A 72,089-nucleotide genomic window follows, 5' to 3' on the forward strand; every position below is an offset into this window, starting at 1 on the left:
TTTTAAAAAAAACAGTTTTTGAAAATAGCAGCAGAAAATCGCTACATAAAAATCCAATTCACAATGATAGAGCATCAGTGAATTAATGGAAAATTCAGTACCAAATCCAAATTGGAGAGAATTCTATCTCATCCCTAACCTGAGGGACACATTCCTTTCTGGAGAGCTTTCTGGGGGCCCCATGCCATTGGCGGGCATGGCCAGAGGCAAAAATAAATAATAAATAAAAATAAATAAGTGGGCAGGGCAACAAATGTACAGTAGGCTGGTTTTTTTCATCAGCATTCAAGGATGGGCTGTAGTTCCGTGACTGAGTATTTGCCTTACATGCAGAAGGTCCCAGGTTCAATTCCTTGTATCTCCAGGTATGGCTGGGAGAGACTCCCTGCCTGAAATCCTGGCGAGGTGCTGCCCATCAGTGTTGACAGTACTGAGCTAGATGGACCAGTGGGTCTGACTTGGCATAAGCCAGCTTCCTATGTTCTTATGACACATTCCAGCCAGGCAAAACTTGCAAGGAGAGTGAAACAGCAGTTGGTGAGTGGCTTGGGAAGGTGCATGGCCAGAGGAGACTCTCAAGGCACAGGTAAAGAAGCCTGGGGGGCTGCACTGGGGCCAAGGGCCTGAGGTTCTGCATTCCTGTTCTCAAGCTTTGCCAAGAAAGCTACAGTAGTAATTACTAAGCTGATTCTAAACTGAGCTTGGAAAATGCTGCCCATGTCTGCTTTGAACACTCTGAAGTGCTATAAAAATGTTACATATGATTAATATGACACCAGATCCTGCCTCAGTGGTTGAGAAACGTTGTTGCAAACTATTTTATTTGCTTGTTTGCTGATTGTATGGACCACCCTTTAATACACCACTGGGCCAGGGGAAGGGGCTAGATACCTCCACGTGGTTGCTTCCCATTCGTCTGGAAGAGTTCTGGGCCTGCAAATGCTTATGGAAACATCCCCATCTGTTCCTTTCCCATTGTGATCGCCAACTGTACCACTGCCAGCCTCACCACCAATAGAAGGTTGTGCTTTTTTTTCTTTCCCTCTCTGGGCTCCCGCTCAGCCTCAGTGCCACCATCTGTGGTACTGGCAAAGCCCTTCCAGTGAGTTACAGCATGGTGCTTGCTCCTGGGGCTTGTTAGCCTCCTACTGCCTGTAATAGATGGGTTTAATTCTCATGGAAATATTGAACAAACATCAGGGAAATATGTTTTACAGCCTGCAGCCAGCTCTGAGTAACACTAGCATTATGATTGGAGATGGAGTGGATGATTGAAGCAGAGACCTCTGACAAAGACACACACCTGTCCATGAATAAAAGGCTTTCATTTATTACCCAGGCTATTAATTAGCAGGAGGGGGGTCAGGTTTGAGCTGCCCTGGGAGTGATGAGAGGGAGGTGAGGAGGGCAATATGCTTCTCTCTTGCTCCTTGGCTTTCTACATAGGCAATGTGCATGCCAGCTGATCTCATCAGGTCAGACAGGAGTCTGTCCCCTCCTGCTAGCTGTGACCTGATGATGGTCTGTGATCTGTTCATACTTTCAGCAATGAAAGGGGGGGAATAATTAATGAGCTTGCAGGGATACAGTGAATGCCCCCCTCACCAATAAAGAATTCTGTTTCCGGAGAGAGTCAAAATTACAGAAGTAGCTCTGGATCAATGGGAAGGAAACAAATTTATCTTCTCATTTTACATTTTATCCACACAGCTCATGAGATCCACATGTTAAGTATGGTGCTAGTTAGGGCTAAAGATGGAAAGATCTGTCTATTTCAGTTCTCTGTTTCTCATTTTCCCAGTCTTAAATTCGGTTATCTACATTTCTGCAGCAATTTGCATTTTCTGTTTAAAAAAAATTCCTCATGAAAATGCTCCAGGATTTTAGTGCAAATTTATCCTAATAAACACATGTTTGTAGGCAGTTTTGACTAATGTACACACTTTTGCAGGCCATTCCTCGCCATATCATGCATTTTTCCATGTTATTTTCACTCATATATTTATTCTTATGCATACTTTCCTTTAACATATGCATTTTTGTAAATGCTGTTTGGTCGGCAAACTGCACTGCAACATTCAAATAAGTGCAAAGTTTGAAGGACGGCTGTGTTTCGGTTCTTGTTTCAGAAATTGCGGACTGAATCGAATTTCTCGCCCACCCCTAGACTTGCTCAAGGAAGGGTAGAATTGAGAGAATCCCCCTCTATTTTAATTTGCCATGCATTCCACTCTTCCTGAGTTCCAATTCAACCTTGAGCATTTCTAAAATGAATTTGGGAACTGGAGCATGTGCTATGTCTCTCAGCTTTCAGTACTTTCCATTCATTTGCATCTTTCCTTCCACCTTACCAGTATGCACATCTGCAAATGATTAACACTGGGAAAAAACAAAACAAAGACACCACCACCTGAGCAACACAATTTGGATATGATCATATTGTCAAATGTTTTTGTATGATGCTTAACCAACGTGCATATCTAATTTTGCACATTTGTAAAAGCAATACACAAGATGATGCAATCATAACACATAAATAGCTCCTCCACTATGTGCACATGAGCACTGCTAATGTAGAGTAAGTGGAAATACACTAATGAACTGCAGAGACTGAGGGTATGTCCACATTAGCAGTTTAAAATGCAACAAGTCATTCCACCACCACCCCTCGCTGTGTTTCAAGATACATTTGCACATTGCTGTAAACATCAGACAGGGGGTGAGAATGTCTTCATCTGATATGCATTACCTATTTGGTTTCTCTGGTCTTGCAACCCCTGCCCCAGAACTCCTATTCATGAAGTTGTCATCTGCACATCCACACTCATCTGTGTACGCACAATGGCTGTCTCAAATGTACACACCTGGCTTCAGTGCCGGTGCCAGGCTATTTTTCGCCCTAGGCAAGGCTAACTACTTGCACCCCCCAAAAAAAATTGCTAACTTCAGTTTTCAGAAACAGATGACTTGTAGAAAAAATGAAAAGCACAAAACTTGAAACTGCTAACTATATTTTAAATTGCAAGAATAAGTAATACAACAATCTTTGATTATCTTTCTCAAATACAAAAGAAAATGTTTTAGCACACAAATCATTTTGAATAATCTTGTGAATTGTGATGTTAAAATTTAAGTCTCTTAAAAGTTTCAATTTCAGGCACATCAAAATCTCACTTTGCGCGCCTTTTCCTTTGCAAATTTTGTCACCAATTCCTTCAGGTCAAGTGCTGCTGCTTGGGCGTGTTCAATTGATATAGTTGCCAAGCCAACTAGTCTCTTTTGCAACATTGTTGAGTGTATGTAAGTTTTTATGAGTTTTGAGAAACTGCATTCACCACTTGCCACTGACACTGGAAGTGTGAGAAGGATCCTTAGAGCAACAGAAACACTAGGCACATTATCCAGGAGCTTTTGTTGTAGTATGAAGAGAAGTACTCCTTGTGGTGGCAGAGACTTTGGAAGTCTTTGAGCTATTGCTAAAGGTTCACAGCACAGATCTTCAGCATCAATATCTTTGTTTCTACTGTGCATAATGATTTTTCCAAATTCTTGCAGGCCTTAAGTACATCTTCAGTAGATTTTTTGTTGACACTGTATATATCATACAGGAAGCCAAATAGGGAATTATATTGTTGCAGCTGTTGGAATCTCTCTTCAACAGATTGTATGGCCATGTCTAAGACAGCATAGTAGAAACCTTCTTTGAATTTCTGCTTTGGATCTTGCAGTGCCTCTTTTTGGGCCTCATACTCAAACTGCTGTTTCTCCTTTTTCTAACCTGTTCTGTCTCAAAGTTTGGTAGTATTTCTAGCTCCTTTGCAATCTCAGAAGCATCTATCAAAACTTGTTGAAAACCCTCATCACACCTGCAGCCCACAAGGTAATTCTTGGTCACTTGCAAATGGCTTGTAGCTGAATTTAAATCAGCTTCCTTATTTTGTAGTAGCTTGCTTATAAGACTGACTTCAAAAAGGATGTTGTACCATGTAACAAGGGATACCACAAACTTGAACATACAAATTGCATCAGCAAGGGCCTTAGCTTCAGTTTGGAAAGTATTTCCAGATAAAACTTTTAGGCTTGCGTCATCAAAGATCTCTATTAAAGCATCATATATACTACCAAGATGATATCTCAGTGGTTTCAGTGGTTAACAGTTATGCCTAAGTCTGATACATGGCTAGTTAGAATTTGCTAATGCTGAGTCAATGCAGAGAAATAATTATAGATCTGTTGAACCAAACTGAAGAAACGAGTTGCTTCCAAACAACACTTAGCGGCATCATTGACTACCAAGTTTAAAGAGTGTGCATTTCAGGGCACAAAAAAGGTACGTGGGTTTATGTCCAGGACTCTCTTTTGTACGCCATTTTCTTTGTCTTTCATGTTACTCCCATTATCATAACCTTGACCATGCAGATTCTCAATTGGCAATCCCATTTGCTCAAGCTGTCTAAGAAGAGTTTCTGTTATAAAGGCACCTGTAGTCTCCTTTAGTGGAAAAACATCACCTCCTTTAGCCAAAAATATCACTAAATTTCAATAATAAAAATAAAAATACATATAAAAAGGATAAATAAAAAACAGAATATAGAAATTTTTCATAAGACTTTATAATTAAGTATATTCCATAGCACTGTTGTGGTATTTATCTTAAAATAAAAAATATAAATTGTTGCATTTTTACAAGGGTTAAAAAACTGATCTGTATAAAACTGTGCCCCTCAAAGGTCAGTGTCAGCTCTGCACTGAGACAGCAGTGCCGGTGGGGGCTGGAAATTCCTGGGTAGTTATCAGGGCAGGAAAGTCCTTAGCTGGCAGTCTGGTTGTAAATCTGCCAGGCTAACGAGGATGAAGCATGAGAAGGGCAAGGCCCTTCCTAAGCTTACGTGCCAAGCCAGAAGTCCAGAAGCAAGATCAGTAGAGGTCCAGGTTCAATTGCCAAGAGGTCAGTCCAAGATAAGATTCAGGGAAACTAGAAACACACAAAGCCACACCTGATGTTGTAGTCAGCAACAAGCTGAACCCAAGGTTTGACTTTTAAGGAGCAGGTTTGTCAGCAGGTGTGAGCCCTCAGTGTTTTGGCCTTAAGTGGACAGGCCTGCCCCTCTTCTGCCTGACCTTCTGCTGTCTACGTTCTGCAGGTGAGGGGGGAGTATCCTGTTCACTGTCTGCATCTGGCTGAAGGGCTTCAGCTGTGTCTGGGGTGCTCTGCAGCTGAGGGGGAGAAGGAGCTGGGTTCTCAGGAGTTTTCTCCATTTCTCCTTCTGGGTCCGCTGCTTCTGGGTCTGCTGCTGTTACTCCTGAGTCATCCTCATCTGATGAGTCCTCTGACAGGGCCATGACAGTCAGTACTGCATCCCTCTGAGGTTTGCGCCCTAGGTGGCTGCCTAGTTGGCCTAATGATAGCACTGGCCCTGCCTGGCTTAACTACAGAGGGACTGCGGCTGAAATTTTCCAGTCAGATTGAAGCTGGTTTGAGGAAAAACTACAGGATCAATATGGATTGTGGCTAATGTGTGTATGTGGCTTAAGAAACTAGCAGTGGGAGTGCCCGGGATGAAGAGTAAATGGGAATGTGTATGCACCCTGATAGCTATGGTGTATCATACTTGCAAAGTGCTCTGTGCAAAAGTGGGGTTGTGTGTTCACACGTGTAGAATGGAACAATGGAGAATCCCTAATACATCAGTTCCACTTTAAAATCAGAACTGATTAATTCAGATCTCCAATAATCATGTAAGAAATGTGGATGAGAATAATTTTGGAAGTATCCCTAAGTAAGGATTGATGAATGACTCTTGTATATGCATTTCTGTATACATTACTCAGCTGGAGACGTGCAACATGCAGAGAAATGTGAATTTCAAAGAATGCCTGTTCAAATATTGTTTTCCAAAGTGCAGATTGGGTAGGTTTGCCTTTAAATGTGAACTGCATCAAATTCCTCCCTAACCCCCTCCCTAGGCACAGGAGACATGCTCTCCTTTGCGTCTGATCATCCCATACAGGCATCAGAGGCACAGGCTGAGAGGCTTGCCTGGAAAGGGTCCCCTTTTTATTACGTTTTTGCTGGGGACTGCCTTAGAGCGACAGCCCCACAATGACTTGGCATCTAATTCCAAGGCAGCAAATGGATCCTGTGATGTAAGATGAGGGAAAGTAGCAGCCAACATTTTTCTTTTCTCCCCCAGCTTGCAGTGAGCTATTGAGTATTAAAATCACATTACTGAGTAATGGAATGAATGAATGCATTTAGTAGGGTCAAAAAAAAAAGATGGATAAAAAGAATAAAATACATAAAAAAAGAATGTGGATAAATTTTCAGAGGGACCAAAAAGGAAGTTCTTACTTTACAATCTGCTTCCCAATTTGTACCGAAGGCCGGAGGAACTTAGCAGCCTTATCAGGAACATAAACAGAGTCATCAATTAAACAGAAAGATATAATTCAAACACGGCTCATGAGGACTGAGCATGCTTAGGGGCCATGGAATGCTGAGTGATTGTTCAGGGATGGGCAATGGAAGACCAGGTAGGAAGGAGAATGGAATGGAGTAACCAGGAAGAAGGCATGGCTGTCTGAATGGGACACTCCACATTCCAACATTGGCTGCAGATCCTACTAGCACCTTCTTAGTGGCTATTTTAAAATGGTCTGTGTATATGAGAAATATTTCACATTCTAGTCAGAAACCCACACTCGACAACTCCTGCACCCGGCACAGTTATATTGTGCATGTTACAGAGAACCTGCCAATGTGATTTGGTTATTTGATCTAATTGATCAATCATCATTTATTTATCAACCTCTAATGACATTCTTTGTCAGCATACATGCTAGCCTGTCTATTTGAGATGCTGTTGCTTGCGTCAGATCAGAATCTTCCATTTTGCAAAATGGTGCAATGTTGGAGGAAGAGAAGGAGGAATAAGTCTCTCTGGGGATGTTGGTGAGCAGCAGAAAAATAGAGGAGCTGTTGAGACTGAAAGAAGCACAGAGAACTGTGATTCAGCATGGTACAGTGCTCAGGTTCCTGTTTTGCTGTTGCAGGAAGGTGGTAGAAGCATGGCAAACTCCATGATTCCACGGTTGCATGTGATGAAATAGGTCCTTCCCTATAAAAATTAATGTCATAAGTCCTTTGTTTATTTTTATCATGCCAAAGGACTCTGTCATGACTCATGACAGTGGTGGGGAATCTGTGGCCCTCCAGATGTTCCTTCAGCCCCAACCAGCATGGCTAATAGTCAGGGATGGTGAGAGTTGCAATCCAACAACGTAGGGAGGACTACAACTGTTCACCTCCCCAATTTATGGTGTGATTGTAGGAGCCATGGATTAAACAGGTTCCTATTGACAATCAAGGGTGTCATTAAAGTCATACTTCACTCTTCTTTGCGCCCTCAAAACTCACATGAAGCATTCCGTGCAAAGTTCCATGCAGAGGATCTTTCCTGACTCTAAGATCTGAGATATTTGTAACTTGAAATGGTAGGGACCTTCTGCAAGAACCTGGGAACTCTATCCTTGACAGCATGCTGGACAGCAGGGCCACATTGATACCATACATTTATTGCACTATTATTCCACTTTAAACCATTGTGGCTTCCCCGAATAATCCTGGGGAGACCCCCTCCCTTCACAGACCTGAAATCCCCAGAGTTCCCTGGGAAGAGGGATTGATTGTTAAAGTACTTGGGGAATTGTAGCTCTGTAAGGAGAATAGGAGTCTTCTAACAACTCTCTCAACACCCTTCACAAACTAGACTTTGCAGGATTCTTTGGGGGAAGCCATGACTGTTTCATGTGGAATACTAGTGAAATTAATGTGTGGTGTGGATGTGGCCCTAACCTCCTGAGTCAAGGGGAATGAGTCCTCCTCCTCCCTCCCAGCTGGCTCCAGCTCACTCATCCCTTCTGCCTCCTTATCTTCCTCATCTGTCAAACATTGCCACCCCAGTCCAGACCCTGCTGGAACCACAGGGTTCATGACATAAGAAGGCACTAGAAAGTGTGAGGCCTTTAGAGGTGGTCCCTTAGGGAAATCTTGCTCAGGGGCTGCTGTCTCTGGGGATCCCAGTTCAAGGATCTCTGCTTCAAGCGGCTCCTGGCTGTCAAGTTCAGTGTCAGGGCCTGGCTTACATTGTTGGTCTTCCTGATACAGCTAATTCCTTCCCTTTTGTGTCAGAGTTCTGGCTGTTGCTCAGGTTTGGGGACATGGAATGCAGTGACAGCACCTTTAGCATTTGTTCATGGCTGACCAAATAACATGGGCATAACATTGGACAGCTTTCAGGAGTTCTCCAAATTTTGGTCATGACTACAAGCCTCGAGTCTCAGAGTAGAGACACACTTACTGTTGTGCCTGTTCCATTTTGTCTCTACCTCTCTCTTTTGAAAAAGGGGGCACACTATGCTAGTCAACCCCCACCCCTTTTTACTGTAAAAACTGGTGGGATCAGCTCGAGTGCATTTTTTTTAATTGCTTCAAAGAGATTTCGCAACTGATCGGCAGATCAACCCATTTGTCTTCCAGGTGTGGCCAAAGGAAGAGACCGTGATTGGCCCAACCGCTGTGGGTGATCATGAAGGGTCTGAAGTCAGCAGTGGGGAAGGGAGATGTGGCCAGCAAAGGGCAGAGTCACTTCAAAAAGCAGCCAGAAAAAACCATTCTGGCTGCTTTTGAAGTGACTAGTGTGCCCACAGCCTTAGTCAATATGGAAGAATGGCATCACACCATAAAGAGACGAGGTCCCAGTTATTTCCATGACTTGATGAATACTTTTGAAACCAATTTTCCCACTGGCTATCAGAGAGGGGCAGAAGAAGATGGATGCTCTCCATTACTTGATGTAATGACTGTGAGGCATTCTTGTAAAAACCTTTACAGGCAACACTTATGAAAGCCCCACAAATGCCGATCAATGGCTGAGTTACAGTTCCAATGCGTTGGTCAGCTTGAGGCATCCTGTGGATGCAAGTGGTCAGACTGGGAAGGTGGTAGCCAGAAATGAAGGGAGAGAAGTAGGGAAAGAAGAGGCAGAAGAAAGAAGAGGTGAGAAGGGGAACAAAGTATGGGTCAGAAACAAGAGCTGCTGGGGTGACAGCTGGAGTTCAAGCACGGTCTGAGCTGAGCAGGGGTGCGTGCAGCACCTTCTCTATTGGTCGTATGTACAGTACTTTTTAAAAATATGTAAATGATTGACAACGTATATTGGCCATAATAACAAACAGAAGGAAAAAAAGACAGTATATTACCATGCTTTAATATGTCTTATTAACAATAATATGAAGAGAATCATCATCATCAACTTTGGATAAATGAAGTGCATCTTCATGCAGCTAAAATGTGCATATTCATTCGTCAAACTTTTCACAGAGTTCTTAATAGTACATGTGGATCTGCATTTTATTGCCCTTTGTTAAACCAATAAATGCATCTTGGGGCTGTATTATTTATTTATTTATTTATTTATTCCAATTATATCCCGCCTTTCTTTCGCCGTGGAACCCAAGGCGGCATACATGTTCCCAGGCAGTCTCCCATCCAGACGCTGACCAAACCCAGAGCTGCTTAGCTTCAGCAAGGTGGTAGCCTCTGCCTTCAGACCATAGCCTGGGACTATAATAATGACAATAGCAGCTTTTGATGCCAAAATAAAAATAAATATATATCTTTATTTGGAATACTTGTACCCCACTTTTATAAGCCGCTTCTAAAAGTTTCTGAGAATAAAAATCACATTCAAGTTTGGTGTCACAAACAGAAATAACATAGCAGCCCTACCTATGGTGCCAGGTTTATTCAGAGGACATTCCCTGCCTTCATCATTGATCTTCCTGGTGTTGTCTTTTGGCCTCCACCTACTAGGCAGCAGAGCCCATGGATGACGTCTGAGGTGAAGGTGAAGGGGTGGGGCTGGACAGCTGGATCTTGCTAAACCCATGATGGAGGCAAGTTTTCCCCCCCCTTCCTGTGAATATGGTTTATTGTCAAAGTCAGAGATATCCTTTTCAGAAGGGTAGGATTTTCTGGTTGGTTAGTTTGTATCCTAGCATAAGCAAGTGTACATTGCTACCCATTCAAAATGCTCACCGGCTTGTAGGGATAGACAAATCTGTCAGTGCTGGTTCCTCTCCATTTCTTATTTTTCCCATCTTAAGTTCAGTTTTCCCAGTTGCTTCATTAGTTTGTCATTTGTTTCAAAATAATAACTTAAAATGTCCGCAAGAAAATGTGCATGAATTTTTGCCAAAGTGGCTCACTGGGCAGAATGGAACTGCTATGTTAGCTTCCCAGCAGGTGTGTTAAAGATGGTCCCAAGCTATGGTCTGAAGGCTCATGAGGCCACACCTTGGGTTCCATGATGAAAGAAAGGTGGGATATAAATGTAAGAAAATAAATGATAAAAATGGCATTAGGAGAAATAGGCACAATCTGCAGTGCCCTGTGACACTGTGTCAGTCTCTGCCGGCTGCACCGAGGTGATTAATGGTGCTGTACAACAATTAGCCAGCAGCTACCTAAGTAGGGGTTTGGTTGTAAAGTAGATAAGGCTTGAAGAGAATGTGCATAAGCAAGGGAGGGAGTTGAGGGGTCTTAGTTCACATACTGCTTCGTCTTCCAAAGGCAAAGTCATAGCAAATCAAAGGTTCAATGTCCCAACAAGGCAATCCGGGTTTCAAGACTCAACAGGGTCTGGCACGGCTGGTGGGGGTCTGATGCTGGCATCTGATGTTGCTTCCAGAGGAGGGCAGAAGGCCTCTCACTGCCTTTTAAGCTCCCCTCCTTGGTTCAGATGCTAGCAATCCCGACTCCCGGGAGCTTGCAGCTTTAAATGGCCAGAAAGTCTGCATTGTTCTGCTACTCACAGGCATCTTTGCTTTGCAGGGAGCAGAGGGGTCTCTTGTTCACTATTTGAGTCTGACTGAGGGGTCCCAGCTGTGTCCTGAACACCTTCCAGTGGTGGGAGGTCTGGAGCTGTATCTTGGGTGTGTTGGCTTGCTCCCTCTCCTGGGTCTGCTGTGCCAATCCACTGCTCCTCATCCTCCTCTGAGGATTCATCCGATGGAGGCATGACACACTCTTGGATGGCTAGCAGCAGAGGAAATGCTCAGAGGCCCAGGTTGGCATTGCATGGGAGCCCATCCAAGGCACCATGCTGAGGGCCCACTGAATTCTGGTGCTAGTAATGGAACTGGAGAGGAAATAAACATCTAAATCCTTAGGCTCTAGATGCCATAGCTCTGTTTCATTACTTTCAATCCAGGCAAAGGGATTTATCTCTCCCTCTGTCAAATTGTCAGAAGCAGTAGCAGATGGCATGCTGCGGCTCATCTGATTTCTTGTCGTTTGCATTGCTGCTGTTTACTTGGAGGTAGAGGGGTAGGAGGGAGGGGAAGGCGAGGTCGGTGCAGTGCAAATGCACTGGTGGAGCCACTCGGGTACTCCTGCTGGTGCATTTGCACCACACTGATCTCCCCACTGCTTTGCCCCTTCCCTTCTACCTCCCGGTAACCAGCAGCAATGCAACTGACTGGAGGTCAGGTAAGAGATTACACCCCACCATGCCATCCACTAGTGCTTAGAAGCCTTTCCTCCCTCATCCCAAAAGTGTTCAGATTGGATGTGATTATTCTGGACTAAGGAAAAGGTCCTCCGCATATGCTCAGAGACACATTCAACTTGATTATTGTCATCTCTCTGTCCAGGTTGCACCCTGGCAGTTCCTGAGAAGAGAAATCAAAGTGAAGGCACTACATCTTCTAACCTTGCACTTTGCCACAGTTTACTGACACACCTAAAGTTGCCCAAATTCCACTCCTCCCAATTGCAGCTGGTAAATAGGGTAGCAAAGTAGTTATTGTTTTCGGGGACAAAACATTTATCTCAGCACTTCATGTCACCACTGTCCCAAATGTCAACAAGTCTCTGTTGCACACTCTATACTCCTAATTCAGGCAAGATGGGCCTTTCCCTTCCCACCTACCTCTTCGGTGCTGCCTATGTTGTGCACATTTTTAAACCCGAAACCATCCCTGGCTATTGTCCATAGTGGCTGGGGCTGATGGGAACTGGAATCCAACAAAGTTTCCCTGTTGCTGATTTAAATTGTTGCTTTGTGAAAAAGTTATGTAGACGTGACAATCAGGACAAACTATGGCATGTATATTTTGCATCCGAGTACAAGAACATAAAAAACCCACCCATCAAGAGGCAGCTCTGTGATGCTCAAGGAAAAGATTAGTGGGCCTTTTGATCGGAACTCACAATGGTGGTATTCTTTCCAGACAGAACACTCAGTACAAACCAAGCTACATTTTCTTCTCCATTCCTCTTACCCCCACACTGCTTTCTCACCGGATCTCCCGGGAGGGACCACACATACAAGGTTGAAAGAGCCAGTCAATCACCCTTGCCCTTCATTCTGTGCCTGCTGGTACCTCCTGCCAGATGGACAGCTGGCCTTTATGATACATGGATACCTGTTTAAATGGGAGCAGAAGTGGCTCTAATAAAGCAGTTTACACAAGCCGCCATTCAACCAGCTTCTGGCATGCATTCTTGGTTGTCGTTGACAAGGGACAGCTTGGAATCGGCTGGGATCTTGGAACTGAAAAGACACCGTATCAAAACCTACCTCTGCCAAGCCAAGTCTCTTTTGATCAGGTAGATTCTTTCCATCCACTGCCAGTTTATCGCTTTGGGACCAAAATATTTCATTTTATGTTGCTTTTTAAAAGACCTCTGCTCCACAGTCCCAAACTCCCCGATCTCCTCTAGGGGAGATAATAAGTGCTGGAAAGGAACGAAATAAACATTAAAGGAGACCTTTGATTCATGCAACACAGAGTTGCAAGAGATCCCATGTGTTGTCTTTTAGCGCATCCTCCTGCTCTAAGGCAGCATATGGAGCAGCCTATGGAGCCAAGCCAAAACCACTTATGGTTTTTCACAAAGGCTTTGGGCATGCCTGGGAAACAAAGCTTTCCCTTTTCAGCAATTTTTGGGGCACTCCCTGTGAAAATATTTTCATTGTCCTCGCTTGCCCTCAGTGGAGTTGTTGTGTACCCAGATCTGATTGCTGTTAGCAGGGTGACATCATCCCAACTTGCTGTGGGCACATCTGCACTTTCAATTTAAAGCAGTACGAAACCACTTTAAACTGTCAAAGAGTGTTTCAGAGCCAGGGTGCCAGTCCTGAGAAGGCCCTTATTCCAGGTTCTAGTCAAGCAGACCACCATTAGCAATAGTACAACTGGTGGATGTCAACCCATGGGCTGGGCAATAATGACGGAGGTGCTCTTTCAGGCAGGTGGATCCCAAGACCAGATCTAGGAACCATCCTCCGCAAGCACTCTGGGAGTGAATGCAAGTGTGTGTTCTTGAATGGATGTGGATATGCATGTGTGTTAGGGATGGGAAGATCTGTCAGTTTTGGATCTCTCATTTTTCCAGTCTTAAATCCAGTTCTCCACAGTTCTGCATCAATTTGCATTTTTTTAAAAAAAATATTCATGAACATTCTCAAGCATTTTAGTTTGAATTTCTCCCAATAAACACATTTTTGTAGCCAGTTTTGAATAAGGTTCACCTTTCTGAAAGCCATTTCTCATCATATAATGCATTTTCCCACTCATTTATTCATTTTTATGTGCACTGGTGGCAGTGATGGGGGGTTTAACATAGGCCACGCCCCAAAGAGAATTTCCCAGAATTTGCTGCTCCCACTCTAGAGTGGGTGTGAATTTGCCACACCCCTATTCCCCTGAGAAGCAGCCTTGAGTGGTTTCTCCCAGGGGAGATCTTGTTTTGCAGCACTGGGCTTCTTAGCCAAATCAGGAAGCCGGATTCTTAAGCCGGATCTTCTTTTTGCAGTGCCCTCTCTCCCTTCACAATGTGGGCTTTGCTGGTCACCCTTTTTGGGGCTGAGTACGAATTCTGGGACTTTGGGACTCCTCTTTTGAAGTGGTATTCTGTGTATGTGGTCTTTATGCTTTTGAAGTGGCATTCTGTGTATGTGGTTTAACTGGCATTTAATCTGGGCAGGTGAGAGAACTGAAGAACTGGTTGGTTAAACACCTGAGACATTATTGGGTTAGGACACCTTTTAGGCACCTTTCACTGCCTTTGGCTTGGGTGTCCTTGAGGGTGCCCTTTAGGCTTGGCCTGCACACCTTGGTGAACACTGGACAGTGGGTCCACAGTGTGTACATCAGGTTCACAAACCCAAGGCAGAGGGAGAATTCCCTTCCAATCCTTTGCTGTGTGGTCACAGGTTGTGGCTGTAAACGTGCCCAGGTGATAGGAGGGAGCTGATCATTCCTATTGGATAAATCACCTGCCTGGACACCTACGATTTTGCTAATCTGGTTAATTGTTTTTTTGCAGATCCTCTAACTTAATAAATATAACCATTTTACCCTACATTTTGCATCTAGAGTCTTATTCAGGAGTGTGCTGGCAATATCCTAGTTAAGGTTGCTATGTCAAAAAAGTGCAGCATAAGATTCACTGTGGAAGAGGTTTTAGAGAGACCAAGCCAGCCAAAGTCAAGGGTTCAAATGGGATGGTCAAATGGCAAAATACAATTCATAAGTCCAAGGCACCTATGATAGGATGGCTGGGCCCTCAGCATGAACAGTGAGGTCAGTCCTAGTTGGTAAAGCCAGTGAGCAGGCCAACACATCTGGGATCTGCATGTTCTAAAGTTCCTCCCCTGAGTAATCCATCTGGTATCCCTTTGATGCTCTTATTCCATGAACTCCAGGAGGAAGAGGAAACTACAAGAGTAGCAGCAGCCATTGATGGCCTCTGTGTTTTCTCCGAGTTGGCAACTCAGCAGTTCACGCTCTCTTCTTCCCTGAATGATATGGCACATTCTCTGGATGACAGGTTGTGCCCTTGCCAGTTCCCACCATTCTATCATGAGAGTGACCAAGAGACAGAATCCAAGCTGAATCTATGCAGAAGCAAGCTTGATTCTCAATGGGATCACCAGAGCCAGGAAAGACAGTTTCTCTTCACCTTCTCTCATATGATTGCCAATTATTCTGGGGGGTCGGTGGGTGAGATAAGTACTTGGATACACTATTTATGATGTTTTTATTTTTGCTTTTTATAACTGTTCTTAGTGTAAGTTCCTTTGAGTTTTCAATTTGGAAAGACAAGCAACTAATTAAATAATAATGATGATGATGATGATGATGATGTCGGGGTAAATGGATCTGCCTATATCTATCCCAATATTAGTTTTGCATATGTTCAATTATAAGTCCGTTCCATCCCATTTTCTTTGGATTTTTTTTTAAACTCACAAAACCTTTGCATTTCAATTCTATGCATTTTTATACATACTTTTCTCCAAAATATGCATCTTATATGCATTTCTCCTCATTAAAATACATGTTTTGTATACGTTTCTATATATTTCACCCTATAATGCACATTTTCCTCATAAAATTTGCATCTTTTGTGCATTTTTTTTTTAAAAAACTGAAACTGCATCACAATCTGTTAGCTGCATTCAGATCTGCATACAGGTCCAGGAAATGCAGATTAGGTTGGTGCACTTTAAAATGCAGACTGTCCAAAATTATCCATTCCTACAGGGGAGGCAAAAGTTGCTAAGTCTCCATGTAAGTTAATTAATTAATTAATTAACAAGCACTCCCCCTCTGCCTGTACTCCACCCAGCATAATGACAGACATTTTTCTAGAATGATAGAGATATAAACATTCCATCCCACTTTCCCTTCGCTCCACTTTCCCAACCTTCCACCACACCTTAGTGTGACCAGTGAATGGAACCATGGTAATGGAAAGATTAATCTTCCTTATCATGGACAATAAGGTAACAACGGTTATTAGCCATGATGGCTAAACTCTGCCTCCATGATCAGAGATAACATGCTTCTGAATGCCAGTTGCTGGAAACTGCAGAATGGGAGAGTGCTGTTGCGCTTGAGTCCTGCTTGTGAGCTTCTTATAGGTAACTGGTTGGTCACTGTGAGAACAGGGTGCTGGAGGAGATGGGCCACTGGCCTGATCCAGCAAGGTCTTCTTCTGTTCTGTTCCACAGTTTCTCAAGGTCCCATCCTGTCTTTCTGCTTTTCCACCCCTCACCCCCATCTTCTGCATGATGAATTCCACATTTTATTTCATAAATGAATTAGATGGAATTTGTTTTCAGAAATAGTGAAATCTGTGGAGCATGGGCCCACCTCTGATTGCCATTCAGCAAAAGAAAGAACGTTACTTTTCATTTATTATTAAAGTAAATTAGCCTAATTGTTGCAAAGTGAAAATGTTCTATTGCGACATGCATGGAGATGAATGTATTTAATTTACCCCCTTCGGAATTCTATGTAGCTAATTGGGAGGAGTCTTGCTATGAGCCATTCTGTCTTCTCTCTCAGTACAGTAGCTGCCAAGCAATAGGATGACACCTCAGTGCGGGTCCCATTGTCCAATTCCAGTGCCATCTCCTCTTGCTGTTTTTCTCTCCCCAGCTACCAACTGGCTTTGAAGTGGAGAAGTGGTGCAACTAATCCTGCTCCCCCCTAGGCTGGCAACATAACATTGAGACAAAATGACAAGCTCTTGCCAAGCCATTGAGTGTCAACAGCCTTTCTGAATTTAATTCAGGAACAGAGGGAGGAAAACAACAACAGCCATCAATGCCCAAGCAGGTACTATTTCCAGATCTTGTCGGGTGGTAATTATCTTCATTAGGCCTACTGGCCCCAAGTAACAAAAAATCATCATTTGGCAGGCAATGAAATCAACAGTTGAAGGAAACACACACTCACACACCAGCTTGCCTTTTTTTTCATGGTACATCACACTCTCTCCCACTCCAAGAAGGGCTGCAGTATTCTGTGTCTGAAATGCACAGTGGCTCACTGAGAGAAGCAGCATTGATTGATTATTTATTTCTAAAAATCTGTATATGCTGCTTTTCATTTAAAAAATAAATCAGAGCGGTTTACCACAAACATATACTTGGACATACACACAGAAAAACCATGCCAAAAGTTAACATCAGAAATCATTTACTAACTATTGCAGAAAGGTATCTTCTCAATTGCCTGCATAAGCCTGGCAGCATAGAAAAGTTTTCAGCAGGCACTTAAAAGTTAAAAAAGAAGGTGCCTGCTGAATTTCTGTTGGCAGAGCATTCCACAGGGCTGGGCTGATGACACTAAAAGGTCGATTTCGTGTTGTTGCCAAATGAGCCTTGCCAACTCGGAGGACAACCAATGATGCTCTTGCTGATGATCTCACTGCAAGAAAGATTATTCCTGCAAGAAAGAACGCTGAACCTATCTGCAGCTAGTGAGTCTCAGCTTGTTGATATGTGTGTACATAAGGGGCATAATGGAGAGAAGTTTAATAACGGTTATGGCACAAGAACATAGCAAGCTGCTTTGCAGTCCATCTAGCTCAGTATTGCCTACACTGACTGGCAGCATCTCTCCAGTTTTCAGACAGGGAGCCTTTCCTAGTCCTACCTGGAGATATTGAGGATTGAATCAGGGACCTTTTGCATGCAAAGCAGATGCACCACCACTGAGCGATAACCTTTCCCCTGAAAGTGCTGAATAAATGAAACGGTTATTTGAACAATTTTGTGTCTCATCTCTACCACCATTTCAAAGATGATGGGAACATTTATGTAGGAATATGTGTCCTATTGTCAATTTAAGAAATAGAGACAGATGATCGAAAAGGAAAGAGATGTACCCGGCCTTCTTCAATAATCTTTTCCCTTGCTAAACTACAGAGAAACCAAGGAAGGCCCAAAGCAGACCAGGGAGAAAACGAGATTCATTTTCAAAAAATCTAATCAATTTTTCAATTCCATTTTTGTCTAATAAAGGAATTGTCCAATTAGAGTGCTCTTTCCAGCCTGAACACCTGTGCCCGACATTCCAAATTCCAGAAGGGGCTTTTATTTTTTAACAATATTTATTTATTATGAGTGGTATTGCATTAGATGAAATCAGCAAAAGGTGGGAGTGCAATTCATTGACAACATCAAGGCAGCTGGCTGTGGATTAGAGCTTCTATGATATATATTTTCTTCTGCAGCAGCAGTTGGTATCCTGGCCAGTGTTTTAACAATAATGAATTGTTAACAGGTGCTCATCGCTCCTCTGTGTAAATTGCCCCCGCCCAAAAATCCTAAGTCAGAGGTGGGGAACCACAGGAATGGGGGCTGAGTGTAGCCACCCATGCTCCCCTACCTGGCCCTCAGAACTCTCCCTGGGCCACTCACTCTCTTCTTAGGCCACACCCCACACTGGCCTGTTGCACACCCCAAGCATTGTGCTTGGCTGGAATGTGTCCTTGGACTCCAATAATTCCTCTGGTCCTAGCACAGGTGTGTGCGTCTGTGTGTATGCATAGGTGTGTGTAGATACTAGCCTACTGTGCAAAGGTAAAAAAATTATATTTGATGCTCTGTCCACTTTTGCCATTGGCCCTGCCGAGCACTGGCATGTGGCCCTTGGAAGGTGGCCCAGAAATGAATGTGGCCTTCGGCTAAAAAAGGTTCCCCACCCTTACCTCAAGCATATAGAAGGCAGTGGACAGATTCTGTACCACATTTGGGGAAAGTGATGTATGCTTCCACTTAAGAGAAATCACTAATAGGGAAAAACCCTTGTGGTTTAACAACGTACCTATAGCCAACAGATATTTCTATCAAACTTTTAAAAGCAGGGAAACTAGGCAGCTATAGTGAATGCACCAGGGGAGCAGGAGACCTGACCTCCTCTCTGAGACATTGTACTGCCCTACAAATTTGTCCCCCTCTAGGATGCACACCTTAATGTGGTGAGGGGAGTTCAGAGTGTTGAAGAAGCTGAGAGAAATGCCATCAGGAGTCTAGACCAAGAGGCTAGACTCCTAGTAGGGGCACCCAAGGCGGAATGGTGAAAGCTGAGACACCAGGCTAAGATGCATTCAGACTCAGAGGAAGGCAATGGTAAACCACCTCTGAATACCTCTTACCACAAAATCCCTATGAACAGAGTATCCAAAATGCAACACAAGATAGCGCTGGAAGATGAGACCTCCAGGTCAAGAGGCACTCACCAAGCTACTGGGGAAGAACAAAGGGTAAGTATGAGTAGCACTGTGACTAATGACACAGCTGGGTCAAAGCCGAAAGGAAGCCCAGAGGCTGATGCACACAGATGCGAAAGGAGAGTCCAGAGTTGTACAACACACACAATAGGAAAAAGGAACGTGAGAAGCATGAACCAGGGAAAGTTAGAAATTATCAAGCAAGAAATGTAACATCAACTTTACAATACTTGGCATGAGTAAATTAAAATGGACGGGAATGGGACATCAGGCAACAAAAAAATATTTAATGCAGGAAATAAGAAAGTAAGAAGAAACAGGGTTGCTTTAATAGTGAGAAGTGATGTAGCAAAAGCAATCAGGAGCTATAACACAAGGTCTGAGCGAGTGATATCAATGAGATTAAATGGGAAACCTATTAACATAATCATCATCCAAGTCTATGCTCCAATGGCAAACACAGAAGAGGAGGAATTGGAGATATTTTACGCAGAAGTACAGGAAGAAATTGATCACACACCAAAACAAGATGTGCTGATAATCATGGGGGACTGGGATGCAAATGTAGGGAACAGAGAAGAACTAGGAATTGTGGGAAATGGGGCTTAAGAAATAGAAATGAAGCAAGAGAAAGACATTGAATTCTGTGAAGCAATAACTTGTTTCTTGCAAACACATTTTTTGAGCAACTGAAAAGATGACTGTGCACGTGGACATCACCAAATGGTCAATGGAAAATGGAAATGGACTGCCTTCAAGTCAATTCCGGCTTAGGGTTTTCATGGTAAGCGGTATTCAGAGGTGGTTTACCATTGCCTTCCTTCATGACAGATGCTATTGGAGGTCACTGATTCATAGGGTCGCGGTAAGTCGTTATTGACTTGAAGGCATATAAGAAGAACAACAACAAATTTGTCAAAATGCAAACCCAATTTGGGTTGGTCTTTCACAGTCCAATCCACTTCCTATGTAGCTTGGAATAATTTGGTAACATGTGCCTCTGAGCATATGGTGAGGGGAAGGGGAGAGGGCAGGTTTGATAGTTTCTTGCTTATTAAGTTTAATGGGATTTTCTCCTTTTCAATCATGCTTAGGAGAGGTGAAACTGACCTGGGAGAAGGGGAAGGGAGGGGGAGGGGGAAGGGAGGGGAGGAGAAGGGGGAGGGAGGAAAGGAGATTGGGTGGGCGGGCACTGAGCAGAGGAAAAGCCCCTTTCCTTTTCAAAAGGAAAACACTGTTAATAGTATCATCATGTGTCAAGGTTTTCCCCACCTTTTTATTCGGACACAGGTAGTCTCCCAGATTTTAAACTAACACTGTCCCTGGCCACATCCATACTATATTGCCTCTCCTATTGCGTTTAGTCACTCAGAAATGGTTTGCCACAAGTCAGAAGAACATGTTGTAAAAGATAAGGAAAGATGATAAAGGTTTTTTAAAAAAATGCCTGCCTGCCTTTGAGTCAATCCTGACTTATGGCAACCCTACGAATAGGGTTTTCATGGTAAGCGGTATTCAGAGGTGGTTTACCATTGCCTTCCTCTGAGGCTGAGAGGCAGTGACTGGCCCAAGGTCACCCAGTGAACTTCATGGCTGTGTGGGGAGTCGAACCTTGGTCTCCCAGGTCGTAGTCCAACACTCTAACCGCAATTGTGTATTTAATTCTGAAAATTGTGTGTATGTGTGTGTGTGTGTTTGTTAGTGAACATACCCATGGGGATTATCATCATTACAGAAATGGAATTTAACATTAAAACTGTGAAACAAATATGGAAGGGGAGAACAGAGATCTGCCCAGATCTACCTCTCTACTCATTGTCTTTCCTGCATTGTACAGATCAAAGGGAGTATGTCATGTTCCAGACTACCAGTAGTGACTTGGGCAATGACTCAGAGGAAGACGGGCCACCTGTGTCAGTAGCATGACCCACAGAAACACTAGATCTGGAACCTGAAATTGAGTCTGGGTCCAGTGACCAAACTTGAGACCTCTGAACTTGACCCATTTTTTTTAAAAAAGAACCCAATACTGAATGGGGCAGGGGGAAGAAATGAAGCAGTCTTGGATGGACCCTCAGCTGAATGGGGTAACCTACAGGGCACTTCAAACCAAGGTAGGCTGTTTCCCAAAGCACTAAATAGGGGATTGAACCAAATCTTATCGTCTGCACATTTCTACTATGTACTGCATAATGGATAACACAGCTGCCTGCATTTCTGGACTATCCTTGGGGAGAGAGGGGAAAAGAACATAGTATCTGTGTGCATTTGCCCCATGTGATGAACCACTGAACTACCAATGGCAGCTTCTCAGGAATGTACCTCAGGCCCTGGACTGTCTCCCCTCACCAAGAGTGGCCACTGGATCCTCCTGGACAGAAAGAGGTATGAGACAGATTCCTGTTCCAGTTGAGCCTTGCTTAACCAGCACGATCTTCCTGAGCACTGAGGTGTTTCTGTATCCTTGGTTGTTCTTCTCTTCCGATTTTTGGCCTACTCTTTGATCTTACTTCTGACTTACACTTCAGTCCTGACTACTGGCTTTCCCCATAGCTTCTGGCTCATTTCAGAATGCTTCCCAGGGCTCAAGCCTTGACAGGGGGTCCCTTTGAAATCCTCCCCTTGATACTATAGTTTGTACAAAGACAGGAGGTAGATAGTTTTGTCCAAAAGCATCTTTATGATGGAGATCTTCTCCCCTTTCCAGCCCCCCAGTTCATACCCCAATAGCTCTCCAATTCATATTGTCCACAAAAGGACTGATCAAGTTTAGGTACCGTGTACAGAGTTTACTTTTTATTGTACCTTATTCTAGAACAGTCTTTCCCAACCAGTGTGCCTCCAGATGTTGTTGGACCACAACCCCATCAGCCTCAGCCAGCATAGCCAATGGTCAGGAAAGATGGGAGTTGTGGTCCAACAACATTTGGAGGCACACTGGTTGGGAAAGGCTCTTCTAGAAGCTCCATGTATGCAATTCATTGTTACAAACCCAATTGATCCTGGACTTCATTTTTATATATACTTGGATAGGGATGGATGAATCTGTCAATTGTGGTTTCTCTTTGTTTCTCATTTTCCAATAGTAAGTTCTGTTCTCCACAATTCTGCATAGTTTGCTTTAAAAAAACCAAACAGTTCATACAAAAACCCATCAATGCTTTAGAGCACACTTCTCATAATATACACCTTTTTGCAAGCAATTTTGCCTAATATTATTTTCATTTATACCATTTTCTGCATGTTATTTGGTTGCATCAAACAGCAAATTTCAAAGAATTGTTATGTTTCAGGTCACATATTGTTTTGGGAAGGGTGAATTAGGTAGATTTGCATTTAAATGTGATTCAGTTTTCTCCTCCATCCCTGCACTTGGGCCACCTTGAAATATTCTTGGTCCTTCAAAAGCCACACATAAAAGAGAAAGAAGCACCTCCTCCTCTTTTCCCAGAAAACCTGAGAACTGATCCATGCCAAAGAATGAAATGTAAACCTGCTGCTCTGAGATGGCAAAGCAGCGATGGAGAATAACCCTGCCAGCAGGTTGAGACAATGCACTTTCTCAACAGGGCAGGAAAAGCCAAAGAGGTGATTATCTCAGTTCTCAGTGCTCTTTACACCCTGCCAATACTTTGCAGAACAGAAGGCCAAGGTCCTGTGCATTTATGTGCCTCGCCCTCTCGCTATTTAAATAGCACCTTAGAACATGCCAAAGAAGAAGCGGTAACTTGATGGGGAGGTTTCTTTTATTTTTGAAGGGAGAAAAAAACCAAGCCAGTTCTCTTTTATTTTTGTTGTAATGTAGCACAGATGGCTTTGAATTATTTTAGAGGTGCAGTTAATATGTTCCTGCCATTCTGGGAAGTATATGTTTTAAACAGAGATGGGCTGAATACTTGGAAATTTGCTTTCAAAGGGGAATTAAAAATACTATTCTTGGGAGGGGGTGGTGGAAATGCTCATGCAAGGAAGACTCTTTTGTACTGTGGTCAATTTCTGGGAAGAATCCTTCCTCACAGGTCATGTGGCTTGTTGTCCCTGAGTAGCGCACTAACCTGTTGAGTTGCTTCTCTGAGTAACTCTGAAGCAGCCGCTCCAATCTTTTGCTGTGATTTCACTTGGTGCTGCTTTGGCCTTTTCTTTAGCCGCTCCTGGAACCCTCTTGCATTCCTCAGCCTCACAGATTGAGCAACCTCTGTTTAAATGTCCAGGTTCCTTGCAGCAAAAATACACTTTACCTTCTGACCTTTTCCTGTGGCCTTCACCTGCCCCGAGAGCTGTCTCCAGCCCCTCTTGCCTTGTTTTCCTTCCTGAGGCTGTACTCATCAATTAGCCTGTCTGTGACATATTCTGGAGACAGTTCTGTTTCTAGCCTGGTTTCAAGGGCGTTAATCAGGGCATTGTATGATTCAGGGAGGCTGCACAACAGTAGGACTGCAACCCAATGGAGGCTGGTGGCTCCGATATCAGTGGGGTAGTGAATCTGCTCCATGTTTTCGTCCAAACTTTCAAGTAGCTGTCCAAGGTGCTAAAACATGGAGCAGATTCACTGCCCCACTGACATTGGAGCCACCAGCCTCCGTTACTCAACATGATTATCTTTCCGTTCCTTCTCTGTTCCTCTCAGTTGCTCCACAATTTCCAGCATGGAATTCCCATGCTCCTGCATCTCCTGGCCTCTTTGCAGCCTCATTCCATACAGTTAGTGTAGCAGGTACAGCTTACTGTTTAAATTTGAACATTCATGAAATCTCTGTAATGCATGCCACATACTCTTAGCTGTATCCTCCTTCCGATGTGAATGAGCTGGTCATCTTCCACAAGCAGGTTGATCACTGCCTTTGTTTGCCTATTCTTTCTGTTCCAGTTTTCTGGGTTATTAGTAGGCCTGTCTGTGCTCATCACTTTCTACAAGTCTTCCCTGGACAGCAGCATTTCTAACTTGAACTTCCATAACTGGTAGTTTTCATTGCCCAGCTTTGCTATTTCCAGTTTAAAGTTGGAGCTGCTTGTCATTTTCACCTCAGAGGTCTGCGTTGCTTTGGGCCTACTTTCCTTTTTTCTCATAGTCAGTGGTTACAGTAGCAGTGCTTCTGGGCCCATAACCTGGTAGCAGGGTGACTAGAATAAAGTAGAGTCCAGAGAGAAAAGAAACTGATAATATTTTACTAAGGTAAACTGAACAAAACAGTATGTAATAAAGAGAGAGATTTGCCTTATTTACAGAGTTCAGGCCTACAAAGGGAAAAACTTCCTTCAGAACCACTTTCCCCTCCAACACCAACTGTCACAATTGAACCGCTTCCTTGCTGACAACTAATTCCCAACTGATTAGAACCTCCAGCCAATCAGAGTCCACTGTCATCCAGACCAATAACAGAATTAACCACTTAAGTCACACACTGAATGATCCCTGCTGTTGTGCTTCCAACAAACAACAGTTTTCACCTGGTGCCAAAAAGACCACAAAGGTGGCACAGCTGAACCTCCTTCGGAGGGTGATAGTAGCTAGCTTGCCACTACCAAAAAAGGCTGTCTCTCTAATACAGTTGGGCTCTGGAATTTACTCTTTGTCTTTAATGAGTTGATCTTTTCCTGCATTTGACTTCATTTTTTCCTCCCTCCCCAAGTTTATTTCATAGAATAATGGCATTAACATTAGGATTCTGCCTGAAAACATATCATCCAACTCCTGCACTGATGAATAGATAAACACACATTTTCTTAACAATTTGGCCCCTATTATCAGTGCTAAGGGCTGGTTCACATATGGCATATATACATCACTTGATTTCTCTAGGCATATAAGGAATGATTGATAACGGAATGAGTGAAACAACTCCATTGAAAAATGTTGCATTAGTTAAGTGAGATGAAAGTTCTTTCTGTGATGTATCTGGAAGAGCCCATTCACATGTACTTACAGCCTGCAGTTGCCAAGAAATGAACATTCAGGAAGATGCTAGGCCACTTGTGAGATAAGCAAGCCTGCAAATTAAACATAGGATCACAGGAAGCTGTCTTATACTGAGTTAGACCATTGGCCCATCCAACTCAGTGTCTACTCTGACTGGCGGCGGCTCTCCAGGATTTCAGACTGGATACATCCCCAGTCCTACTTGGAGATACCAGGGATTGAACCAGGGACCTTTTGCATGCAAAGCAGATGCTCTACCACTGAGTTATGGCCCTTTCCTAAAAAACATAGAAGCTGTCTTATACTGAATCAGGCCACTGGTCCATCTGGCTCAGTATTGTTTACACTGACTGTCAGAGGCTCTCCAGGGTTTCAGGACATTTCTAGCCCTACCCAGAGATACTGGCAATTGAACCGGGGGCCTTCTGCATGCAAAATTGATGCTTTACCTCCACCCCTCTCTCTTGGAACCTCTCCTCTCTATTCCTCATTGAATGTGGGCTCACTGTATTCAGCAGCTAATCATGGGAAAGCCCTCTGTATCTCCCTGATGCCACTTCCTTCTTTCAGATTTCCACCGCTAAGCCACAGCCAACCCTGTCTCCAATTAATCTCTACATCAGGGGTGAGGAACTTCATGTCCAGTGGCCAAGTGTCCCCCTTCCCATGCCTCTCTATTTTCCCCTCAAAGCTCCATGGTATACCCCTCACTGGCCCAGCTTTGCACCCTTAATATTTGTGCCTGGCAGGAACGTGTCCGTGGACTCTGACATTGCCTCTTCCTCATCTGGATGGAGACGGGTTTAGCTTACGGTGCAAATTTAAAATTAACACTCCCCGCCCCACCCACTTTTGGTTCTGGCCCTTCCCATTTCTGGCATGTGGCCCTTGGAATGTTTCCCAGAGGGAAATATGGCCCTCAGGCTGAGAAAGCTTCTCCACCCCTGCCATGCATAACAGAGTAACCTTTAAGCAACAGAAAGTAAAAAAATAAAGGAGGTGCATTTGTTCTGAAAATGACTGAAAAATGAAGCAACTCCACAAGAGGCCAGTTTGTGGAGGGCTGCGGTGCATTAGGAGTGTGCAGATGGTAAGAGTTTCTTGTTCACAGATCACTGATAACCCCTCTGGACAGAGGCATTAACCTCTAGAGTCTGGATCTGACACCTTTCCCAAGCCCCTGCCTCACCAGCGCAGAATGCATCTGAAATTTGTAATTAAAAACAGCAGCAGGGAAGTCAATAAACTGTCATATTCCTCTGTTCAGCAAATGTCTTGTTCTTTCTTCAAATTCTGGGTCAGTTTACTTGGATTTCTGGGCAGATCGATGATTTTGTCTGGGTTGCCAGAGTAACCCTGTGTCCTTAAGGTTCAAAGAGGCGGAGGAAAGTATATTGTTCTCCGCATGTGGTTACTTTTTTTGCTCCGCTGCGTGACTTCTACAATAACTTCAGCAAAACACCCAGGATTCTGAAGGAGAACCTCTGTAGTATGGAAACCTTATGTTTGTGGAGGAGTTTGTGTGTGGACGTAATTAATTACTTAATACACTTCTGCCTACAGCAGCTTGTCCATCAAAACTGGGTCTGCAAAGCAGGTCACTGGTCTGACATTTCAAAACAGGAGAAATTTCACCACAATCAACAAAATGGCAATAAATAATGGCAATAAATGTTTTTAGATGTTTGCTTTAATTGTTTTATCTCTTGTCTGTTTGCAGCCCTTCAGGAGGAGTGCAGGGGAGGGAGGGGAGGAAGGGAGGGAGGGAGGGGAGTAGGGGGAGAAGATTGAATGGATGGACACTGGGCAGAGGGAAAGTCCCTTTCCTTTTGAAAAGGAAAACATTGTGAACAGTAGTGTTATTTTCCCCACCTTTTTCTTCTACAGGAGACACAGCCTCCCACCCAAATTTAAACCAAAGCTGTCCCTGACCACATCCACACCAGACATTCATTCCACTTCAAACAGTCATGGCTTTTCCCAAAGAATCCTATTCTCCTCACCAAGCTACAGTCACCAGAATTCTCTGGGAAGTGAGGCTGACTGTTAAATCACTCTGGCCACTGGAGCTCTGTCAGGGGAATACGAGTCTCCTAATAACTCTCAGCACCCTTCACAAGCTACATTTCCCAGGACTGTTTGAGGGAAGCCATGACTGTTTAAAGTGGAATAAATGTCTGGCATGGTTGTGGCCCCCTGATTAGCCAAGCCAAATAGCTGTTAGTGTGCGTTTTAGAACACTGATGGTTGGTTCTTACTGAGCATGGCTGCACTACCATAGACTTCAATGTTAATTTTCTTAAATTAATTAAAAATCAGCCATGCATTTTTTAAACTTTGAAACTGCAGAAGATGAAGGTTGGGGAAAGGTATGGGGAAAGGTCAGTAATAGGATTATAGGTACTCTGTCAACATGGCTGATTTTTAATTAATTTCAACAAATTATGAGACCACTGACAAAAAAGTCCAACAGGGGTCTGGATTTTTTCCTCTTGTTTTACACTTTGAATTCTAGATTCTCTCTGATTGTTTTGTGCATCTCCATGAAAATTTATAGGGTGGTTAAGCAAGTGTTTCTGAGTTCATAGATATACCCAGAGTTTGAGGACACATTCCAGCGAGGCAAGAACACTCAGGGTACAAAGCGGCGCCAGTGAGGGATGTGGCTTGGGAAGAGGGGGTGTGGCCTGGGGAGATTTCTGCATCCAGCCCCTGGGCCTGAGGCTCCCCACCCTTGAGAGGTCATCACCAGCATCTTGCTTTTAGTGTATTTAGTGCTTATTAGGAAAGGCAGTCCCAGCCAGAAGAGGTGAAAGGCAAGACTGAAATTCTAGGTTCACCACCATCGAAAATATCTATCTCAGTTCAACTGATCTCCAGTGTACTTCCCCAAATCCAGTTCACCACTAATTCTAGACATTTGTTCAGAGAATCCACTGCCTCACATGCATCTGCTAAAGTAAAAGAAAAAACAGAGGTGGATGTCATCGCACCATTGCTGGCACTTTATCCAGTTCACCAAGTGATTGCACTCAGCCATTTTGTGTGGTTGTTGGTTGCACAGCATGGAACACAGACACAGAAAGGAGTCACTCACTAGCAGGATCTGATAACCACAGGAAGCTTCACATTTTGATACTAATTGCTATAGAAACATTCAGTGGAATACCACAGAGGGGTAACTCCTATATTTCTGTTATGGATGTTGAAATGTATAAAGTACAAAGAATAGCCTTTAAAACCTACAGACAGAGATCAATCACATAGTAGTGGATAAAAGTCCAAAATATGCAATCAAAAGAGAGCATGAAACCTGCAAAATAGCGTCAGTCATCCCTCTGACAAGAAGTCGTTATTCATTGCAAAGAGTGTGTGGAGGAGGGGAAGCAGCATCATGTCGGCTGTCCCTGTTTCTGACCGCCATGCCTTTTTGCTGAACATCTGAATGGAGCTGCCCACAGAGCTCTCTGCCCACTGGCCTGATCATGCAGAAGGAGCCTTGTAAGCATAAGCTCTGTGTAGATGTTCAGCAAAATGTGTGGAGGTCAGAAGTGGACTCAGTGTAGTTGAGCCCACTACCCCCTCCATGAATGCATAGGAACAGAGGAAGCTGCCAGTGGTCCATCCAGCCTACACCAGTAGTCTTCAATCTTTTCAAACTGAGGACGTGCCTTTTGCCCACATATGCATTTGAGGACCTCTTCCACTTCCTTCTCCCCCTTCTCTTATATACTTCTATGGTGATTGCGCTGCTGCTGTGACCCACCTTAGGTCATGCTGTGACCCACTTGTGGGCTCCAATACAGCAGTTGGACCCATGGTCTACATTGATTGGCAGCAGCTCTCTAGGCTTTCAGACAAGGGTCTTTCCCAGTGCTACATGGAGTTGCTGGGGATTGAACCAGGGATCTTCTATATACAAAGCAGCTGTTGTGTCACTGAGTTATGGGCCTTCATCAAAGCAGGCTCTTGCCTTTTCCAGTTGGTGAGATATAAGGTTCTTCAACATCATACATATGAGTGTCTTGACAATCTTCAGAATCTTCCAGTTGCCCAACAGGATGCTGATCAATAAATCTATTTCACATAAACTTGATGCTGTATAGTTCAGGGAAAGTACACACTGGCCTCTCCTACCAGCCAGGAGACCAAGGGCTACTGGGTTTCTGAAGAGCCTGGCTCCCAAGAAAAACATGTCAAGAAGACTTGCTCACAGGAGCATGGTGACATGTTACCCCACTACTGAAAGAGCTCCACTGGTTGCCAATTTGCTACCAGGCCAGGTTCAAGATACTTGTGTAACTCACAAAACCCTAAACAACTTGGGCCCAAAGTACTTTAAGCATGTACTGATTCCCTATCTTCCATCTCAGTCATTGAGATCTTCTGAAGGGGCACTTTTGGTGGTTCCCCGTGCCTCTGAGGTTTGGTTGGCCTCCACCAGGAACAGAGCCTTGAGTGTGGCAGGCCCTGTCCTGTGGAACTCCCTACCAATAGAGATGCAACAGGAACCATCCTTTCTTCAGGCATCTCTTGAAAACTGAACATTTTAGACAGGCCTTTTAACATGATTTTTGTCCTTCCAACTAGTGCAATATTTGTTGATGCTTTTATCATTGTTTTTTAATGATGTTTTTATTGGTTTTTAATTTAACAATTTTTTGTAAGCTGCCTTGATGTACTTTTTGAAAGTGCAGCTTATAAATGAATAAGTAAGACAGGCCACCTGGCTGTGTCCATTAGGGAAAGATCTGTTTCGGTCCTCTCAGTTTCTCATTTTTTCAATGTTAAATTCAGTTCTCTACATTTGTACAGCGATCTGCGATTTTTTTAAAAAAAAAAATCCTCATGAGAATTCTTTACTATTTTATTTCATTTATTTATTTATTTATCATCATTATTTTTACCCCGCCCTTTTTCCAAAACTGGAACTCACGGCGGCTTCCAGATAAAATTTTAGTGCAAATTTCTCCAAATAAACACATTTTTGTAGGCAGTTTTGACAAAGGTACACATATTTGTAAACCATTTCTCATTTCATGCCTTTTTGCATGTTATTTTCACTCGTGTATTCATTTTTATGCACACTTTCCCCTAATATATGCATTTTTTCTAAATGTTGTTTAGCTGGCAAACTGCATCCCAAAATTCTAATTAATGTGAATTCTCATATTATTTCAGAAATTGCAAATTTGATAAATTCTGCTTGAAATGCGAACTGAATCGAAATTCTGACCCATCCCAGTATCCATTGGCTAGAGAAGAAGGAGCTGCAGGGACTCTGCACCTTCCCCTCCTGGCCTGAAAGACATACTTGTCTCCAACAGCCAGCTGCCCTGGGACTGCAGAACCAAAAGGAAGCAGGCTCAGACATCCATCCATCTAAGGGTTGCTGCTGGGTCTATGTGAAGGCCTGTGTGAGAAGGAGTTTGTGACAGCCTGTTGCTTGTGTGCTGCTATTAGAATAATTTGGTTGAAAGGTGGGTTGTAAAACTTCAAAATAAAGCAAAGCAAATAACCCCAATTCACGAGCATCCACAAATCAACACAAATCAACTTCACGTTTGTGAAGTGTCATTGTCATCGGTAGTCATTCAATGGCTTTCTTGCCATGCCAAATTATCGGTTCAAATTTCTCAAGATCAGAGTTCACCAAAAGCAAACAAACTTCTCCAATCATGCAAAGATGGGAATTAGAAATTAGAAAGGCAGGCTGAACCTGCTGCAACCAGTTTTTGTTTCCATTTCACAGGCAAATCTATTGCTCATTCTCATGCAGGTACTATAAAATTGTGATATTCTGTGCAGCAATCGGCACCTAGACTTCATCCTGATTCAGGAAAAAAAATCCCACTAACAGTTTTTGGGGTATATTTTGACCCCAATCACATTTCTAGTGCTAAGGTGGGGTTATTTTTTATCCTCAGAAACCATTGTTTGAGATGTCAGCACAAGTGTGTTTGACCATAAAACATCAGGAGTCAGAAAACAGTTATTGAGAGGAGGCTGAATTCTTCTGAACAGCAAACGCTTGCCCCTCCCCTATACATATTGAGTAAACAACAAAATTTCTGGTCATTTAAAAAGTTATGATTATTATTTGCAATTATAAACAACAAAAACTATGTTTTAAAGTAAACAAAAAGAAGGTAAAATGTCCATGAAAACATTAAACTGTTTAGAAACAACTTTAATTTATTACAACAGAAAACTAAAGTTGATGGTTTTCTGGGGTATTTTCTGACCCTATTAATAAATCTGAAAGAACACTGTTGGCCCTGGGTGCTCTCTGATGGTGTCCCTGATTGTTTTGTGATGGGCTGTTCCTGGAGATGTCCTCCAGGCCCCTCCATTTCTTCATCAGGTATGCCTGGCTGGATTGGCCACAGGGGGAAGCCCCGACTGAATGCAGCCAGCCTGCCTACAATCTGCTTGGTATGCCCAGCTAGATTGGCATAAAAATGGAGGGGGGACCCTATGTTTCCCAGAACAATGGGGAGGGGGTTAGCTTGAGCAAAATAAGGGGTTTGCAGTTCCTGCCAAATGTAAAATAAAGCTTAATTTGCATGTAGAAGCCATGATTTCTTCTTCCAAGAGTCAAAGGTGTGTCCTTCTGCAACTTCTTCTTGGTGAACACTCGTGACTGAGTAAGATTGTCTTCCAAAATATAGTCTTTAACAATGGATCCGTCTGAATCTGTATCCACTGCCGATGTACCAGACCATGGCTAGGGGCTTCTGGATTTCACAGTCCTGCCCCCGTCACCATTTGCCAATCGCCATGGGACTTTTGTTATGGAAGAAGCCTGTGTGTGAATTTGTTTTATGTGGGGAGATCGGCGCACCACGATCAACACACAATCTTGACAGAAAAAGGCTTTGATCCAATGGCATGGGTACCATGACGATTGGAAGTCCTTTATCTGCTGCAGCTTTCATCCGCCTTCACAGCTGTTGTAACATACACATTGTTATCCTCCGCCTGTTCTGGCGTTGAGGACTTTCTTGGATCATTCGTTGTCTGGTTCCTCTCCCTTGACCTTACCGCCATGGGTGACCCTGCTGGGAGTACATGACTCCCGACGGCATCGGTCACAGGGTTCATTGGAACATGCAAGCCCACTCACCACTACAAGGTGACGATCCAGCGAGGGGCCTTCTGCAACAATGGGACCTTGGAGATTTGATTGCCAGTTTGTTTATTACTTTGTCATGCGAGTGCAAGCTTGCTTGCCCTTGCAAAAGTGGAAGGGGTAATTTGATTCCTGTGCACTTTGGTTACGTATCTATGAAAAAAATTGGTGTTTTTTTTTACCCCAACCGGCTAACTTTGGCTGGGGTCAAAATGGACCCCAACGGCTAAATTCAATGAATTTCTGGGGTATATTTTGACCCCAGGTGTTTTTTTGTTTCCAGAAAGAAAATGGTAAGGGGTAACTGGATGAAATCTGGGGATATGGTAAGGCTGATAGTTTATGATAATGTTCTAGAAGGGTTACCTTGTAGCTCTACTTACGTGTAAATTGTAGAATGAAACGTGCTCCTGGGTGAAGAATTAAAACCAAGAATCAGGATAATGACTAGATATGTAATATACTGTGCACTCTTAAGAACACTGAGTGAGATGTAAATACTACTGAGCACTACAGTGTTTACTTACTCCTTTGTAAGTATATTTAGTACTAAAGTCATAGTGAAATACTGAATACAAAATCTTTCCACCCCTACTCCAGAGTTTGTGTTTTCTCTCTCATTCTCTCTCCCTCACACACACATACTGTAATTGTTTAGAAATGCCTATTCACATCTCCACCACTAACTTACAAAATATTTTGCCATCCTCTCATACATTCAATAGGAGACTGCCATCATTCCCCCCACCCCACCCCCACAATTGCCATTTCTTGCTCTCCCAATTTGCTGCTGATCCAGCTGCAGGGGGAGAAGAAATGGTTTTGAGTCTTGTTGAGATATAAACAACAACATCCAAACAGAATCAGGGGAGAAAAATTACTTCCTTCTAGATTCTAGATTCTTGACAAGAGCTGCTTTCTCTCTCTCCCCCTCTCCCTGCCACCCCCCCCCCTTGTGGAGCATTCAATTTTCTCTTGACTTCTGTAGGCAGATTATTAAGCCAGTCTCTACCGTGCTTTGAGCTTGCTGTTGAAAGCTACAAGGCAGTAAAGACCTGGAGATAGAGGGGCCATGTGTGTGTGTGGGGGGGGGGGGGAGAGAAGAAACCTAAGCAATGCAAACATGCAAGGAATACAGTGAGTTTGTGACAAGGAGACAACGGAAGGAGAAAAATGTTGCATAAATCTCACCAAAGTATTGGATTTTTCTTTTTCTATCAAGGAAGGGTCAGGGTTATTTCCCCTTCTTCCTTCTGATTCCTTAGCTGAGACAGAGAGGGAGAGAGAGAGAGAGTCTTTCGACACACAGCAAGGCCACAAATTGCTTCTTCAGCACAGAAAGTGCTGTGTAAGATAGGGCACTCTGGCTTCCTACAAAGTGCTCAGAATCCTCTGGAATTCATTATAGACTCGTGGATCATTAGATGTTGAGCTCAATGGCTATTACAGCAAAGCAGCCAAGGCCAGGAACGGGAAAGTCTCTGGTTCCAAACAGGAGTGTAGTCATCCAGGGTCGCGGGAGATGATAGACCAGTTACCTTTTTGGAAGCAGGGTCCCAGCCAAGTCCCTATGAATGAGCCAATCGGCATGACAAGGAAGCATAGCCACTGATAAGAGTTCTTGTCCTTTCATGCTGACTGGAGCCAGTCAGAGTGAAAGGAGCTGAGCCAGCCACTGAGAAGGCTCTTCACAGCAGCTAACACATAGCCTCCCCTTTGATGCTGATTGACTCCTAGGGGCATGTGTTGTAGAGGAGTGTGGGCTTGGAAGATGACAGGCAGAGCATGGGAGACAAGGGAAAGTAGAAAGGGGTGGCACAGCTGTGAGGGGGCATGGCTGTGGCTATCACAAAGGGGCCCTGCACTTCTGAATTGGCCACTGCACTACTGGTCCCAGACAAGTTTCACTGCAATGGCAAAACTCACCAGGAGATTCTAGACAAGCCACTTTCTCTCAGCCTTATCCACCCAATTAGCAATATAGTTAAGAATAATCAAGCATGTTTTGTTTTGGTGGTTTATTCTGAGAAGGCCAGGCTCTGTTTCATGGCAAAACACTGAAGCAGTGCAAAAATGAGAGCAGACCATCTGAATAAGACTTAAGAAACAGATCTCAAGATGGGGCTATGCAGATAAGAATGCTCACTTAAGAACACAGACCTAGGAAGCTGCCTTGTACTGAGTCAAACTACTGCTCCATCAGCTGTATTGTCCACACTGACTGGCAGTGACTCTCCAGGATTTCAGCCACGGTTGCCTTCCAGCCCAAACTGGAGAAGCTGGGGATTGAACATGGGACCTTCAGTATGCAAAGCAGATCCCCTACCACATGGTCTCTTCCAAAGTAGCTTGGATGCTTTGCTGCTGCTGCTGCTGCTAAAGAATTATAATTTGCTGGGGCATAGTGTCAATGTGGGATGCGTTCTTAAAGTAAAAATTTGAGACACTGGAATGAGTAAAAAAAATGCAAATTTCAGAGATTGATGATCTGTCTGTTCATCATGTCTTTTCCTTGAAGCATCATATAGTATCAACCCACAGGCATAATTTCAATATCTTAAAATATTTTGCTGAATGTCTGATTACATTCTATTGATTTTAATATTGACTTTTTGCTTGTGATTGTATGATTGTAGCTTGTGTATACTGCTTGTACATTTTATTAAATTAAGTGGTATGTAAGTTATTTAAACCAAAATGTTGACTTTCGGCAGCTGAGGTTACCAACAGTGGTAACCTGTTTGCTCTCACCCTGATGGTGTTAATAGTTAAACAATGTCATTTGCTCCGCAAGAGGCATTGATGGCTTTCAAAGAGGATAAGGCTATCAATTGCTACTAACCCTGATGGCTAGGTTCTGCCTCCCCAGTCGTAGGCAGCATGCATCTGAACACCAGTTCCTGGAAATTACGGGACGGGAGAGTGCTATTGTGCTCAGGTCCTGCTTTTGAGCCTCCCATACACATCTAGTTGGACACTGAAAGAACAGGATGCTGGATTTAATTGACCACTGGCATGATCCAGCCCTGTTCTTCTTAGGTTCTTATGAGTGCCTCCCTTTACTCTCTCTCTCTCTCCCATAGCATATATACCAAGCATAGGGAACTTCCAATCTGTGGACCAAATTAGGTCCAGCAGTGCTACAAATTTGGCCTGCAAGGCTGTTACCTGCCAGCCATGCCCATCTTTCACTTAGCTGATATCATATGACGTCGGGTAAAGCCGTGGCTGCAAAGGAATTACCAGGAGCCTTAAAGTACACTCCTGATTGTCCCATTGCAGTGGGGGCTTGCATTTGGGACTGTTTAAATTTGGCACCGAAAACAAGCCCTGTTGGACTGGTTCTGCTTGGAAACTTCTGAATGGAGCTCCTGAATGATGTTGATCTCAGAGCTTGGAAAATTAACTTTTAAAGTACAACTCCTATCAGCCCCAGCCAGCATGGCACTGGATTGGGCTGATGGGAGTTGTAGTTCAAAAAAATAACTTTTCCAAGCTCTTGTTGATCCCTGCTAAAAGCAATAATCCAGCGCTGGATTTAAATTGAGTGCCAGATATGAGCTTTGTTGAGATGAACTCCCCTTGGACTCCCAAGTGGAGCTGAGCCCTGATGAAAGGAAGCCCCATTGGGTTCAGTTCTACTTGGGAGCTCCCAATCCGAGCTCCCAGGTAGATCCAAACTTTGCTGAAAGCAGCAGGACTTGCATTTTGTGGTGAATTCAAACAGTGCTGCATGCAAGCCCCACTGCCAAGGGACAATTGGAAGTACACAGCTTAGAGTGTGCTCTGCTTGTTCTTTTGCCATAGGTCTTGCATTCAGTGTTGTTTAAACTCTCCACTGAGTGCAAGCTCTACTGCTGTCCAGTGAGCTCAGATCCACCTGATGCCGTATGACGTCAGCAGCTCACAGCCCACTCATCAAAAGTGGACCACAGAGGTCGACCTGTCCATGTCTCCACCTCTTTGCGGGCAAGCTTTCCAGCGAGACAGAACTGATCACAAATCAAACTATTGTTTTAGATCCTAAAATTGCCCTTTCATCCATGTAAGACTCAAAAGCTCAAGACCTCACCCAGAAAGATCTTATTACCCACCTCATGAAATCTGCAAAACTCACCATAACCACGGCCTGGAGGTCTTTAAACAAGAAATTAAGAAAACGGGGGAAGGGTGGGTTTGCAACTGTAGGACTTAATTCTTATGGGGAAAATTGACTAACTACTTGAGCAAAGAACAACAAAAACTCTGATAGCTTTTTTCCAACTTGGTTTAGTTTTATTTTTTGTATGCTGTTTTTTTTAAAAGGTAGTATTAACACTAGTCCTAGTCAGAGTAGACCCGCTGAAGTTAATAGACATGACTAACTTAGGTTCATTCATTTCAATGGGTCTACTCTGAGTAAAATTTCGTTAAATACAACCCATAAATATAGAGCACCTGCTTCACACTGACATTTATGGAAATATACTTTTGTTTGATAGGCGACATACTTTGTATTGCTTAACTATGAAACTTGGCATTGCACTTTCCTTCAGGAGGAGGGAGGTCTTGTTCATTTTGTCATCTTTACCTGTAAAATAAACTTTTTTAAAAAGTGGCCCACAAAAAGATGACTACTTTTTTTATCTAGTCTACTGGACGAAAGTGGATCACCACTCCAATATATATGACTGATCTCAATTTCTATAACCAAAATGACATTACCCATACATAACAGGGAAGCATCAGTAGACTCAGGAGAACCCCAAGATTTTCAGAATTACAAAAAAAAACACCCAACACTGTCAAGAAACAGACCCATGAGGTCTGAGCATGCTCAATGGTCAGGGAATATAGGGCTGGACAGATCAACCTATTTCCAATCCATGTCAGTTTCATATGTATTTTATGCATATTCCCTTCCTAAAATACACTTTTGTGTAAGTTTCCTGGCAGTATATAAGGCCTGCATTAAAACATCTTCCTTGTCAAAATGCCCTGCATTTTGTTTACTACTATTCGACTTCACATGCGGTACACAGATGGGAGGACCTAAATCATTAGGGGAATTCTCCAGGGGTTTTATTTTTAAGAACCTTCGTAAGAAAGTTGGTTCTCAGTGTGCTACAAAGGGTTCTGTTCCCAGAAGCAAACAATACTTTTTCAGATTCCATTGGGCAGCTCTCTATATCCCAGCAACAAGCGAGTTCCTAACAAAGACACTGCCAGCTTCACACACTTTTCTTTTTTTAAAAAGCCCTCTCTTTTTAGGAAAGTTTAGCAACCCAAGTGGTGTTTGAATGTTGAATAAATAAAACGCTTATGTAGCTAGTGAATGCTCACTGGAAATGGATCAATAAAAATCCAAAAGAGTTTTTTTTAAACCGACATCAACTGTTTTAAGACTCCTGCGAGAGAGGTAAATGTTGCAATGGCCGTGTATTATTCCAGTACCTTACATGTCTTTACAAAAAGGGTTACAGTATTATATAGCCACAAGCTACTATAGTCAACATGGATTTTTCACATTCCGCAATGTTAAATTGAAAATGCCCCCATGCCATTCTGTTTCCCAAAAGCTCGTTTCAGAACAAAACCTTACAAAACACCTGAACTCAGAAATGCTTGCTTAACAACCTTCTAAATTTTCATGTCAATACAAAATAGTCACAGAGAATCAAGAGTTCAAAGTGTAAAAAGTGAGAGAGAGAACAAAAAGACCCCTTTTGGACTTTTTTCTGTCAGTGTTCTCAAAATCTGTTGAAATTAATTAAAAATCAGCAATGTTCACAGAGTACCTGTAATCCTAGTATTGACTAGTATTTACTTTGCCCAATACTCTGACCTTCATTTTCTGCAGTTCAAATTTTTTTAAAAAAATGCCTAGCTGATTTTTAATTAATTTAAGAAATTTAGCATTACAGTCAATGATAACTCCAGGTATGCTTAGTAAGAACCAACTGTCAGTGTTCTAAAAGCCAGACCCCCAACTGCGTGGCTTGGCTAATCAAGGGGCCACACCCATGCCAGACCTTGATTTCACCTTAGACAGTCATGTCTTCCCCCAAAGAATCCTGGGAAGTGTAGTTAGTGAAGGGTGCTGAGAGGAGACTCTTATTCCCCTGACAGAGCTCCGGTGGCTAGAGTGGTTTATTGAAGCTATCTGAAGGGAACAAGGTGGCTCCTAGCAGCTCTCAGCACCCTTCACTAACTACATTTCCCAGCATTCTTTGGGGGAAGCCATGACTGTCTAAAGTGAAATAAAGGTCTGGTGTGGATGTGGTCAGGGACAGCTTTGGTTTAAATTTGGGTGGGAGACTACATGTGTCTGCTGTAGAGTAAAAAGGTGGGGGAAATGCTGAAAAACAATGATACTAATCACAGTTTTCCTTTTGGAAAGGAAATGGGTTTCCCCTCTGTCCAATTCACTATAGCTGCCCACTTTCTCTGTTTTTAAAAGTTTGATAGAACTATCTGTTGGCTATAGGTATGTTCTTAAAGAGCAAGGTGTGTGTTTTTCCTATTAGTGAATATATATAAATGGTAGGCTGATCAGTAAGGGCTGTGCCATATGTTGAAGAGGAGAATGTTTTTGTACGAAAAGGTGGCTCTGTGGAAACTCCCATTTTCCTACTTTTTGTGTGCTCATATTAGCTGCTATTCTCTGCCCCTGTTAGTGAGTGCTTCAGTTGACATGACACATCCAAACAGTGCTCTTCTTTTTGTGGGCCACATGATCCCAGCCAATCAGGGATCACCTGACCAGTCTGGTGATGTTACAGAACCATATTTGGCTAGATGGTAACATTGCTGAAAGCAAATGAAGCTTTCTCATTGCTGTCATTATGAAGAGCAGGAGGATGTCAGAATGCATCCTTGCTGCAAGTCATCTGAGCAGATGCTCCTTGAGTTGCTGAGCTATGGTGGCATTTTCATTTCTGTTGGTGCTACAGCTAGGGATGGGTGAGAAATTTGATTCAGTTAGCATTTGAAGCTGAATCTATCAAATTCACACTTTCCAAAACAATATGAGAACTGAAACACAGCCATCCTTCAAAATTCACACTTATTTGAATATTGCAATGCAGTTCGCCAACCAAACAATGTTTTTTTAAATTAATTTTTATTCAAATTTTCAAAATCAAGACAATACAAAAAGAGAAACACAAATTAAAACTAATAGAACAAAAAGAAAAAAAAGAAAAAAAACTATTGACTTCCGATTTGTCGTAGTTCAGCTATAGGTCTATAATATATAACAAACCTGTCTCTTGATAAATTATAAAATCACCTTCCTCCAGCAGTTATCTTAGTTGGTATCAAATCTCATTAACATCGTATCATTTTATTCTTCTACAAAAAGTCAAAGAGAAGTTTCCAATCCTTGAGATATATGTCCATCAATTTTTTTTCTAGATAGACATGTCAATTAATCCAACTCTTCAAGTCTATTAAATCCAGTAATTTCAAATCGCTCTTCTTCCTTTATCTGTGTTGATTCCATCTTCCATCTTTACGCACCCAATAATCTTGCTGTCATAGTCATATAATAAGAGTCTGATAGGGATTTCCTTCATCACAAATATTTTCTTGCCATCATTTCCGAACGTATCACTGAAGTATTGTTGCAGAACCGCATCTCTGTTCCTCTTTTTTACAGAATGCACTAGCACATCTCTTGAAGGGTTTTTCATTGTCACAAAACAGGAATTAATTCTGTAAACTTTCTCCATTTCAAGTTCCATCAAATCCTTCCAGTCCATGAATTTTTTCGAACCGATGATATCTTTATCTCCAATCTCTTCACCAATTCCTTCAGCGACAGCGCTGAATTCCAAACAGTAATATTTGTCTCCAGGATCCATCACAGCCAGGAAATCCAAATCTTTTTCCAAGACCATATTTAATCCAATCTCCAGGGCTTGAACCTTCCCTTTAATTTTTCTTTCATCCTTTTTTAATTTTCCAAATTTATCTTTGTTCTCCTTTCTCATAGAATCCTGAATTTCTTTCAGCTCCTGTCTTTAAATTAGAAACCCCTCAGCCGTTTGTAATCTTTATAATGCTGAATTCCATGCCAGCTTTTTGCAATAAAAATAAAGATAAACTATTTATATTTTCTTCCCCTTAGCTCCGTGAATAAAAGAGAAAGTTATGACTCACCCAGGGTTTCTTAATTGCTGGTTCTTTGACAAATCTCTTTAGCTGTATTGATAACAAAATAATGAGAAAAGACAGGAGAATGCTTGCCTGTTAATCCGTTTTTCTTTGAAGAAAAAAAAACGGCTCACTTAATCAGTTGAGCTGGTTGGAAATCCTAGCTCCGTCCGAGCTGCTGGAAGACCTTCTTTCACAGAATTCCAGCCTCCAACAAACACAACAAAGCTCTGGGGAAAATCTCTACGTTTCTTCCTTATCCGGAAGAAATTTTCCCCAGTCAAAAAGCCCTTCTGACTGTTTTTAAAACTGAAAAAGTTTCCACCAAGACAGGAACCCGTCCCAGAGGCAGCACAGGCGGAGCGATCCTCCTGGGAAGTCCGCCAACCAAACAATGTTCACAAAAATGCATATGTTAGGGTAAAGTGTGCATAAAACTGCTGGTCTTGGACCAAATTAAATAAATTCAATTCAGTGTGCATAAAAATGACATGAGTGAAAATAGCATACAAAATGCATTATAAGTTGAGAAATTGCTTGCAAAAATGTGTACATTAATCACAACTGCCTACAAAACTGTGTTTCTGAGGAGAAATTCGCCCTAAAATACTGGAAAATTTTCATGAGGTTTTTTTTTTTTAAAGAAAAAAATTGGCAAATTGCTACAGCAATGTGGAGAACTGAATTTAAGACAGGGAAAAAATGAGAAAAAAACCTGAGAGAACTGAAACTGACAGAACTTCCCCTACCTAAATACAGCAAGAAAAGGAGAACTGGTAGGGGGTAGCTGTGATTACCCCCTTCTCAACTCACACTGCTGCACACTATCAACCCTTATTTGCAGTGCCCTGTAAAAGATTGCCAACAGGAAGGCATGTCTTCCAGGAAATGGTTTGCAATCTATGAACACATCATCAGCGAGCGGCAGTATACCTCTGGGTAGCAGAAGCTGGGGACAAATAGGGGATGCCCTTCCCTTTCATGCCCTGGCTTTCAGGATTAGGTGCAATCGGAAGCAGAATGCTGGACTAGGTGGATTCTAAATGGATTTTTGGTCGGATACAGCAAAGCAATTCTCTTAATATTCTAGCAATTCATTATTTATTTATTTTATGAATATGAAGGTGAGTCATGTATCATCCAGGGTAGGGACGGAGCCCTTAGGGACAGGGGCTGAATGTGATCATCCTCACCTCTCTATCCAGTTCTTGGGACTCTCCAAGACCACGCTCCTTGAGAGTCGTGGTCCAAGTCCAGGCCTGGCAACCAAGAAGTCTTCTGTATCTTTAAAAGTTGGGCAGGGGGAAGGGAGAATTCCGCCTTGTGGTTTTTCCCATTACAGTGTTGCAAGAACATCTGCACTTGGCTGACTTTCTCTTCTCCTAAAGATACGGGATCAGTCTCAGGCCAGGAACCTGGCAGCCCTAGGCTGGGGTAGCATGGAAGAAGCTGCTGAAGGCCTCCCCCCTCCCCTGAGCGGAGCAGCCTGTATTTCTTTCTCATCTGCCTTGAAGTAGCACGGTGGGCTGGGTTCAGAGGTCATGACAGCATGTCCACCTTAATCCATCTGGACAAAACCCAACTTGAAAAGCCCACGATAAAAGGTGCATATCCAGGTATTGTGAAAAAGCCGAAGTCCTTTTTTTCAGGTTTCAAATCTTCACCCTTACCATGGCCCAGATCTTAAGCTATATAATTATCCCCATCATATATAGTTGCCCAATAGTAAGTGCTGTAGCATATGTAACTCTTGTGGAATATTTTTTGAAAAGCTATATGCAGCTCTGTGAAGTCCGAAACATCCTGAACACCGGCAGATAATTTCAGGGAAATACAGATGGGGTTCTTTAATTGTGATGCAGTGGGTTATTCTAAGAGACTACCCAGTGAACTTCATGACTTAATGATGATTCAAATCCAGATCTTTTTAGTATAAACCCAACACTCTACCCTTTACAGCAACAACGTTCAACATTTCAGCCCTGGGTTATGTAGCTCGGCTCAAGGTTCCCAGGGGAGGGTGGATAGAAACAGCGGCATTGGGTGAAGTCTGACAGAGCTGAGTCAAGTCAGGCGATGCAGGATCACAACATGCATGGCAAGGCATAAATTTCTCCTGGAAAGATCACTGTGTCAGATGCTTGCTGGAGGTCCCAGAAGGAGAGCTATGAGGGTTGGCTGATCTGGACCTGCTGTTAACTCCACCCTCATCTGAGGAGCTGTATGTTTCTCAAAGAGCTGTTGCCTGATTCAGCAGCTTCTGGCTACTATAGCATAGGAGTGGTATGGAGGGGTTCTCTCAGAGTATGAAGAGTCAGGTAAAGCCACATTCCCTGGATCTAGGGTGGGTAATGGTGGCTCCTCAGGTGAGGCATCACCTGGGGAGCCATCATTCCCCACTCCAGAACTGTCCAGGTCAGAGGACGTGAGTCTTCCTCTGAACCAAAGGGAGGATTGTGGCCAGAGAAAATGTCAGGATACACCTTTAACCTCAACCTAAAGTGCAGAACCCACTTTTAATTTCTTTTATTGTACATGTCCACATTTTCTCTTCCTGGCTCTCTGTCTTCTCCCTCGTTTTCTTTAAATGCTGCTGCTGGTGCTGTTGTAACCCAGCCCAGTATAGAGCATGACACTATTGTAGATGGCGACCAATATATTTCACCACTCTGGCTTTCCACACTGATGCATTTTTGCCACTGCTTGCATTTTAAGAGGTTAATTAAAGCTCCTTACCTAATTCTACCCCCACACCAAATCACCCTTAACAGAATGTCAGAAATACCTTGTAACTGTTTTGCTTCTTTGTTCATTTGTATTTGTAAGGGAGAATTAGTATGCAGAAGTTGTTAATTAATCAATAGAAGAACTGAACTCTTACAGGGAACTCTGTTTTGGTCCAGCAGCTCAGCTGTGATAAAGCTTATCTAGCTTATTCTAATTGCCAATAAGGTTTAGGAGACCTCAGCAAAGAAATCAATGTTTCTGTAGCACTTTGGGTGAAGCTGATCAGAGCAAATCAAAATCCAAAGACTCAGGGATTGTTCACCAAGCTACTTCTTCTTGAGCCACAATTTGACTCTGAAAGATTTACATCTTTTCTTGATCAGATGTAAGAACATCCTCCTCACAACTGCATGTCAGCCCAAGGAAATTCCTTCCCAATCCTGGTCTCTCTTTTGCTGAATCAGTCATGGCTTAGGCTTTGGTTTGGGAACTCTGCATTCATTTTGGCCAAGAATGATGCTTTGTAATGTGATGATGCATCAGTGGTTCCCCCAGGCTATTGATCAGGGGTAGGGAACTGGATCTAGCCAGTAGACCAGATCCCCAATTCTCTCCCTCCTCACCCCATGGTTCACCCACTCGTCAGTCACCTGATGTCATAATGTTAGGTGATTGACACCTATCAAAAATTCAAAGGAGGTTGCCATAATTGCTCATCAGCTGATTGGTGCTAGGAGTGCACCTTCAAAGACGCTCCCTGTAAGTGCTGATCAGCTGATCTGTGGTTACAAGGAAGTCCATTTGGGGGAAGAGATTCGAATCCAAACAGCTTCCTTTGCAGAGGGAGAAATGCTCAGCTTTAAGTCCAGATGGAGCATTTCTCCCTGTCCAAAGGAAGAAGTTTGGATTCAAACTGCTCCCCCAAAACAAAACATCTTTTCTTCTGCAGATGTCTGTAGAGGGGACAGCAATGTTCCAATACAGAGTTTAACAGTTTGAATCCAAACCACATCTTCCAAATGGAAAAAGTGACACCTCCCCCCAGCTGCACTAGGGAGTTCCTGACGGGGAACTCTGTCATGCACTTGATCCCAGTGGGGTTTCTGCTCAGCAGTGATCAGCTGATTGGTGCTGACAGGGAGCCCCACTTGCAAAGGAACAATCAGGAGCTCACTTTAAGCTCGCAATTATCCATTTGTAACCTCATCCGTACCTGCCGCACATCTGACTTAACATATAACATCTGATGTGGGGCAGGTAGGCATGTTTTATGGGGAATGGCTTCATGGACCAAATCAGGATCCATGCCAGGCCTAATAAGGCCCATAGACTAAAGCTTCCGCACTGCTGCTATAGATGCAACAGGGAATTATACCTGTAGGTTTCCTGTAGATGCATCAGGAAAGCCCAATGGGTCTTTATTCCCTTCCACAGGGTGATGTTGCTGCCCAGCTGGCAGATAAACTAAAGGGAAGGGCCGTAGCTCCATGGTAGAGCATCTGATTTGCATACAGAAAGACCCCAGTTTAATCCCTGGCATCTCCAGATAGGGCTGGGAAATAGCCCTGTCTGAAAGCCTGGAGACCAGCTGCCGGTCAGTGTTGGCAACATATAGCCATATGTATAGTCATATCAAGATTGCATTTTTTTAAAAAAAACCCACAAACCTTTATTTTATTGATTTATTTCATTTGTGAATTGCTTCTCATGAAACACCTTGAAGAGATTAACAAAAAAAAAGTTATCAATAAAAACATGTGGAAACAATTCCAAATCCAATAGAGAGGCAGACAGGGACAAAAATAATAATCTCCACCTAAAGAAATGGTTGGAAAAAGAACGTCTTTAGTAGGTGCCGTAGGGATAAACAGAGATGGCACCTGTCTGCTGTGTAATGGGAGGGCATTCCAAAGGGTAGGCACCACAATTCCGAGATTGTATGGAACACACCTCCTGATGAAATGGTATGTGCTGGGCAGAAGGCCCTCTCCTGCAGAGCGCAGTTGGTTGGTTGGGTATAGAAAGGGCGGGTGAGACAGTCTTTTTGCTATCCAGATCCCAAGCTGTACAGGGCTTTGTACACCAGTAGCAGCACCCTGAACCACCTTGAACCTTCAACGATCATGGGACACATCAGTAATGTAGAAGGGTAGGGGGAGACACAAAGGAATCGGTTAACTGAAGCATCTTGTCCATGGCCCGTATTATGTATGACATTCATAGCTGGTGGGGGATAAAAATGAAAAAAAGCTTCATCTGATATAAGTCTATTAAAAATAAATTGTTTGGCAGGAGAACTGCACTGCAAAATTTGGAGAACTGGGGATTTTGAAAGACTGCTGTGTTTCAGTGCATGTATTGCTTTGGGAAGTGCGGATTAGGTAGGTTTGCCTTTTAAGTGTAAACTGAACCAAATTTCCCCCCCATCCCTAATCTCATGCCCCGGAGAAGCCTTGGGGACCACAATATTTGCTTGCTGCCACAACTGTCTGCTTGTATATCTTCTGGCCCTACAATTCATCCCCTTGAGCATGAGTGGCAGTTAATAATCCCATGGCTACTAAGCCCCTCTGTCTATAGACCATTGTTGGTCCACTGGACATCTTCCACTTTGCTTATCTGTTCCCTTTGTGGCCTTGTTCTGCTTGTGTAATCCATTAGTAAATACAAACACAATCATTTGATGAGAGAACAAAACAGCAAAGCAAACACTGTTTGGATTTAGCTCCTGAAAAAAATAATCACCTCTTTCAGCATCACTACAGGGCATGGCAGACCAAGAAGATTTTCCAAGCAAGTAGACCTTAACAGTTCACAGTTGCAGCAATTATAGACGGATGATGATGGATGTAGGAATTGTCACTTTTCTCCTCCCTTGCAAATAGGTTTTGGTCAAGCATGCAGAATATTTCCAGCTGCAGTCCTCATCATAACGTAAAAGTCCTGCTGGATCAGGACAAAGGCCCACCTAGTCCAGCATCCTGTTTTCACAGTGGCCAACCAAATGCCCATGGGAAGCCCACAAGCAGGACATGAGTACAACAACACTCCCCACTTACGATTCCAGCAGCTGGTATTCAGAAGCATACCACCTCTGATCTTTGTGGTAGTACATAGCCATCATGGCTAGTAGTCTTAACCTCCATGAATTTGTCTGTTGGTCTCTTACTCTGCAAAATAGTGGAGGCCGGGCCTGGCGACCAAGAGGTCTTCTGTATCTTTAAAAGTTGTGCAGGGGGAAGGGAGAATTCCACCTTGTGGTTTTTCCCATTACAGAGTTGCAAGAACACCTGCACGTGGCTGACTTTCTCTTCTCCTAAAGATACAGGATCAGTCTCAGGCCATGAACCTGGAAACCCTAGGGAGGAGGGAATTGATGCTGGGAGGGTGCCAAATGCAGATAATCTGAAGTAGACTTTAGAGCCCATCTAATCAGCCATCTCTCAGGCTGGCAGGGTAACAGCTTGGGGGACCTGATGCAATGAAGACACCTTTTACCATTTGTTTGTTCAATTTTATGACATGCTGTTATCTAATATTTGACAGATGGAGGAGCAAATTTGTGTTCTGCTGCTCTAGCGCAGGAACAACCAATGTGGGTCTCTCCAGATGCAGTTAGACTTTATCTCCCATTGTTAGGACTGTGTTCCAGATTCAGCCAAGCCCGGGCCAATTCGGGCCTGTTTGGAGGCATTGGGGCCTAGGCCAAGTCGGGATGAGATAGATCTCTATGGGTTGGGGACAGCAGGGTCCTATGACAAGTTCTAGGGTGTGATTTAGCAGCTCCAGCACAAAAAAACCAGTGGTATGCTGGAAGTGCTCTTGGGACAATGTCTATACACCAGCTCTGTACCTGACCTGTCTGTGGCAGCAAAATGTTTTAGGTCAGCCTTGACACAGGCGATGGTACACAGTCTTCCATGGTACCTTAGGGCAGCAGGCTAGCTTAGCAACTGCAAAGACGGCTGCCTGGGACACTTGGCTACGTCCTTTTAACGCTTCCCCACCATGCAGTGTCTGCTCTCTGAGGCAGTTGCCTCACTCTTCCTAATGATAGGGCTGGCTCTGCCATTAGGCAGAGTGGGGCATTCTGAAGGGAGCCAAAAGAGTTTTGAAAAGACTAGCAAAACTTCTCAGGGCAGCAGGCAAGATTGCACACCTCTATATAGGATGGACAGTTCATAGACATCCCTTCATTCATAAACAGCTTTGACATATATACATGAACTTGTCCCCAGAAACAGAAATAGCAATCAGGTAAGGAATCTGACAGTTTAGCAGATCCCTGATAGTCTTTCTTCTCATCCATCCATCCATCCATCCATCCATCCATCCATCCTTCCTCCCTCCCTCCCTCCCTCCCTCCCTCCTCCCTCCTCCCTCCTCCCTCCCCCCTCCCTCCCTCCCTCCCTCCCTCCCTTCCTTCCTTCCTTCCTTCCTTCCTTCCTTCCTTCCTTCCATTATTATTTTTGATTTCCAATCCTTTCCTTTTTAATTCTTCTGCTTGTGGTGAAAATTTGAAAGCAGGTTGCCAATCTGGATTTATAAACATACATTCTGAATTATGAGGACAGAAACAGTCCCCCTGTTATGCAAGTCAAACAAATGCATGCATCTCCCCAACTTTGCAAAATTTATTCCAAGGAGGTTGGATTTTGTAGTTTCAGAACAGGGCTTTTCTAGCACCATAGCTCAGAGCCTATGGCTACTCAGATTCCACTTTCCTCTGCCCTCTATCTTGCCCTCCGGTGCTTCAAAGATCAAATAGTCCCTGAGCACTTAATTCACAATCAGTTAAATTTTAATGGAAAACAATGATATGTGCTCAGTGCCAGAGTTGCTCGTTGCTGGGGTTTTTATCTCTGAAGCGTTCCTTACAGGCCATTCCACTGGGGCTCCTTCTTAGGAGAGTGGGAAGCCCAGGCCCTGCATGCATAATGCATTGGCAGGCATGTGTGTTAAAGACGGCACAAGAGCCATTCCAACAAAGTATTCAACAATCTCCAGTGCCAGGGTGAGTGACCCAGCACTCTTTCTTGACATGCAGCTATTGTGCTTAATGTGCTCAGCTGTAATCGCTCTGTAAACAGAAATGAACTTGCTGAGTTCACTTTTGGGGAAGCAATAGCTGGCGCGGAGGAGACGAGATTATACAAAGTCACACAGAAAATTAGACATGATGGAAAGAGGTGGGAAAGTGCCACAAGTGGGCCATGAATGACCTCGTGAAAAATTAAGGGGAAGTGAAACGCATGTTCCTAATCCCACCGCTGCTTCTTTTTTGTTCTCCCTGGTGTCCTTCCACAGCTTCGGTTATAGCTTTGTTCATACCGGATGGCACTGCAGAATTTGCAAACAATCTCATGGTGCAAGCCTGTGCATGTGTTCATTCAGAAGTAAGTCCCATTGTGTTCAATGGGACTTATCCCAGTAAGTGTTCATTTTTCATTTATATACCACCTTTCTACATGACTGTCCACAAGGTGGTTTTCAACCCAAACACATCACAAAAGTCACATTGCCATTTACCAAATTTAAAATATAACAATCCAAGAATCCATTTCCCATATAGCACTGCGAGATAATATCAACAAAATAGCAGCAGGCAAAATCACCCCCATTGATTACAAGCTGAATAATTACAATTTGTAAATAGCCATAGGACGATGCAGTATTTCCAAACCTCATCCATCCTAGAAGCCCCTTTCTTCACTGCTTCTTCTAGGATTCTTTCTTTTGGCCCCTATCTGTTCCTAGCTCTCATCTCTATCAACCTCATTCCTATCTCAAACACCCTATGCATTTACTACTCCCAGTGCCGGCGCAAAGCATGCCAGGGCCCCGGGGCAGGCTAGTGCCACCCTTACTACTCCTCTGCCACCCTTACTACTCCTCTGCTTTCACTCTTATCCAGGATTGCAGAATTGAAGGAAGGATGTGTCAGTTTCGGTTCTCTCAGTTTCTCATATCCCCAGTCTTAAATTTGGTTCTATAAGTTCCTGCCGCAATTAGCTTTCTTTAAAAAAATCCTCATGAAAATTCTCCAGCATTTTAGTACAGTAGGGCCCCGCTCATACGGCAGGTTCTGTTCTGGACTGCCACCGTAAAGTGAAATCCGCCATACAGCGGAATGCATTGACTAATGTTGTCTAAAATGGTGCCCGCCACCCGAAAAACGCCATAAAAGTGGAACAAGTGCCATAGGAGTGGGGCCTTTCTGCAACTGACAACCACTGTATCAGTGGAACGCTGCAAAGCGGAGCGCCGCAAAGCGGGGCCCTACTTTACACATTTCTCTTAATAAACACATATTTGTATGCAGTTTTTTGACTAACGTACACATTTTTGAAAGCAACATCCCCTAACATAATGCATTTTTGTATGTTTTTTATTTTCAATATTATATTCATTTTAATGCACACTTTCCCCTAATATATGCATTGCTATAAACATTCTTTCATTGGAGAACTGCATCACAAAATTTGGATACATGTCAATTTCAAAGGATGTCTGTGCTTCGATTCTGGTATTGTTTCAGAAAGTGCAAATTTGATAGATTTGGCTTTTAATGCAAACTGAATTGAATTTCTCCCCCATCCCTAAGAACATAAGAAGAGCCTGCTGGATCAGGCCAGTGGCCCATCTAGTCCAGCATCCTGTTCTCACAGTGGCCAACCAGGTGCCTGGGGGAAGCCCGCAAGCAGGACCCGAGTGCAAGAACACTCTCCCCTCCTGAGGCTTCCGGCAACTGGTTTTCAGAAGCATGCTGCCTCTGACTAGGGTGGCAGAGCACAGCCATCATGGCTAGTAGCCATTGATAGCCCTGTTCTCCATGAATGCTGCAACCTTTCCTCGTAAGGGAGTCGCTCCATCCCCTTGATCATTCTGGTTGCCCTCTTCTGAACCTTTTCCAACTCTATAATATCCTTTTTGAGATGAGGCGACCAGAACTGTACACAGTATTCCAAATGCGGCCGCACCATAGATTTATACAATGGCATTATGATATCGGCTGTTTTATTTTCAATACCTTTCCTAATTATCACTAGCATGGAATTTGCCTTTTTCACAGCTGCCGCACACTGGGTCGACATTTTCATCGTGCTGTCCACTACAACCCCGAGGTCTCTCTCCTGGTTGGTCACCGCCAGTTCAGACCCCATGAGCGTATATGTGAAATTCAGATTTTTTGCTCCAATATGCATAATTTTACACTTGTTTATATTGAATTGCATTTGCCATTTTTCTGCCCATTCACTCAGTTTGGAGAGGTCTTTTTAGAGCTCTTCGCAATCCCTTTTTGTTTTAACAACCCTGAACAATTTAGTGTCATCAGCAAACTTGGCCACTTCACTGCTCACTCCTAATTCTAGGTCATTAATGAACAAGTTGAAAAGTACAGGTCCCAATACCGATCCTTGAGGGACTCCACTTTCTACAGCCCTCCATTGGGAGAACTGTCCGTTTATTCCTACTCTCTGCTTTCTGCTTCTTAACCAATTTCTTATCCACAAGAGGACCTCTCCTCTTATTCCATGACTGCTAAGCTTCCTCAGAAGCCTTTGGTGAGGTACCTTGTCAAACGCTTTTTGAAAGTCTAAGTACACTATGTACACTGGATCACCTCTATCTCTATGCTTGTTGACACTCTCAAAGAATTCTAATAGGTTACTGAGACAGGACTTTCCCTTGCAGAAGCCATGCTGGCTGTGCTTCAGCAAGGCTTGTTCTTCTATGTGCTTAGTTAATCTAGCTTTAATAATACTTTCTACCAGTTTTCCAGGGACAGAAGTTAAGCTAACTGGCCTGTAATTTCCGGGATCCCCTCTGGATCCCTTTTTGAAGATTGGCGTTACATTTGCCACTTTCCAGTCCTCAGGCACGGAGGAGGACCCAAGGGACAAGTTACATATTTTAGTTAGCAGATCAGCAATTTCACCTTTGAGTTCTTTGAGAACTCTCGGGTGGATGCCATCCGGGCCCGGTGATTTGTCAGTTTTTATATTGTCCATTAAGCTTAGAACTTCCTCTCTCGTTACCACTGTTTGTCTCAGTTCCTCAGAATCCCTCCCTGCAAATGTTAGTTCAGGTTCAGGGATCTGCCCTATATCTTCCACTGTGAAGACAGATGCAAAGAATTCATTTAGCTTCTCTGCAATCTCCTTATCGTTCTTTAGTACACCTTTGACTCCCTTATCATCCAAGGGTCCAATTGTCTCCCTAGATGGTCTCCTGCTTTGAATGTATTTATAGAATTTTTTGTTGTTGGTTTTTATGTTCTTAGCAATGTGCTCCTCAAATTCTTTTTTAGCATCCATTATCGTCTTCTTGCATTTCTTTTGCCAGAGTTTGTGTTCTTTTTTATTTTCTTCATTTGGACAAGACTTCCATTTTTTGAAGGAAGACTTTTTGCCTCTAAGAGCTTCCTTGACTTTGCTCGTTAACCATGCTGGCATCTTCTTGGCCCTGGCGGTACCTTTTCTGATCTGCGGTATGCACTCCAGTTGAGCTTCTAATATAGTGTTTTTAAACAACTTCCAAGCATTTTCGAGTGATGTGACCCTCTGGACTTTGTTTTTCAGCTTTCTTTTTACCAATCCGGTCCCCACTGAGGATTAAGTTCAGGGTTGCCGTCCCTCTGGTCGGTTCCATGACCAACTGGTCTAGGGAATAGTCATTTAGAATATCTAGAAACTTTGCTTCTTTGTCATGACTGGAACACATATGCAGCCAGTCTATGTCCGGGTAGTTGAAGTCACCCATTACTACCACATTTCCTAGTTTGGATGCTTCCTCAATTTCATATCTCATCTCCTAATTGCAGTCTAACAAGTAAGTATACATAGGATTGACATTTAGAAGGGGGGCAGGCTTAGAACCAAGGATCCCCTTAAAGATCCAGGTATCTTTGGTGGGCCTTCGGTCTATCCTTTGTATCTTGCTGCTCCTGAGCATTGGAAAACCTGTTTGGGAGAGAGGTGATAGCTCAGTCCCAGGCATCTCCAGCTGAAGGATTGCAGATGCCAGACCTGAGAAGGACCCCAGCCCAAAACGCTGCTGCCAGTCAAAGTAAATCATGCTGTTCTAGATGAGCCAATGGTCTGACTCGGTTCCCTGCAATTACTTCATGTGTTCACATGTATTTGATAGGAAAGGCCCCTTTGAGGCAGACCCTTCTAAAACGCCAGCCTAGCAGAGCTGTAGTCAGCCTTCCTCACTAGATGGGTCTGTCGCCTGGAAATGTGGTTGTGAAATGCATCTGTGCCTGACCTGTAGGGCACCTGGTTCAAACCTTGCCATGAAGTAGTTGTGCATTTCACAGTTCTCCAATTTCCTAAGTATGGCCAAGCCTTCTTTCTATCCAGAATACTTCAGGTTCTTTTAAAAAAGCCAAGCCAAGCTCTCATTCTTTAGAAAAGGGGTGGGCGACCTGTGCTCCTCGGGTTAATGTGAAAAGGCACTGGAAAGGGGGATGGCAAAAAGAGACAGTTGCAGAGAAAAGGGCGTCTCAGAAGGAGAGAGAAAAGGGGGGTTCCCTACCCACTGAGGAAGAACATAGAAACATAGGAAGCCACCTCATACCAGTCAGACCATCGGTCCATCTAGCTAAGTGTTGTCTGCACTGACTGGCAGAGGCTCTCCAGGATTTTAGGCAGCGGTCACTCCCAGCCCTACCTGGAGATGCCAAACATTGAAACTGGGACCTTCTGTCTGCAAAGTGGATGCTCTACCACTGAGCTACAGCCCTTTCCCTACTTTTGGCACCGGTCCCACCTGCCACCACAGGCATGCAGCCGCGTTACAGGTGGCCCCCCAACAGAAAAAAAGGTTCTACGCCCATTTTAGATTGAAGCTTCTTAGGTGGGGAAAACCAGCACTCTAGATTGGTGCATGCAGATGCACAAGTCAAGTACTGGCAAACGCCCTGCACCCTTGACAACCTCTTAGGTCCATGTACTGGTCAATCCAGCCTGTTTTGCCACACTCCCTCAAGCGTCATGCCTCTGCCTCTGGTATCAGAGGTGTGATTGCCGCCACATCCCTCCTCACCGAAGCCGGCCATGCCATTCCATCATCCTGCCCCACGAGAGAGAGCGTCAGCCACATTCAATTCCCACCTATAGGACAGTGTGGGCTCTGCAGCAATGAAGCTGCCTTGGCAGTGATTTATTTACTACAATTACCTGCTCTCTTCCCAAAGGAGTGGGGGGTGTGATGGGGAGGAGAGATGAATAATATGTTTTGAAGGTGTCATGCAGTGAAGGCAAGAGAGGAGCTCAAGCCTGAACTTATGAATAACTTATAGGCTCCTTCGCTTCATGCAGTCACTCCATTTGGGCTTATCTTTCTGATCGGCAGGAGATGTAATTAAAAGAACAAAAGCCACCATCTGTGTACAGTGAGGAGGGCTCCTCAGAGAGGAGGAGGACTGGTGTGTGTGCGCATATGAGAGAGCGAGAGGGGGGGAGAAGAGGTATGTCTAATTATACCTGAATTGCGCTGTACATTCGTATCCGAGGTCTTGCACATCCCCAAATTATCCCATCTGTTAGATATATCTCACCTTTCCTCCAAGGAGCTCAAGGGTGATGTACATGGTCCTCCACCTCTCTACTTTTATCCTCACAACAACCCTGTGAGGACAGTTAGACTGAGAGGCGGTGACTGGCTCAAGCTCACCCAGTGAGCTTCATATCTGAGTAGGGATTTGAACCCTGGTCTCCCAGGTCCTCGTCCAGCACTCTAACATCTATGCTACACTGGCTCTTGCTAAGTTCATATCAGGGATGATGAACCTGTGGCCCTCTCGATACTATTAGACTACCACTCCTATCATCCCTGGCATCGACCATGCTGGCTGGGGCTGATGGGAGTTGGAGGTGAACATCTGGAAGGCCACAAGGTTGCACCCCCTGCAAGTCAAGGTGCCCCCCATCAGAAGAGCTAACATGCTTGCTGAAACATGCTGGGGGACAACTTCAGACCCACCACATTCTTCCCCACCCCTAAAAAGTACATCAAGCAAGTCTTCCATCAGCTGAGACCAGCTGAGGAAGAAACTCACTGCGTTCTGTTGGGAACGGGCAGTGATCCACAGCTGAACCACATGCACTTTCTCATTACTTGAGCTGGTGATTTCCTGCAAAGCAACTGTGAGGGATATCCACACTGAGTCCGACTGACCAGATCTAGCTCTGGAAGCAAGTACATGGCAGAGGGCAAAATCCCCGGGGCCTGAACATGTGGAGGGCCTGGACCTCTGGAGACCTTGAGCGTGAAAGAAACAAACACTACATTATAAAATAATTTTTGGTATATAAACAGACCAGAGAGTGGCTATAATGTCTCTTTGCTAAATCTCTATCTGTGCAAGTCTTCTTGGATAACTTTGACAGAGTGGGATGGGGGAATGTGGCCTTCTTCCTGCTTTTCAGTCTCTCAGCAGCTTTTGACATAATTGACCACAGTATCCTTCTGGGCCAGCTGCATGGAATGGGAATTGAGGGCCCTGTGTTATGGTACTTTCAGTCCTACCTACACTCCTGAGTCCAGAGCGCCCCCATCACCTCACCTTCAGTGCCAAAGGGCCCACTGCAGTCTGGGGCTGGCCCTGTGCATTGCACATATAGATGCTGCCTGGATTGGATCTTGAATCCTATTTCAACACTGGTCATCCAATAGACTTCTCCACTGCACCTCAGGGCCACAGACTAATTTAGGGGATACAGGCTTCTCCAACACACCACCATCATTTCCTGCTTCCCCCAGCATTTGCTGCTTGAGGTGGCCATCTCACTGTGCCTGATGGTAGGGCTGGCCCTATAGGCTTCAGAGACTCGCAACCTTCTTGCAATTGCAGGAAGGGCCTTTGTGTCTCAACTTCCCTGCAACCCAATGAGGAACCCAATCCAGTGCAGTTGCATAGTTGCATGCCTTGGTTTTGTTGGGATGAGGCCTGCGTGAGTTTGGAATACAGATTTTACTATGCATTTGTTGTTTAGATTTCGAACACATTCCATCACTAGGGAGGATCCTTTGAACACTGACTAGCTGCTATGTGTGGGAAGGTGCCATGATGAGCAAGATGAGGTGATGCTTGAAATTGAGGCTGCAATCTTCCCCAGGTGCAGGCAGTTAAGCCACTTCCCTCACCAGCAGGTCAGCCGCTTTGACTGAGAATAACTATGCTGAATAGCTATGCCTGTCACTTGCCATGTTCTGCCTGCCTCGTTCTTAATTGGGGTAGATGAGCTTCTGCTTTTACTTGGCTGGAATCTTCTGTAGAAAGATGACCAACAAAAAACATTATAAATGATGGATACCAGTGGTGGCTGGTGCCCTCTAAAACTGATGGGGCTGCTATGAGATCACAGGGGTGCGGCCAATGAGCTCACGGGGGGCATAGCCAAGGTCTGGTTTTCTTCCCATTCTCCTGAATTGAAAGATTCTGTGGGTGCTTAAACATTCCAGTTAAAGAAACTGAAAAGTGCCTTGCTTTGATTTGAAAGGGGTCCACAAAAGACAATAAAATGATGGATAAAGTAAAATGAGCATTTGTTATACATATATATGTATAAACACAATGGTTAGAGCACTTCACTAGGACCTGGAAGACCTCCACTCAGCCATGAACAACACTAGAAACTCTTTAAACAACTTCTTGCCTGCCTACACACACACACACAAAACACAGTGACTACTCTTTTTTCCCAAGCTACATCTGATTAGATACAAAACATCAATCACAGCCCCCCCCCGAGGGATCCATTTGGGTCCTGCTTTTCCCTCCTCCTCCCAGCAAAAGGCCCACCAGGGGCAAGGCCTACCCCACCACCACTACCGCCATCCTCCTCTTCTCCCTCTCCTTCCAACCAGGGCTGTGGAGTCGGAGTTGTGGAGTTGGAAGCAATTTTGGGTGGAGTCAGAGTCGGTAGAAATGTACCGACTCCAACTCCGGCTTCAAAATAAAATTAATAATTTATTTATTTATTGTTTTAATGTATTTTAAGGTCTTTCTATGATGCCTTAAAGTATTTTTAGCGTTTCTGTTTGCCACCCTGGGCTCCTGTTGGGAGGAAGGGTGGAATATAAATAAAGAAAATAAATAAATAAATAAATAATATACATTTGCCATTTATGAAGGAGTTGGAGTCGGAGTTGAACAGTAAAAAAATAGAGGAGTCGGAGTCAAAGGTTTGACGTATCGACTCCACAGCCTTGCTTCCAACAGTCAGCAAAAGCCTCATCAGGACCAAAGCTCATCAGGGGGCCCCTGTAGCTCTACACTACACTAGTGGACAGAAGTATCTAAGAACATAAGAACATAAGAAGAGCCTGCTGGATCAGGCCAGTGGCCCATCTAGTCCAGCATCCTGTTCTCACAGTGGCCAACCAGGTGCCTGGGGGAAGCCCACAAGTCTCACTATGTTCAACATCAAAGGCCCTCCTCCAAGTTCCGACCCACAGAGAGGCTCGGAGGGTTGCAACGAGATCTAGGGCCTTTTCAGTGGTGGCCCCCGAATTATGGAACAGTCTCACCGATGAGGTGCGCCTGGCGCCCACTCTTTTATCTTTCCGGCGCCAGGTCAAAACTTTTTTATTCTCCCAGGCATTTTAATATTCTTAATATTTTTAATACTTGAACTTATTTTAACATATTTCACTTGTAGCTAATAATGTTTTAGGATGTTGAATGTTTGGAATGTATGTTTTGATGTTTTTATTGTGATTTTATTGTACTTTATAGTTGTAATAATTTTATGCTGTGCACCGCCCAGAGAGCCTTCGGGCTTTGTGCGGTATAAAAATTGAACAAAATAAATAAAAAATAAATAAGCAGGACCTGAGTACAAAAACACTCTCCCCTCCTGAGGCTTCCGGTAACTGGTTTTCAGAAGCATGCTGCCTCTGACTAGGGTGGCAGAGCACAGCCATCATGGCTAGTAGCCATTGATAGCCCTGTCCTCCATGAATTTGTCTAATCTTCTTTTAAAGCCGTCCAAGCTGGTGGCCATTACTGCATCTTGTGGGAGCAAATTCCATAGTTTAACTATGCGCTGAGTAAAGAAGTACTTCCTTTTGTCTGTCCTGAATCTTCCAACATTCAGCTTCTTTGAGTGCCCACAAGTTCTAGCATTATGAGAGAGGGAGAAGAACTTTTCTCTATCCACTTTCTCAATGCCATGCATAATTTTATACACTTCTGTCATGTCTCCTCTGACCCTCCTTTTCTCTAAACTAAAAAGCCCCAAATGCTGCAACCTTTCCTCATAAGGGAGTCGCTCCATCCCCTTGATCATTCTGGTTGCCCTCTTCTGAACCTTTTCCAACTCTATAATATCAGTTCTGAGATGAGGCGACCAGAACTGTACACAGTATTCCAAATGCGGCCGCACCATATATTTATACAACGGCATTATGATATCGGCTGTTTTATTTTCAATACCTTTCCTAATTATCCCTAGCATGGAATTTGCCTTTTTCACAGCTGCCACACACTGGGTCGACATTTTCATCGTGCTGTCCACTACAACCCCGAGGTCTCTCTCCTGGTCGGTCACCGCCAGTTCAGACCCCATGAGCGTATATGTGCAATTCAGATTTTTTGCTCCAACTTGCATAATTTTACACTTGTTTATATTGAATTGCATTTGCCATCTGTTGGCTATAGATACATTTTTTTGTTTCCCTAGTAGTGAATTAACTGTTTGTGTAGCATGAATAAGAGAAAAGTCACTATATGCTTGCTTATTATTTTCCATTTCTAAATAGCCACGTGCTTGGGGCTTGCACAAGTCTTGATTTCTAGAAAGTCTGTGAGTCTCAAAGCTCTTTGGAAATCCCACCATCTGTGACCTGAAAACTCTTCCCCCTAGTGCAGATTCTATTACACTCCAGTTCCCATCAGCCCCTGCCAGCATGGCCAATGGTCAGGAATAGTGGTAGTGATAGTCCAGCAACATCCTGGGAGCTACACTTTCCTCATCCCCAGACTAACTTCACAAGGACCAACAACATATGAAAATGTAACACAGTAGAAGTGACAAATTAAAGTTCCTGGTGGAAAGCAGTGATGGGCGCGCTTCTTTTTTTTTTTTGCTCCATTCAGATTTGACTTGATAATTATGAGCTTTGCTGGCATGGGTTTAGAAAAACGATTATGTCTGGTTTTCTAGTGTTCTGCTCCAGCTCTTAATGTTTCCACAATAGCTTTAGTTTCACTTTCACTTTTCTAACTGTCGGAAAAGCATATTAGTGTTCAACGCCTAGAAGTTGGATGAAAAATAGATGAGAGTTTGAGGGGCACAATGCACAATGCAGAATCTCATTTTATATTCTGAGTCAGAGAGAGAGGGGAAAAAAACCTTTTTTGGCAGAAGTGATGCTTAATTCATATCTAGCATTACAAACAGGACAAATGAATTTTTCCAAGCCAGGTAATTATGAGCTTTGCAGACATCATTCATTAAAAGAGAACAGTGGATCCAACAAAATTTATTTTTTAAAAAACAGCTCCACATGTGTTTAACCCACTTATTAAGAACATAAGAACATAAGAAGAGCCTGCTGGATCAGGCCAGTGGCCCATCTAGTCCAGCATCCTGTTCTCACAGTGGCCAACCAGGTGCCTGGGGGAAGCCCGCAAGCAGGACCCGAGTGCAAGAACACTCTCCCCTCCTGAGGCTTCCGGCAACTGGTTTTCAGAAGCATGCTGCCTCTGACTAGGGTGGCAGAGCACAGCCATCATGGCTAGTAGCCATTGATAGCCCTGTTCTCCATGAATTTGTCTAATCTTCTTTTAAAGCCGTCCAAGCTGGTGGCCATTACTGCATCCTGTGGGAGCAAATTCCATAGTTTAACTATGCGCTGAGTAAAGAAGTACTTCCTTTTGTCTGTCCTGAATCTTCCAACATTCAGCTTCTTTGAATGTCCACGAGTTCTAGTATTATGAGAGAGGGAGAAGAACTTTTCTCTATCCACTTTCTCAATGCCATGCATAATTTTATACACTTCTATCATGTCTCCTCTGACCCGCCTTTTCTCTAAACTAAAAAGCCCCAAATGCTGCAACCTTTCCTCGTAAGGGAGTCGCTCCATCCCCTTGATCATTCTGGTTGCCCTCTTCTGAACCTTTTCCAACTCTACAATATCCTTTTTGAGATGAGGCAACCAGAACTGTACACAGTATTCCAAATGCGGCCGCACCATAGATTTATACAATGGCATTATGATATCGGCTGTTTTATTTTCAATACCTTTCCTAATTATCGCTAGCATGGAATTTGCCTTTTTCACAGCTGCCGCACACTGGGTCGACATTTTCATCGTGCTGTCCACTACAACCCCGAGGTCTCTCTCCTGGTCGGTCACCGCCAGTTCAGACCCCATGAGCGTATATGTGAAATTCAGATTTTTTGCTCCAATATGCATAATTTTACACTTGTTTATATTGAATTGCATTTGCCATTTTTCTGCCCATTCACTCAGTTTGGAGAGATCTTTTTGGAGCTCTTCGCAATCCCTTTTTGTTTTAATAACCCTGAACAATTTAGTGTCATCAGCAAACTTGGCCACTTCACTGCTCACTCCTAATTCTAGGTCATTAATCAACAAGTTGAAAAGTACAGGTCCCAATACCGATCCTTGAGGGACTCCACTTTCTACAGCCCTCCATTGGGAGAACTGTCCGTTTATTCCTACTCTCTGCTTTCTGCTTCTTAACCAATTTCTTATCCACAAGAGGACCTCTCCTCTTATTCCATGACTGCTAAGCTTCCTCAGAAGCCTTTGGTGAGGTACCTTGTCAAACGCTTTTTGAAAGTCTAAGTACACTATGTCCACTGGATCACCTCTATCTATATGCTTGTTGACACTCTCAAAGTATTCTAATAGGTTACTGAGACAGGACTTTCCCTTGCAGAAGCCATGCTGGCTCTGCTTCAGCAAGGCTTGTTCTATGTGCTTAGTTAATCTAGCTTTAATCATACTTTCTACCAGTTTTCCAGGGACAGAAGTTAAGCTAACTGGCCTGTAATTTCCGGGATCCCCTCTGGATCCCTTTTTGAAGATTGGCGTTACATTTGCCACTTTCCAGTCCTCAGGCACGGAGGAGGACCCAAGGGACAAGTTACATATTTTAGTTAGCAGATCAGCAATTTCACATTTGAGTTCTTTGAGAACTCTTGGGTGGATGCCATCCGGGCCCGGTGATTTGTCAGTTTTTATATTGTCCATTAAGCTTAGAACTTCCTCTCTCGTTACCACTATTTGTCTCAGTTCCTCAGAATCCGTTCCTGCAAATGTTAGTTCAGGTTCAGGGATCTGCCCTATATCTTCCACTGTGAAGACAGATGCAAAGAATTCATTTAGCTTCTCTGCAATCTCCTTATTGTTCTTTAGTACACCTTTGACTCCCTTATCATCCAAGGGTCCAATTGTCTCCCTAGATGGTCTCCTGCTTTGAATGTATTTATAGAATTTTTTGTTGTTGGTTTTTATGTTCTTAGCAATGTGCTCCTCAAATTCTTTTTTAGCATCCCTTATTGTCTTCTTGCATTTCTTTTGCCAGAGTTTGTGTTCTTTTTTATTTTCTTCATTCGGACAAGACTTCCATTTTCTGAAGGAAGACTTTTTGCCTCTAAGAGCTTCCTTGACTTTGCTCGTTAACCATGCTGGCATCTTCTTGGCCCTGGCGGTACCTTTTCTGATCTGCGGTATGCACTCCAGTTGAGCTTCTAATATAGTGTTTTTAAACAACTTCCAAGCATTTTCGAGTGATGTGACCCTCTGGACTTTGTTTTTCAGCTTTCTTTTTACCAATCCCCTCATTTTTGTGAAGTTTCCTCTTTTGAAGTCAAATGTGACCGTGTTGGATTTTCTTGGCAATTGGCCAGTTACATGTATGTTTAATTTAATAGCACTGTGGTCACTGCTCCCAATCGGTTCAACAACACTTACATCTTGCACCAGGTCCCGGTCCCCACTGAGGATTAAGTCCAGGGTTGCCGTCCCTCTGGTCGGTTCCACGACCAACTGGTCTAGGGCATAGTCATTTAGAATATCTAGAAACTTGCTTCTTTGTCATGACTGGAACACATATGCAGCCAGTCTATGTCCGGGTAGTTGAAGTCACCCATTACTACCACATTTCCTAGTTTGGATGCTTCCTCAATTTCATATCTCATTTCCAGGTCTCCCTGAGCATTTTGATCAGGGGGACGATAGATCGTTCCCAGTATTAAGTCCCTTCTGGGGCATGGTATCACCACCCACAACGATTCTGTGGAGGAGTCTGCCTCTTTTGGGGTTTCGAGCTTGCTGGATTCAATGCCTTCTTTCACATATAGAGCGACTCCGCCACCAATACGTCCTTCCCTGACTTCCGATATAGTTTATATCCAGGGATAACCATATCCCACTGGTTTTCTCCTGTTAGGTCCAAACCCAACACGCAAGTCGCCCTGTCAACCCCAACTCGCTTATTACACCCGGGAAGAGTGCGGAGTTGAGTGCAAATGAACCCACTATCAGAGATCAAGTAACACGAGACAAAAACCTTTGCAAAGGGGACCCAATACTTACAAGCCGAAGCAGGCCAGCATGGGAACCTCGTTTATTGGTGTCATAGGGTTTATATAGGCTCACCCCGAAGTTTACAGTATCGGGCATACGTCACAAAATACAAAAGAAGCAGTTGCTAGACACTATAGCTTTGGGGCAGACAAAAGGAGGTAAAGGGGTGTAGGGGGAAGGACGAAAGTGGAAACACTAAGATTATCTCTTAGATTCCATGTCTGCATACTTCGCATGTCCTAGAGATAAGCACTATGCAACTACAGAAGAAGGGAAGAGTAAAGGGGTGGCCGGCTGCAACCGGGCGCCCCATGGGTAGGAGACAGACATGAAAATTACTACGCTTGCATATCAAAGGGTTTCACAAGTCAAGATCTGAGGGGCAGCGAAACAGCTTATAACATTTCTATGCAAGGCACCTTTATAGCAATAAACAAGGTCCTAGGCATGGATGTGATACAAGAGATACATAGTAGGGAAGTTTCCAGCTTAAACCGGCTTTTATTATGCGAGCCACTGGAATGTAGGTAAGGGTCAGGTCACCAGGTAATAAACCGACATTTTATATCAAAAGTCAAATAAAGGCCACTTTGGTTCTGTTTCCCATAAAGCCCAAGCTGGTTTAGATAGGACAAGTGAACTATAGTTTTACAAGCACTGGGGATTTCAATTTAACCCCAACAGTCCCCCCTTTCAGCCCTGAGAGACTAACTAGTCTCTCAGGTAGCTGTATTACCTTGCTTGGGTTGCCAAATCGGTCTCAAAGCCATTTCCATGTAAGTTGGTTGCGGTTTTTGGAAAAATGACAGTGTGAGCTTGTTTATACAGACTGAGGCCAATTGCATCAAATTTGGAATAGCAGTTTGAGGCTTTCGGGAAAATGAAGAAATCAGCCTATGCAGGCAGGCGGAAGCAAGCTGGATTAAATTTGGGATGCATTGTATACAGCAACAAACAGCTATTAATAATACTATAACTATTACAACATAAAACACAATCTTGCGTCAGTCTGCTCAACTCCCTTTTCAGTACATCGACCAAGGAACTGTCAAGTATGACTGGACCTTTTGATACTACTAGAATGGCCCGTTTGCTTGGTTTTGGTCCCTAAAACTAAACTCAGAGACCTATAGACATTAACTGAATAACATTAGAAATACATTGCAAGTAACAACATCCAGTAATAATAATAAAAAAACTATTACTATAATCACATAAAACAATATCTTCTGCCAGCTAGACCAAAATTCACAGAGCCACCAAGGGCCAGCAGGCATTTGGCGACCCGTTAAGCCCAATAGGAAAAGAACAAGTCAGTGACCAAAGGAAAATCAAATGCAACAAATGCTACCATCTCAACAGTAATATTACCTTGCCCACTGTTTTATGTCCCATTCTTCAAATTCCAATTGCCATTTTCAAGTGGGTATATCACATGTATTGGTCACACAGACCTCACCTCTTACTAAACCGCTTATCACCCAGCCCTCCTCTACCTCCTTTAAGCTGTAGCAGGAAGCAAAGGAGACTGTACTCCTTAAGTAACAAAGGGGACTCCCACTTATCCATGTGGTGAAGTGTGTGTTCCTTGTTTTGGTTGTCCCTGTCTCCTGTAAAGTCCAGGCCAGTGGGGGGTCTCAATATAAGAAGACCCCCTATGTCTGTATATATTTTCCAATATGTGTGCTTCTAGTCAAGAAAAAAGGAAAACTAATGCTATTTCTAACGAGCAATGGGATTCCCTGTGGATGGGGGTGTATCCGCCAAGGATTAAGATAACATTTATGCGACAGCGTTTAACTCTGCCCTTGTTTTTCTATGCACAAAACCTCTGGAACGCATTACCAGCCGTGGGGGTATGTGTGAGTTGGGGTGGAAGTTATAGCTCTTGGCTTTTGCACCTCCTAGATTCCACTTGAACCAAAACGGGGTTAGCCAAGCCGTACCACTCCCTCCTTTTATGTGAAAGGCAGATGTACACAGATGACCTTTCACATATTAGCAAGCACCGTTCTGCCCCCTGGCTCCAATACTGACTTCCAGGGTGTGACTGTGCTATATGAGATGGATACACATTACAAGGGCTAATTAGACAAAGATCAGAATTCAAATCACCACAATGGGGTGCATTATAAGGGTTAAACCTTCTTTGGCATCCTTATCCCAGCCAAACAGGGAATTCCAAATACATCCATGTTCCTATATCTGTGAGTGCTTATCTATAATGTAAATGACTGTATGGCAATCATGTGCTATCTAGAGTGTACTTGCTCCCCCATTTGTTTAACTGCTTCTAATTGTTTCTGTACATAGGATGAGAAAGTAGTGTCTGAAGATCAGCTAGGTCATAACCTAATGTGATGGGTTTGAGGTGTTGAAACAAATCTGGATTAACTAATATTCTCTGGATGATCCATACAGGGACTTTAAATGGAAAATCACATCCTACCATTTCCTTAATACCACAAAGGCATCTATTGAAATGTTAGCATAGGTTGTGTATAGTACTTATCAATATCATAATCACAAAATGTTCTAAGGCACATGCACCCATGTCCAGAATATACAATAGTTGAACTTAATTCATTTCTTAGCATGAAAAAGCCATAAGATACATTAATCATTTTGAGAGAAAAGCAATCTTGATGGAATTCCAAACTATCATCTTCCTAGATTCTTATGGTGTTGACATCCATTCACATTCATTGTTACCTATTCCTAGCCATTGTAATGACAGAGTGAGAAAATAAACAAATGGGTCAAAACTTCACATTGATGAACCTCACATCTGAAGTGGCCAAATTCAGTAAACCCCTATTACAGAATCACTCAGAAGGATTTGAAAAGTAAAAACATCTAAAGAACAAAACAGCCATAACATATAAATTATGAAGGGAAAACAATAACAACAACACATTCTTAAAGGACAATGCATAAACAGTTACATTCAATATTACATTGGAAATATTACAAAGAAAACAAGTAAATAAAACAAATAAACACACTGTGGGATGGCTTGCACAAAGTTCATCCTGTTCCTGTTCCTGTTCAGTTACAGCTTCCACTGAACATGTGTGTCTTTTGCTGATGCTAGGCAGAGAAACTGGAATAATGAAAGAATCTTCATTTCCCCCCCCTCCCCCCGAGTGACTGTATGAAAAGATTGCAAACTTGCACAAGGTGCCCGTTTCAGGTTGCTGGCCAATATAGGCCCGAAAATAGTTCTGTGGTTAGGTAGAATGAAGCAGGCCTCTATGCTGTTATTGCAGCAATACAGGAAAATAGCATGCCAGTTGCATATCGTGTTCTGGTCCTGGAGCACTTCAAAGATTAGTCCAAAATGTCTCAAAATAAAAATCTTCTGTGATACACACGCAAAAGGAAAATGTTCCTTGGGGAGAAAACACTTCAGTACAGGAAAGAAAATATAAAAATAAAACATCCATGGCCACAGATGAGACTTCTGATCAAAGTGGACAAAACCAAAATATTGTTTTTGCAACAGACAGACAAAACACACAACAGTACAACATATTCTAAACTCCTGAGTTTTCCCATCCTCTGGCTATGTAGAGCCTTGCTCATGAAAAGTAGCCACGGAAGGCAGAGAAAAAGGATTTATACCTCTTGCTGTGAATGCAAAACAAAGAGATGTTAGTGGCACAAATAGATTAAGTTCTGTTCCAAATCAGCAGGGTGTTCCAATGGTGCTCATCCTGTATGTAGAGCAGTTGCTCTAAGTGCCTGTCAAGGAATAAATGCACTAACATGCGTTAGAATTGTGAACATCATTTTAAAAGAAAAAAGTTCATTAGTAATAGTGTGATTTATATGCACAAGGTATGACAATGAGGAAAGCATTTTCCTGTTGAAAGTCCTGGTCCATCTTCAGTCAAAGAGCAACTGGGGATGAGTTTCTGTTTTGGAAGCAAAGTAATATTGATTCCCAATGTGAATTCTAATATGAGGTAGACAATTACTGTGATTTTGGTCCCCTTTTGATAATGAATTTACCTAGTCACAAGAGGGCATCACATTAGGTTTAAACAGCAAGGTGGCCTCAGTTTTGCCTATCTAGGAAATGGGCAAATCATACATTTCACAGACAAATTTAAAACAATTACCTGGGATCGAGTACCTCAAGAAGAGGTGTTATTTTCCTTATGGAAGAAAGAAAAACAGGTACAGGTTCCAATCCACAATCTAGCAACAATGATGAAGAAGAGAGAAAAAAAAACCCACATACAACATTTTGTTATTTCCTGTCATTTTTCCCTTTTCCTGTCATTTTTCCCTTTTCTTATTACCATCAATAAATATTTCTCAAACTATCCTTCCTCTACCATCAAAATAACTTCTTTCCTAGAATCCTTCATTTTACTTACAACCTTTCTAATTCATGGGTATCTTTTCCCTGTCAAAGTGTATGGGGGGAGGAAAACATTTCTACCCACAAGGCACTACATACAAATTTAGTTGGCCCTTACAATTGCCTCCCTTTATATACAGGTAAATGGGTAGAGTAGTTTCAAAAGTAATTTTGTTATTTTTGCCCCTTTGGCCACTGACAGAAAAACTAACTGTGCCAGGCTTTTATCTACAAGCAACAGCCAAAGGTTCAGGTCTAATCTAAACAAAAGGAACTCTAGTATCTTCTCTAGATCTAGCACAAACGTATTAAGCATACATCTTGAAATCAGGAGAACAAGGGGGGGGAACCAATCTCTTTCCCTTTTCTGTAATTCTGGCTCAACATGCAGTAACAAAACAAACAAACAAACAAAAAACAGAACCACGTCAAAAGAAACGTAACATTTACAAGATAAGAAATAACTGACAAATAATGAAAAGCAAAACTTATTCTAGACAAATATCCCCCCCTCTGTGAACATCTGCTATTGGGATTAATGTCAAATGGCAAGGGCTGAAATAAGAAATTATATTTAATACGTTACAATCACATAACAGACAGCACAATAATTAGGAAAACACAGCCAATCCGTCTTTATATAAAACATAGTAAACCATAGGGATCACGTTAGACTTAAAGCATAAAACTGCTGCAGAGAAAACAATCATCCCACTGTTTAAACAGACTGGAGAAAACAATTTTAAGAAACTTGAAAAGGAAGGGAGCTCCAAAGGAATAAAATGTTCCTCAATGGCAAGGACTGAGATAAGGAGGATATAAAACATTACATCAGGAAGGAAGATGCACACAAGTAATTTGTAGCAAGCAAGACAGACAAACACAAAAAACCCTTAATAATCTAAATTCATATCAAATAAGGAGGAAGGGAAGAAGGAGTTAACCCAGTACAGGAACAAAAGAAAAAGAAACCCTGACATTCTAAAAGGAATCGCTTAGTTCAAATCCTATACTTTCTATAAAAAAAAATGCTAAGAACTACTAACAGAACAGGTGGGCAGCGCAGCTGATCCAAGCAGTTAAAAGAGGAAAAGGTAAAATCAGCATGATTTATGAACGACAGTAATGGAAGGAAAGTTCCCTTGAAAGCAAACCCACAGAAAAACTTTCATACATAAACTCAAAAAAAAGCTATACGCATACAACCTCTCACTTGGGTACCCAACTCATACACATTTCTTTTATGCAAATCCTTCCTACTACCATTCTTACGTTCTTACTTCCCGGGAAAACACAAGCCTTACACACCTAGGAGTCTGACCCGTCCCTGGGCGTCCAGGTACGGCTGGTCTCGCACAATCAATGGCGTTTCCTTAGTCAATAACCGTTTCTCTTTTTCTCCTTTTTCGCAAGCGCGTGACCGTTCCCCCCTGAGGGCCCCTCTCCTGGATCCTTCTCTTCCGTCTCAGCACTTGAATCGGAAGAGACTTGTTTCCGCGCCGGCCGAGGAGCCCCGCCTTCAGGGCTGGAAGGCGGCGCTGGCGCGGAAAGCATAATTGAACGACTTAAAATCATTCTTCTATCTGAGTCATCCTCAGAAAAATAACTTGGAGGGGGCCTCACTGGTCAAAGATCTGTCTTTCAGCATTGTAAAAACCCTGCAATCTCTGCACTCCCATCTGCCATAGGAGCCAGAAATGCAATTAATCTGAATGTTTTACCTCAATCCGCTCCCCTACTCCTCTTAAAGGAACGGGTTTAAAGGAGCCACTCTTTGGCTACCGTTCACCTGGTGCCAATACTGCAGTTACCCGCGGTCTCGCTACCGCACAGAGCTCAATCATCTTTCTCTTTTTCAGGCCTCTCTTACGCACAGGCAAGTCCTCCTCTTGCCACAGCATACACATTATTCCCAAAGGGCTGTCCTTTACCGGCACACTCCCTTTATTTCCCATGACGTCTGATAGAGGGTTTTCCTCAACTGTGCTTTATCCCCAAAATGTCAAAGTCGCCTGCTTTTATTGATAACCGAGAAAATTCTCTCGTGGCGCCTGTTATCAAATTAAGGGGTGCAATGGCAAAAAGGGGGTCCGCACAAGGGATCCCGGACGAGCCCCCAATTGTTAGGTCCAAACCCAACACGCAAGTCGCCCTGTCAACCCCAACTCGCTTATTACACCCAGGAAGAGTGCGGAGTTGAGTGCAAATGAACCCACTATCAGAGATCAAGTAACACGAGACAAAAACCTTTGCAAAGGGGACCCAATACTTACAAGCCGAAGCAGGCCAGCATGGGAACCTCGTTTATTGGTGTCATAGGGTTTATATAGGCTCACCCCGAAGTTTACAGTATCGGGCATACGTCACAAAATACAAAAGAAGCAGTTGCTAAACACTATAGCTTTGGGGCAGACAAAAGGAGGTAAAGGGGTGTAGGGGGAAGGACGAAAGTGGAAACACTAAGATTATCTCTTAGATTCCATGTCTGCATACTTCGCATGTCCTAGAGATAAGCACTATGCAACTACAGAAGAAGGGAAGAGTAAAGGGGTGGCTGGCTGCAACCGGGCGCCCCATGGGTAGGAGACAGACATGAAAATTACTACGCTTGCATATCAAAGGGTTTCACAAGTCAAGATCTGAGGGGCAGCGGAACAGCTTATAACATTTCTATGCAAGGCACCTTTATAGCAATAAACAAGGTCATAGGCATGGATGTGATACAAGAGATACATAGTAGGGAAGTTTCCAGCTTAAACCGGCTTTTATTATGCGAGCCACTGGAATGTAGGTAAGGGTCAGGTCACCAGGAAATAAACCGACATTTTATATCAAAAGTCAAATAAAGGCCACTTTGGTTCTATTTCCCATAAAGCCCAAGCTGGTTTAGATAGGACAAGTGAACTATAGTTTTACGAGCACTGGGGATTTCAATTTAACCCCAGCACTCCATTCCACCAGGTCTCCGTTATGCTCACTATATCAATGCTCTCCTCTAAGACCAAGCACTCCAGTTCTCCCATCTTGGTTCGCAGGCTCCTAGCATTAGCGTACAGGCACTTGTAAGCAGTGTCTCTCTTCAAGTGTCTTTGGCACTTGTGGTTAGGCCTGTGGTAATTTTGCTCTTCTGAATTTATATCCTGTGCCCCTGCTCTCACAATGCCTACTTCTAGGCCTACCCCTTTTAAAATTTCATCATTTCTTTGGTTTTTATCCCAGGGGGGAGGTTTATTCCGAACCGGACCTTTCTCAGCTCCTGTCGGGTTTCCCCCCTCAGTCAGTTTAAAAGCTGCTCTGCTACCTTTTTAATTTTAAGTGCCAGCAGTCTGGTTCCATTCTGGTTCAAGTGGAGCCCGTCCCTTTTGTACAGGCCCGGCTTGTCCCAAAATGTTCCCCAGTGCCTAACAAATCCAAACCCTTCCACCCGACACCATCGTCTCATCCATGCATTGAGACTGCGAAGCTGGGCCTGTCTGGCTGGTCCTGCGCGTGGAACCGGTAGCCTTTCAGAGAAAGCCACCTTGGAGGTCCTGGCTTTCAGCATCCTACCTAGCAACCTAAATTTTGCTTCCAGGACCTCACGGCTGCATTTCCCCATGTCGTTGGTGCCAACGTGCACCACGACCACTGACTCCTTCCCAGCACTGTCTACCAAACTATCTAAACGACGGGCGATATCCGCACCAGGCAGATATCCGCACCTTCACACCAGGCAGGCAAAACACCTTGCGGTCTACACGCCCATCACACACCCCACTGTCTATGTTCCTAATGATCGAATCACCCACTACAAGGATCCCTCCAGCCCCTGGAGATATATCCTCGGCACGAGAGAATAGCTGTTCATCCCCCAAGGAATGGGTCCCTTCTAAGGGATCGTTTCCCTCTTCCTCAGCTGGATGCTCTCCTTCCCTGAGACCATCGTTGTCCATGATAGCAGGAGAGCTATCATCGTTGGAGTGGGACACAGCTATAACGTCCCTGAAGGCCTCCTCCACACACCTCTCTGCCTCTCTCAGCTTTTCCAGGTCCACCACCTTGGCCTCAAGGAAATGAAGTCGTTCCCGGAGAGCCAGGAGCTCATTGCACCGAGAGCATACCCACGACTTCTGTCCAACAGGCAGATAGTCGTACATGCTGCAGGTGGTGCAAAACACTGGAAAGCCCCCACACCCCTGCTGGCTTCTTACCTGCATAGTTTTGTTTAAGGTTTATTACATCAATGGGTTGGAGACTGCGGTTTAGTTGAGGTCAGGGAACAGACAGGCAGAGTGGGGGGCCCTGGCCTCCTCGCCCTGCTGCTGAACTCACTCTGCTGCTTAACTCGCCTTGACACTTTGTCAGCTGGGGCTCCCTCTAACTCGTGGAGCAGGCTCCCTCGCTAGGGTGCTCTGACGTTATATGTGTGGCTGGTTCCTCCCAGCTACTGCTGCCAGCCAATGATGTGTTACTTGAGGCTGATGGCTATCAGCTGGGGTTTAACTCTTTAGTATTCTCTCAGGCTTCCTTCCTGAGCGAGGGGCGGGGCTGTTTAAGCTTTTGGCTGCTTTTAATCTAATCAAGGGGCTGCGCCTTCCAGGCAAGTCTTTTGTGTTTGTTGTTTTCCCACCTAGAACAGCCTGACCTTTCTTTAATCTAGGGAAACAGAGCTTGTGGTTGTGTTTCAGGAAGGCTGAAGCTGCCCTTTTTAGCAAAGACTGAGCTGACTCTCTCCCTGTATGTATCGGTGGAGTTTCCTTTCCCCCCTTCTCTCCGACTGGAATTTAGCCTTGTTTATAGTGTCCCCTGAAGCTTTCCTGCTAGGGTGGTGTTGAAAACTAGCTTTCTATGGGCTTCCTTCTCCTAGGATCTGTCTCCTAAGATATAGGTTCTTTCAGGATTTGGCTCCTAGCTCAGGGTGACCTTGGGCTGCCCTTATTAGTTATTTCTCTGAGCTGTTTTACTTCAATTTAAATAATGGAATAAATGGGAGCTACTTACCCTCTTTTCGCTCTGCTGCTTAACTCGCCTTGACGCTTTGTCAGCTGGGGCCTTGACGCTTCGTCAGCTGGGGCTCCCTCTAGCTCGTGGAGCAGGCTGAGGTGGGGGGAATAGTACTTTACTGATCTTAAATATTTTAACATAGTAAAAAATATCCCTTGTTCAGTTCTTAATATGGTACACAGGAGTAGTATGCAGCGATCACAAAATATGCTCCATGTCTATAGTATTTGGAAGCAGCTTGACCTGTTTCCAGATTGGCTTCAGGTCATAGAATCTTAGAGTTGGAAGGGCCTACAAGGCCATCAAGTCCAACCCCTGCTCCATGCAGGAATCCATCTTAAAGCACACCCGACAGGTGGCTGTCCAGCTGCCTCTTAAATTTAATTGGTTCTATTTTCGTACCCCTCTAACAGTTAGGAGGTTTTTCCTGATGTTCAGTCAAAATCTGGCTTCCTGCAACTTGAGCCCATTATTCTGTGTCCTGCATTCTGGGCTGATTGAGAAGAGACCCTGGTTCTTCTCTGTGGGACAACCTTTCAAGTACTTGAAGGGTGTTATCACGTCTCCCCTCAGTCTTCTCTTCTCTTCTCCAGGCTAAACATGCCCAGTTCTTTTGGTCTCTCTTCATAGGGCTTTTTTTCCAGTCCCCTGATCATCCTTGTTGCCCGCTCCTAACCTGTTGGCCAGTTTGTCTGCATCCTTCATAAAATGCGGCATCCAGAACTGGACACAATACTCAAGGTGAGGCTTAACCAGTGCCGGATAGAGGGGAACTATACTTCATGCAATTTGGAAACGATACTTGTTAATGCTACCTTATCTATAAGGATTTGACTGACAGTTTTCTCCCACCCTCTTTGATAATTTTTGAATGCAATTTCTTTTCTCATCGATAGATGGGGAATGGCTGCAACTGATGCCTATGAGAGCAGGTGGTCGCTAAAGGTGCAATCCTATACACCAACCTGCCCCAACCTGGTGCTCCCCAGATTTTAGACTCCCATCACCTTCACGCAGCATGGTCAGCAATGATGGAAGTAGGAATCCAAAACAGCGGGAGGGCACCAGACTGGGAAAGGCTGATATACACATCCACATGGAAGTGTCATTGTTTTTAATGGGGCTCACTCCCATGTAAGTGTGCACCGGACTGCAA

The sequence above is a fragment of the Rhineura floridana genome, chromosome 12 (genome assembly GCF_030035675.1).
Source record: "Rhineura floridana isolate rRhiFlo1 chromosome 12, rRhiFlo1.hap2, whole genome shotgun sequence".
NCBI lineage: Eukaryota > Metazoa > Chordata > Lepidosauria > Squamata > Rhineuridae > Rhineura > Rhineura floridana.